The sequence below is a fragment of the Salvia miltiorrhiza genome, chromosome 2 (genome assembly GCF_028751815.1).
Source record: "Salvia miltiorrhiza cultivar Shanhuang (shh) chromosome 2, IMPLAD_Smil_shh, whole genome shotgun sequence".
NCBI classification, from domain to species: domain Eukaryota; kingdom Viridiplantae; phylum Streptophyta; class Magnoliopsida; order Lamiales; family Lamiaceae; genus Salvia; species Salvia miltiorrhiza.
In genome coordinates this window covers 742,469-814,557 of record NC_080388.1, presented here as the reverse complement: position 1 = coordinate 814,557, position 72,089 = coordinate 742,469, and the positions used below count along the sequence as shown (strand labels likewise).

The 72,089-nt window shown below is 36.4% G+C and overlaps 5 protein-coding genes, 1 long non-coding RNA gene and 1 other non-coding gene across 8 annotated transcripts; 3 read left to right on the top strand and 4 right to left on the bottom strand.

Annotated features, from left to right (window-relative positions):
• Positions 1-12,714: 12,714 nt before the first annotated feature.
• On the bottom strand, positions 12,715-16,416 carry LOC131012498 (expansin-B3-like). The gene is made up of 3 exons (XM_057940495.1): positions 15,834-16,416; positions 15,028-15,157; positions 12,715-13,448 (listed from the first exon to the last, which is right to left on the bottom strand). The coding sequence occupies exons 1-3, from the start codon at positions 16,265-16,267 to the stop codon at positions 13,251-13,253; spliced, it is 762 nt and encodes a 253-aa protein (XP_057796478.1). The 5' UTR covers positions 16,268-16,416; the 3' UTR covers positions 12,715-13,250.
• An 18,466-nt stretch (positions 16,417-34,882) lies between these two features.
• LOC131012499 (tetraspanin-19-like) lies at positions 34,883-38,089 on the bottom strand. Of its 2 annotated transcripts, XM_057940497.1 has the most exons (6): positions 37,660-38,089; positions 37,397-37,496; positions 36,497-36,577; positions 36,303-36,407; positions 35,848-36,039; positions 34,883-35,281 (listed from the first exon to the last, which is right to left on the bottom strand). In XM_057940497.1, the coding sequence occupies exons 1-6, from the start codon at positions 37,809-37,811 to the stop codon at positions 35,270-35,272; spliced, it is 642 nt and encodes a 213-aa protein (XP_057796480.1). In that variant the 5' UTR covers positions 37,812-38,089; the 3' UTR covers positions 34,883-35,269. The 2 variants fall into 2 exon arrangements, with proteins under 2 accessions (XP_057796480.1, XP_057796479.1); XM_057940496.1 differs by having other exon boundaries at positions 34,883-36,039; positions 37,660-38,037.
• A 54-nt stretch (positions 38,090-38,143) lies between these two features.
• TRNAV-UAC (transfer RNA valine (anticodon UAC)) lies at positions 38,144-38,216 on the top strand. The gene has a single exon. It is a non-coding gene; the product is annotated as a tRNA-Val (tRNA).
• Positions 38,217-40,913: 2,697 nt separating this feature from the next.
• Positions 40,914-42,389, top strand: LOC131013653 (uncharacterized). Its single transcript, XM_057941781.1, has one exon. It carries the CDS (start codon positions 40,914-40,916, stop codon positions 42,387-42,389), a length of 1,476 nt encoding a protein of 491 aa, XP_057797764.1.
• A 15,896-nt stretch (positions 42,390-58,285) lies between these two features.
• Positions 58,286-58,784, top strand: LOC131012507 (60S ribosomal protein L14-2-like). Its single transcript, XM_057940505.1, has one exon. The coding sequence runs from the start codon at positions 58,286-58,288 to the stop codon at positions 58,694-58,696; it is 411 nt and encodes a 136-aa protein (XP_057796488.1). The 3' UTR covers positions 58,697-58,784.
• A 3,024-nt stretch (positions 58,785-61,808) lies between these two features.
• On the bottom strand, positions 61,809-64,016 carry LOC131012505 (uncharacterized). The gene is made up of 2 exons (XM_057940503.1): positions 63,722-64,016; positions 61,809-62,405 (listed from the first exon to the last, which is right to left on the bottom strand). Exons 1-2 carry the CDS (start codon positions 63,963-63,965, stop codon positions 62,176-62,178), a joined length of 474 nt encoding a protein of 157 aa, XP_057796486.1. The 5' UTR covers positions 63,966-64,016; the 3' UTR covers positions 61,809-62,175.
• A 4,162-nt stretch (positions 64,017-68,178) lies between these two features.
• On the bottom strand, positions 68,179-69,101 carry LOC131012533 (uncharacterized). The gene is made up of 2 exons (XR_009097365.1): positions 69,002-69,101; positions 68,179-68,374 (listed from the first exon to the last, which is right to left on the bottom strand). It is a non-coding gene; the product is annotated as an uncharacterized LOC131012533 (long non-coding RNA).
• Positions 69,102-72,089: the final 2,988 nt, after the last annotated feature.

Here is a 72,089-nt window from a genome sequence, read left to right as displayed (position 1 = left end):
TTCTAGAAGTTCTGTGGAAGAAGATCGCGAACAAGCAACAAATTCATTTATCAGTCTGGAGGACACGGAGACTCACTCTTTTCATTCTGAAGAGTCTGAAAGTGAGCGTGAAGAAGAAATGGCAGACAATCCCCAAGTCCTTGGAGATTTCGCCCGGCCTGTTATTGGGGCTACGCAATCGGCTATAGTTCTTCCTACTGCAGTGAGGAACTATAGTTTGAAGCCCCATGATGCAAATCTGCTTCCTATTTTCTACGGGTTGCCAAATGAAGATGCATTACAATTCATTCGGGATTTCTGTACTCAAATACAAACTTTCCCACTGCTGGAAATAACTGAAGATCAGCTGAAGCTCAAGTGCTTCCCCTATGCCCTTAAGGATAGGGCAAGGACATGGCTGTTGTCCTTGCCTCCAAATTCCATCAAAACTTGGGGGGAAGCATGTGAGAAGTTTATGATAAAATTCTACCCCAACCATAAGACGCAGGAAATCCGTACACAGATCATGACTTTCATCCAGGGAGCTGACGAGCCTTTTCATGAGGCATGGGAAAGATTCCAAGAATTACTCCGGCAGTGTCCGCAGCATCAGCTGGCTCCTGCAATGTTGAGCCAATTTTTCTATGATGGGTTGATCCACACCTCCCAATTTATGGTGGACAGCACTGCAGGAGGGAACATCGCCAGAAAAACCGCAGCTGAACTTAATCAGATTTTTCAGACACTGGCGGAGAGTTCACAGCAGAAGACCACTCGGGGACGACGGGTGGAGGCAAATGCAGTTGGACCAAATTGCGAGCTGCAAAAGCAGATGGCCACTATGATGAGAGAGTTACAACAGCTCAAGATGAGCAAGGTGGAAAATCCACCCGTCCGAGTGCAGAATGCAGAAGGCTGTGGAATCTGTGGTGATTTTGGCCATGGAGCCAATAATTGTCACAGAATGGGAGAATTTCCACCAGAAGGACAAGCTGAGACTTATGCAGTCCAAGGACACTACAATTCTGGTTGGCGGAATCAAGCTCCTAGCGGGTCAGGGTCAAGCCAAGGAAATCAGTTTCGCAGACCACCGCAGCAGATGGGATATCAGAATCAGCCGCAGTATTTTCCACCTCAACAAAATTTTTCTATGCCATTGCAGCAGCCGCCTCAACCCATGGGACCTTCATTGGAGGACACGATGCAGTCATTTATGCAAGCTAGCAAGCAAGCAATGGAGGCTCAGAATGCTACCATAAAGCGCCTTGAGATTACAGTCGGGCAACTCACAGGAGCTTTGAATCAGTTGCAGCAGTCGCAGCAAACTGAAAACCCACAGCTGCATCAAGCTCATGCTATTGAGCTTGTCGAGGAAGATGCCCGAAGAACCGCGGGGAAGTGGAGGAGTAAAACGGTGGAAGCTATGAAGATCAACCAACAGCTCAGTCCACCTCTGCCGCAGGTTCAGTCCACCCAACCTTTACCGAAGCAAGGAGATCCCGGTAGTTTCATTTTTGACATAGGCTTGGGACGAGCTGGGGAGGTCTCAGGCATGCTTGATTTGGGTGCGGCAGTCAACTTGATGCCGTTTGATTTTTTCGAGAAGCTGGGAAGAAGAGAAAGTGAGCTGAAGTGCACCAACATGAAGATTCAGCTGGCCGATGGCTCGATTAGCAGTCCTCGTGGACTCTTGGAGGATGTAGTAGTCACGGTGAGAGGACTTAAAGTTCTCACAGATTTTGTGGTGCTGGATGCAGGAAAAGGAATAAAAGGAGAAAATGGTCGTCTTGTTCTGCTTGGCCGACCTTTTATGGCTACTACGCAAACTCGCATTAATGTGGGTTCTGGAACTTTGAGTATGGCCGGGGCAGGTGGATCAGTAACATTTTCTGTCTATGATAAAAAGACTGCTATTTCTTCTCCTTATTTGCATAACTGTTCCTTCGTTGAGATTTGTGATTCTGCAGAAAAAACAGATTCTGTGCAGGAAAGTTTTGATAATCTGCAGGAGCAAGAATGTTTAATGCAGAAGGATGAGGAAAAGCTGCAGGAGCCTCCCAATATCTTGCAAGTTGAGGAGGCCCGTGAAGAAGAGGAATTGGATAGACAGCACTGCAACGATGGAGTTGTGCAAGGATTGCAGTGCTTATTGCCTTCGGAAAAGAAAGAAGTGGGGAGCACGCGATTTGGCTCCCCAAAAAGAATCTTGATGAGGAGAAATGTGATGAGTTCGGTAAACTCATTAGGAGAACCCGCAGCTGCAATCAAGGAAGGATTGTGTTCTCAAGGATTAAGGCAGCTGGCTCGTAAATGTGATTTTGGTTAACGGGTTTTTCCAAGTCGGGCTGGCGACTTTAAAACTAGCGCTGCATGGGAGGCAACCCATGTTTTATTGCTTTCTGTTTGCTTTTGTTTTTCTTTCTGTTTAATGTTTTGTTTTGGGTTCTGTGGTCTGATGCAGGAATTGTTCTTTTGAGAGTGATTTTGTGCGGATGAGAAGAAGTGGATCTCCTGCAGAAGTCAGAAGTTTCTCCTCCCCTATTCTTCGAGGGAAGTGTTTCTACACTTATGCGCTTTATTTTTAAGTGTGGGGGGAAGAGTTTCTGGTAACTGCGGGAAGTTTTATTATGAGCTTAATTTTGGGGCAAATGGTCCCCTTGCATAAAGTTAATTGTTTGAAATTGAGCTGGTCAGTTTAAGAATTGTGAAGTGATGGTTTCTAATGTGATTTTCGGGTTTGTGACTGATTGGTGGAATTTTGGTTTTTCCGGTTGACATGTTCTGTGTGATGCAAATGATTTATGAGTTTTCTGTTGTAACACTTTTGCAAACTTTTGAGGCGTGATTTGTCCGGTAGATGATAGAAGGAGTGTTGTCATTGTGGTTGCCTACGATCGTATCTATTTGTGTGAAGTTTGTTTTAATTCTGAAAATATTTGACAGCTCTGAGTCTCTGCTCCTCTAGAAAATCTATGAGCATGGGAAACCACGTGAAACAACTTTGGAAGTGCACCCAAAGGGTTTATTTCACGAATACTGGCTTAACTGTTGAATTTAAAGGAATAACTTCGGTTGAAGACACAAAAGTTGTAAAAAGTGAAATGAGCTTAATTGAGATATGGATTATAAAGGCGATCACATTAGGGAATTCACTTCTATCGGAGAACTGGGTCTGATCGAATCTTTTGTTTACATTTGTGTTGCTTCTTTTACTCTGAGCTTTTGCATCATCTAGAATCGTGTGTTGTTGTGAAAAACCTTGATTTGTCTGTGAAAGTCTAGTTGGAATTGAGCATCGTGATACCATCTTTTCATTAGTTTTATACTGATTTTGCTTGAGGACAAGCAAAAGGCTAAGTGTGGGGGGGTTGATTTGTACCTTATTGTTCATATTTTGAGGGTTTATTTGATGATAACGTGACCTCTTAGTTATTGATGTTGGTGATTTTGATGAAGAATGTTTTACTTTTTGCAGAAGATTTAAGAATGGAGGAAATTTTGAATACTTAGCAAAATACGAGCAATAAAGAGAAAATATTGTGTGTTGAATGCACGTGCACAAGGCCATCGCCGAGCTTCCATCCCATCGCCGGGCGCCTGCTCTCCCTCGGCAAGGCCTCGCCGAGGCCCTTCCCCCTGCTCGCCGAGGAGCAGCCCCCCATCGCCGAGGAGCTCGCCCAACTGCTCGCCGAGGAGCAGCCCCCCTCGCCGCACGCTCTCGCTCCTCGCTCGCGTAACTCCATTCCCTGCTCGCCGAGGAGCAGCCTCCCATCGCCGAGGAGCTCGCCAAGCTGCAGCCTCTCCTCGCCCAACTGGATCGCCGAGCTGCAGCCTTCCCTCGCCGAGGAGCAGCCCAGCCAGCGCCGAGCTGCAGTCCTCGCCCGCTCCTCGCCCGCGTACTGCAGCCTCCTTCGCCGAGCTGCAGCATTCCCTTCGCCGAGCTGCAGCCGCTCCTCGCCCAACTGCTCGCCGAGCTCAGCACTCCCATCGCCGAGCTTCAGCAGCACCCCCTCGCCGATCCAGCACTTCCAGCACCGAGCTGCAGTTCTCCTCGCCTCCTCCCTCGGCCGAGCAAGCTTCCCCTTCGCCGAGGCCTTTCTCCCATCGCCCGCGCACTTCAATCCTTCGGCCGAGCCATCCTCGCCCGAGCCTCAAATCCCAACGGCCGAGGCCCTCTCTCCAAACGCTCGAGTTCTTTTGCTCCAATCAGAATATGCCACGTGTCCCAATTCAGTAGTGGAGAGAAAAAGCGTATTTCACATTCCGGAGTATAAAAGGCAGACTTCTCAATTCTAGGGTAATCCTCAATCATTCTTCCGCTCTCCAAAAAGCGGCAGTTCCATTTCTAGACGCAGTTGATAGTTAGGGTTTCCTGTTTTCTTAGTTAGGGTTATTTTGCGTTGAGAATTTATCCTTACGCCTAGATAATTCGTAGCTAGAGATTTATTTTCAGGATCGGCTTTACTGTAAGTGATTTTATTCTTGCCTAGACAATTTCTCGCTTATTGATTTCACAGTATTCATTATTTTCATTCACGCTCTAGATAAATTTATTGTGCTTAATCATTTAATTCATTGCCTAGATAATTAATGTTTACTGAAATGGTTTATGTTTGAATTAATGCTCTTAGTTTAAAACCTTAGATAATCTTACGCCGTTTAATCTGTGCCTAGATAATTTACATGCCTTCTGTAAATTCTGCATTAGATAAATTTACATGCTTTATTTATTTCATGCCTAGGTAAATTTACAGAGCTTATTTAATTTCTGTTTTAGTTTAAGAGTGTGCCTGCGTGAATCTGATTAGAGTGTTTAGGATTTATTGCTTTTTGTGTGTGTGACACGATTAGGTGCCCTGTTGAATCTTCCTTGAGAGACGACTTGGGTTAGCTTGCCCACTGCAATTGACCTCGTACGATTGCGAGTCAATTCACTAGTGTTTGAGTTGAGTCAGTAGTCATTATATAAATTATTTTTTAATTAATTTTATTTGATTAAAATTAAATTGATGGTATAGTTCAAACTATAATAATTTCAATATTTTTTGTCAATTATATGTTAATTTTTTGTTGATTAGTGGGAAATCATTTGGGGATTCTCAAATTGAAGTATGATTAGTGATAACTGAATTGAGGATTCTCAAATTGAAGTAAGATCAGTGGAAAATCATTTGGGGATTATCAAATTGAAGTATGATTAAAGGGAAATCATTTGAGAATTTTCAAATTAAAGTATGATTAGTGATAAAGGGATTGATGATTCTCAAATTAAAGTAAGATTAGTGGGAAATCATTTGGGGATTCTCAAATTGAAGTATGATTACATGGATATTATTTGGTGATTCTCAAATTTAAGTATGATTAGTGATAAATGGATTGAATATTCTCAAATTGAAGTATGATTAGAGGAAAATCATTTAAGGATTCTCAAATTAAGGTATGATTGGTTGAAAATCATTTGGGGATTCTCAATTTAAAGTATGATTAGAGGGAAATCATTTGGGGATTCTCAAATGAAAGTATGATTAGTGATAAATGGATTGAGGATTCTCAAATTGAAGTATGATTAGAGGAAAATCATTTGGGGATTCTCAATTTGAAGTATGATTAGTGATAAATGAATTGAGGATTCTCAAATTAAAGTAAGATTAGTGGAAAATTATTTGAGGATTCTCAAATTGAAGTATGATTAGAGGGAAATCATTTGGGGGTTCTCAAATTGAAGTATGATTAGTGATAAATGGATTGGGGATTCTCAAATTGAAGTAAGATTAGTGTGAACATTTGGGGATTCTCAATTTGCTCAATTATTATTCTTATTATGTTGTTCGAGCTATGTTTTATGGAAATTAGAGTATTATATCATTTAATTGGAGATTAATAATACACGTAAATTCTTAGCATATTGTAGCATACTTTATAATTTAAAGCTATGTAATAAGGAATATATGTGAGTTATAACATTTTCTAGCATGTTTTAAAGAATCCTCAATTGATTTTTCACTAATCATGCTTGAATTTCATAATTGCCAATCGATTTTTCACTAATCATATTTGAATTTTAGAATTTCAAATGATTTTTTCACTAATCATACTTGAATTTGACAATTTCAATTGATTTTTTCACTAATCATACTTGAATTTGAGAATCCCCAATCGATTTTCCACTAATCATACTTGAATTTGAGAATCCTCAATCGATTTTTCACTAATCGTACTTGAATTTGAGAATCTTCAATCGATTTCCACTAATCATACTTGAGTTTGAGAATTCCAAATGATGATTTTACTAACCATATTTGAAATTAAGAACTCCAATGGAATTTCCACTAATCATACTTGAAATTAAGAATCTCCAATCGATTTTCCACTAATCATACTTGAATTTGAGAATTCCAAATGAAATTTTCACTAATCAAACTTGAATTTGAGAATCCCTAAAAGATTTTTCATTAATCATACTCCCTCCGTCCACCAATTCAAGGCCTACTTGCCTTTTTGGTCCGTCCACAAAAACAAGGCCTACCTATTTTTGGTAGTTTTTATTCATTATTTAATCAAAAAATTCAAAGATTCTTTACAAAAAAGTGGGACATTTTCTCCACTCAACTAATAAAAATACATTTTTTCTTAAAAAGTGGGACCCTTTCTCCACTCAACTAATAAAAATACACTTTTTTCTTAAAACCCGTGTTTTTTCATACAGGCCTTTAATTGGTGGACGGAGGGAGTACTAGAATTTAAGAATCCCCAATTGATTTTCCACTAATCACTTGAATTTTAGAATCCTCCATCGATTTTCCACCAATCATACTTGAATTTGAGAATTCTCAATCGATTTCTCACTAATCATACTTGAATTTGAGATTCTCTATTGGATTCTCCACTAATCAAGTTCAAATTTGTGATTCTCTATTGGATTCTCCACTAGTCAAGGTCAAATTTGTGATTCTCTATTGGATTCTCCACTAATCAAGGTCAAATTTGAGACTCTCTATTGGATTCTCCACTAATCAAGTTCAAATTTGAAATTCTCAACTAGATTCTCCACTAATCAAGTTCAAAATTGAGATTCTCTATTGGATTCTCCACTAATCAAGTTCAAATTTGAAATTTTCTATTGGATTCTCCACTAATCAAGTTCAAATTTGAGATTCTATATTGGATTCTCCATTAATCAAGTTCAAATTTGAGATTCTCTATTGGATTCTCCATTAATCAAGTTCAAATTTGAGATTCTCTATTGGATTCTCCACTAATCAAGCTGAAATTTGAGATTCTCTATTGGATTCTCCACTAATCAAGTTCAAATTTGTGATTCTCTATTGGATTCAAAATTGAGATTCTCAACTAGATTCTCCACTAATCAAGTTCAAATTTGTGAATCTTTATTGGATTCTCCACTAATCAAGTTCAAATTGAGAATCCTCAATTGAAGTTCAACTAATCATTCTACTTAGTTACACAATTGACTACACGGTTAGGTGACAACTACACAGTTAGTTACACGGTTATGTCATTCTACTGTGTAGTAAACTGTGTAAGATATTGTGTCCCCTACCGTGTATGTCCCGTATAGCTGTTTGATTCGTTTGAGCAATTGACATGGATGGATACTTATACATTGTCAAATTTAGATTATCAATAGTTAAAATACCAATTAATTTTATTAATTAACAATGAATATAATAAATTCATCACAAGATGTAATAAAATTTAAAATTTATTTAATTTGATATATAATATACAAAAAAGAAAAATTAAATAAGCAAGATGTAATAATTTAAAATTTTAACATATTAAAAGTTTATATTTTAATAAGTGATAATTTTTCCTTAAATTGTTACCTATAAAACTGCCGACAATCAATTTTTGCATTGATCCATTGACGGTCGGTCCCCATCTTTTGAGTTGAGAACACGCAATTAGAGAGAAAATAATAAAACGATAAAATAGGACAGAGAAAGTAATAAGGGGTGCAATTAGTTTTGTAAATTAGTGCTTTAAATTGCCTAATTAGTTTTGTAAATATATTTAATTAAAATTAATTTTTATTATATTTATGAGTATGATAATTGAATTAGTATTAATTTTTATATAAATATATAAAATAAAAAATATTTTTCCGTGCATTGCACGGGATGCAAATACTAGTGTAGTAATAAACACGTATTATACTTTAATTTGAGAATCTCCTGTTAGTTAATAGTGTTTACCACTTAAATAAGACTAGTCTGACCGCACAAAATATTGGAGCATGATTTTTCCGCCCATCTATAAAATCTTTCGGTCGGACACATTTTAGAGAAAATTCTCACGGTCGGATTTGTACTTATCAATTAAATCGAAAATTACAAAATGAAAACATGCAAGGACACCTGTCCGACCGTCAGAAAATGGAGCATTATATGACCGCCCATATATAAATTCTCTCTGTCGGACACATTTTACAGAATGGTAGTGCTAAATGGCCATAATTAATTGGGTCAAATTAGTCATTTTGTATTTATTATGATTATATATTTAGTTAGTTTTAATAATTAATTTAGTATTTTAAAATATTATCACATTTGGCTTACATTTTAAAAAGATTACTTAAGAAAATATAATTATTTATTGTTGATTATGAGACCAACTAGCATTTGCATCCCGTGTTTATTTTTATATTTATATAAAATTAATACTAATACAATAAAAATTTAATATTAATGAGTTAGATTAATTGATAACAAATAAATATATGTTAATATTAGTATATGATTTAATATAGTTTAATAATAATATTATCATACTTGAATTTGAGAATTCCCAATGGAATTTGAGAATCCCCAATTAAATTTTCACTAATCATACTTGATTTTGAGAATCCCCAATTGAATTTTCACTAATCATACTTGAATTTGAGAATCCTTAATTGAATTTCAACTAATCATACTTGAATTTGAGAATCCCCAATTGAATTTCCACTAATCATACTTGAATTTGAGAATCCCCAATTGAAATTCTTCTAATCATACTTGAATTTGAGAATCCCCTATTGAATTTCAACTAATCATACTTGAATTTGAGAATCCCGGCCCCAATTGAATTTCCACTAATCATACTCGAATTTGAGAATCTCAATTTAATTTACCCTAATCATACTTGAAATAACAAGTGAAGCACTTACTTACATCTCAAATATAAGTTTAAAACTTATATTTATAATTTGATATTCTTGAAATAACTAGTGAATCGTTTACTTACATCTCAAATACAAGTTTAAAATTTATAATTATATTTTGATATTTTTGAAATAACAAGTGAATCATTTACTTACATTTCAAATATAAGTTTAAAACTTATACTTATAATTTGATATTCACGAAATAATAAGTGAATTAAAATTAAAATCAAAATTTTTATTACAATAAAATTAAAATTCAATTTTCTAATTTTGAATTAGTTTCGAATGATTTCGAATGAACAATTATAAAATCGAATAATGGCTATTTTCATATTCTCCAGTATGAGTAATTAATGTCCCATGTTATGTATCTCAAGTTCATTTTTTTAACATACAAACTGAATACAAACATATACATATATATATACACTCAAAATACCTTTACACATGACAACATCTGAATGGGCCTCATGTATTGCATTACAAGCAGGATGGACACTCCCAGAAAGTGATAGTAAAGTGGTGCGGTCCACACCAATTATGTACAACTTTTTTACCCAAAAAAGAAAATGAGCCTATTGGAGTGAGACGGAGGGAGTATTTTTTTTTCTAAGTTTTGTTCAGTTGTCTTCAACTCTAGAGCAAGGTAATTTTTTTAAAAAATTTCAATCGTATTTTATATTTTTTAAATCGCACCAAACTAGACGCTTTTATGCTTTTATTATTATTATTATTATTATTATTATTATTATTATTATTATTATTATTATTATTATTATTATTATTATAATATATCTGGTTAGGATTTTCCACTAATCATACTTGAATTTGAGAATTCCAAATAATTTTTTCACTAATCATACTTGAATTTTAGAATCCCCAATGGAATTTCCACTAATCATACTTGAATTTGAGAATCCCCGATCGATTACCCACTAATTATACTTGAGTTTGAGAATCTTCAATCAATTTTCCACTAATCATACTTGAATTTGAGAATCGTCAATCGATTTCCACTAATCATAATTGAATTTGAGAATCTCCAATCGATTTTCCACTAATCATACTTGAGTTTGAGAATTCCCGATCGAATTTTCACTAATCATACTTTAATTTGATAATTCTCAATCGATTTTTCACTAATCAATTGGGGATTCTCACTAATTCAAATAGGATTTGTAGGAAATCGATCGAGGATTCTCAAATTCAAGTACGATTAGTGAGGAATCGATTGAGGATACTCAAATTCAAGTATGATTAGTGAAAAATCCATTGGGGATTCTCAAATTCAAGTATGATTAGTGAAAAATTCATTAATTATCTTCGTCACAGAACTATAAGCAAATTATCTTATTATACTAATTTAATAAGCAAAGTAATGAAGTTGAAATTAAATAACGAGAATTTTTTATATAATCAATCGAACACATTATTTTATTATATAAAAATAATGTAAAATAATTTAAATTTCATAATCCCAATCGATTTATTTCACTAATCTTATTTCAATTTGAGAATCCTCAAATAATGTTTCACTAATCTTACTTCAATTTGAGAATACCCGTATGATTTCCCACTAATCATACTTCAATTTCATAATCCCCAATCGATTCCCCACTAACCATACTTCAGTTTCTTAATCCCCAAACGACTTTCCACTAATCATATTTCAATTTCATAATCTCCAAATGATTTCCCACCTATCATACTTCAATTTGGGAATCTCTAATTGATTTTCCACTAATCATACTTGAATTTGAGAATCCCCAAATAATTTTCCACTAACCATACATCATTTTTCATAATCCCCAAATGATTACCCGCTAATCATACTTCAATTTCACAAAAAACAAAATGATTTTTCACTAATCATACTTCAATTTGAGAATCCTCAAATGATTTTTCACTAATTGTATTTCAGTTTCATAATCCCCAAATGATTTTTTGCATATCATACATGAATTTGAGAATCCCACAATCGATTTCCTACTAATCATACTTCGATTTGAGAATCATCAATTGAATTTCTACTATTTTTACTTCAATTTCATAATCCCCAATGCGATTTCTTCTAATCAAGCTTCGGTTTCATAATCTCCAATTCGATTTCCGCTAAGTTTACTTTGATTTAATAACACTTAATTAGATTTCATGTAATCTTACTTCAATTTCATTATCCTCAATTCGATTTCATGTTATCTTACTTCAATTTTTTTTTTGAAGTTACAAGAGGTATTTCAATACAATCAATTATAATAATTGATTTGATATCAATTATATTTATAAATATGATAATTAAGTTGATATCATTATATATAAATATAGAAATATAAAAACGTTTCTCGTGCATAACATGATATGCAAATGATATTTGAGACTTACTAGTGAAATCCCCAATTTGAATTTGTGAAACAATTTCATCAAATTGAGATTCATTTATTTGTAAGTTGTTTAATGCAAATTCCTTTCATGCTATTAATCATTTAATTAATAATTTATACTTATAGTACATAATTACTTCATTCGTCCCAGTATAAGTGAGATTATTTTTTTGGACACGAAAATTAAAAAACGTGTATTTTGTGTGTAAGTGGAAAAGTGAAAATGTGTTTAAAAAATAAAAATTTTATATAAAAATGAAAGAATCTCACTTATGGTGGGACAACCAAAATAGAAAGAGACCTATTTATAGTGGGGTGGATCGAGTATTATTATTATTGTTATTATTATTATTATTATTACTCCGTAACTTTAGTTGTAATTTACATTTAAGTCAAGTAAGTAATACTTTTATGTTAACTATCTCACCAATTTAAACCTGATTAAATCATAATTAAGTCATCACTTAAATAATACATGATTCGTATCACCATCTAGCATAATCAAATTGTTATGCAATTCAGCATAACTGAATTCATATAAATGTCGGCTTTAATTTATTAAGAAACTTTTTACTCATCTTTTTCACTCGACCTTTCTCTGCAAAATTCAGCAAAAGAAGAGAGACACACAAAACCTTCTTCCACCCCCTCTATATATCTCACTCCTGCCGCCGGTAATATCACTAGAAATTCGGCTGGTCGTCGTCGCCATCGCCTCGACTCTCTCTTAAATCGAGCAAAGTCCAAAATCACCAATTTGTTGCCGTCTCTTTCACCGGCGATGAACAGCGCGGCAGACCACTGCCACGGCAATGGCCGTTGTCGCCAATTTATATTTCAGTAACTTAAAAGAACATTTAGTAAAGTGGTAAAAACACAAAACAGGAATTGAAGGAACCGGCTGTATTCGAAAAAACGGCCCGGTTTGGTTCATTTTTTAAGGAATCGGTTGATTTTGTAAAGGGATACACGTGTAGTAATCTTAACGAGAAGCGTAAAAAACTGGGTGTAGTGTAGACTCTCCCGTAAATATACGGCTTATATTGTTTCTTTCATCAACACCTTTTTCTTTGAGAAATTATTTTATGCGCACTATTAATAATTGTGCAGTGATATATTATGAGCAGACAAAACATACAAAAAGAAAGAGACATCACCCACAACTTATCACCCACAACTTCCTTCAAATAAAAACAAATATCACTATTTATATATATTATATTGCAATGAAACAACATACAACCATAACTTGTGCCCTCACTCAATGCAAAAAAGCAACACCACTCACAAACTAGATTTTATACCTAAAACCCCACTTCCCACCGCACTCTCTCCTTTGGAGAGGGCTACATACACTAGTAACACTTACAATGCTTCACACACTACACATAGTAGGGGCAAAAAAACGAAGACAAAAAAAAAAAAAAAAAAAAAGCTCTAATCCTCTCCATGCCTCCATTTCGTGTTTTATTTTATCGATTCATGCTACCGTACAATAAATTCAGTACGTGCAGATCGAATAAATCACGAAACTAGAACATAAATTGCTCGTCTAAAGATGGGCAAAAAAGAAAAAGTTAGCCATAGCTAGGGATTGCAATTTTTCTTGGCTACTTTTACTTTTGAAGTGGATTAGAATCACACTATTTAACTTTAGACGCTATATGAAATACTAAATATATAGGATTTTTACTTTAAACTTGGTATAAAGCGTTACTAGAAGGTCAATTGTTGAAATTGAGGCGGGAGGTGTAGGTAGCCTTCGGAGCCCAATTCCGAGGGATTACTTCCCTCGCGGACAAGGTTTTTCCGGTGGATAAGGTGGTTAGCCGAACGGAGAATGGCCCTTGTAGAGGGCCGGCGATGATGCACCAACTCGCACCCCATATATGAGTCATCTCTAGCCATTGGTTCGAGTTCGCCTACATATACACATAAAAATAAATTAAATTAGGTCAATTTTAAGGCCTTTTTTTGTACTCATAAATGAAGTATGTGTGTGTGTGTGATGCACTTAAGATTGTGTGTGTGTGTGTGTGTGATGCACTTAAGATTGTGACTTGGCATTAGAGAAGAGAAAGTGGAGGCCTTTTCAGCCAATGGCATGGGATAGAAAGAGAATTGGCCTAACATTTAAAGACATATGTCAAAAGGAATAAATTTCCCAATTAAAATTATTATCAACTAAAGTTAGCGAAGTGAATCTCTTTTTAAAGGCATCCAACACATTGAGTGTCAGAGGCACGTGATTTTAGAGATCTAAAGTTCAACAAATGGAACATATCTATATATATATATATATATATTAATATATAAGTGTATATATTAATATATGAGATAAAACACAATATATAATTTAGAACTATTCAGATTTTGGAATTATGCAATACAGTTTTGTTTTTCTTTCTTGAATTTCATGAGATGGTTCTTCTAAAAGGAGAGCTTCTCTGATATAGAGAGGTGTGAAAGTGGGAAACTTTATAAAGAAAAATCCATCTAGAAAAAGGGGAAAGTCTCTTTGACTATGGTAAATAATCATAAAAGAAATTCATATTTTTTATGGGTCCCTAACTGTAAAAGCAACCACATTAGGAAAGTTTATAATAATAATCAGGCCCGTACCTGAGGGCATGTTCAACATGCTGCCGCATAGGGCCCCAAATTTTTGGGGGCCCAAATTACATATAAAAATTATTTTTGTTTAACAAATAGTATTCCAAAAATAAATGCAGTAACTGAAAAGACATTCTAAAAAAAATGAATCAAAAAACTTATCTACGATCAACTATGTCACAAGACATGTTGAATGGGTTGACTATGTTATAATTGAAAGAAAATTGGTTGATTAGTTAGATTACACAAACTTGATAAATACATCTGTCTCTAAAACCGCAAGACGTGTTACATTTAGATAAAGTAAGAAACTTATCCCTATTTTGAACTAATTTTTGTTGTATGTTCTATCAATATTTCATATTATTTATTTTTTCTCAAATCCTAATATTTTTGTCCTTTTTATCCTTGCTAGATATACAAGAAATTAAATTGTGTTTTGGTTAGATATTGTGGGGACAGATTGCATTCAATACTGCTGCTATGGTGAACCATATTATAAGGTATTTATTTACATAGCTTCGTCTTATGAAAGTTCTTTTCTTCATTTAGATCATACTATTAATGTTGAATTCTTTAGTAACTTATATTTTTCTCTTTTGATTGAAAACTCTTTTGAATGATTGGTTGAAAAAGTTTATGTTAATATATTATTGTTGTTTCGTCAATATAAATTTTTTTTATAAGGACCCATTTTTTAATTTTTGTTGCTTAAGGCCCTGTGAGATACAGGACCGGCCCTGATAATAATTAATAATCAAAAAAAATATTGGTAATTTAGCTTTTCTTTTGTCGCAGTGGTAATCTTAACTAAAAATAAATTATGAAAAAATGTTAGGTTGAACAAAATATGAAGTATACAAAATAGAGAATTGCGAGTACTCATACCTCTCTTATGTGCATGGATCCTACATCGCCATCGCCACCCTCGAATTCGACCAATAATGAGAGCCAATAATTAGTCGATCCTTCGTTAACGTGAAACGCGATGTTTTTCCCAGGATACTTACACGGAGTTCTGTATGAGATATTTTATTTCATCAATATACATAAATAATAATAAGTGAACAATTTAATTTTTGGACTAGCTTGTAACTAATTAATCAGATCCCAATATTTTGTTTGCTAATATATTGGCGACAGAATATTTTTTTCCAGAATTTTTTAAATTATCTTAACCTCATATGTTCAAAGGAGAGATGCAGTAACATTTTGACCAAAAAAAGTACAAACATGTGTGCATGTTTTCTCATGAGTGTCTCCGGCATGACATTTAATAAATAAAATAGGGATTTTTTTTTTATATAAATTTAATTTTATTCTACAAAGGAAAAGGAAAAAAGAAAATAAGGTTAGTTAACAGTTAATTAGTTAAACAAGTCCTTAATTATTACTTAAAAGCTAATCATAAAGTGACAAAACAGAACAAGACCGTTAAAAGTAGACTGGATCAAGTAATGCACATTCCACACACACTATCACAGCAGATGCTACGTGGAATAAAATAGACAAATATATAAAGTAAATATTTAGTAAATTTTAGTAAGTGTATTTCATCTACAGTCTAGTAAAATAATATAGTAATTATATCGAGTAAACATTTACAAGCTCAAAATAAATAAACAAATTTTCACCTGATATAAATATATAAATAAATAAATAATTTTAATGAGTGTAGTAGCATCACACATTACCTCCGGAAGATGACGGGGATCTCACCGCGGTTGCGGAGCTGGCCGCCGTTGCCGGAGACGGCCATCCTGCCGAAGGCGGCGCCGCTGAGGTCGAAGTGCGTGCGGCCGCCGGAGCAGTAGCCGCCGGGGCACTCGTCGGTGATGATGACGGTGACCGCGCGGCGCGAGCAGATCGAGCGGTCGAGGCACCGCACCTTGTAGCAGGCGCCGCAGCCCTCGCCGCCCTTGAAGAGCACCGGGCTCACCGCGCCGACGCGCGCGCGGAACGGCTTCACGTCCACCAGCGATCCGTAGCCGCACGCGCCTCCGTCGCTGCCGTCGCCCTCGGGGCTGCCGTACCACGTCGCCGTCGCCGGGGACCAATGCAGGTCCCCCGCCGCGGCGGCGGAGCCGAGCAGAATGCAGAAAACGAGAAGGCAACAGAGGCTCTCCATAATGTGGGGCAAAGCGCAGCAACTGATTTCACGGCGGCGCGTGAAAATCGAGGCGGGAAAGTGCCGACAGTTTGGAGCAGTGTGGAAGGAAGGAACTGAGCTTAAGCGACTGAGGAATTTCTGTTGCTTTTATTTTTATTTTTTTGTTTGGTAATTTGGGAATGAATATATAAAGAGAGGAATTTGGTATTGACGATATGGCCCATGGGGTTTATTTTAATCACGGTGGTGCCAACTGCCATGGGCTTTTGGGGTGGGACCCGGCGACAGTTAAGGCGTTAAATCCGCAGGGCAGCATCCACGTGTAGGGAGGGTAGTTTGGTCATTGAGGAGAGATGAGCTATCAACATTCTACCGTTACGTTTTTTCTTTTTTCGTTTTATTTTTATTTAATATGTTCAATGTTTGGAGGCATGTGGGGAAAGGTTTTTGTTTTTGAGGGGACCGAAAAAACCGTGGAGGGTAAAATCTCATTTTGTTTTTATTTACTCCCTCCGTCCCATGAAGCATGACACACTTCTTTTCGGCACGAGAATTAAGAAATTGGTATTTTGTGTGTTAAGTGTGGTAGGTGAAAAAGTGAAAATGTGAATAAAGGGTAAATTTTTTGTCATTTTAAAAAACGTGTTATGCTTTGTGGGACATACCAAAAAGGAAGCTGTGTCATGCTTCGTGGGACGGAGGGAGTATATGATTTCGTAATTAATTAACTTTGTTAATTAGATAGTTACGTTATTAAGGAAATATGAATTTAAGATATTAATTAAGTTAACACAAAATTTTTATGTAATATCGTGGCACTATAGTATGTGTCAAGAAAACTCATGTTTCAATAGTATATTTGTAAATTTAATGGTATTTTGTATTATAAATATATTAATTTTTATATCTATAATATTTGTGATAAAATCCCATAGTCAAGAAGTAAAGGCTATTTGATTTGCCAGTCCACAACAAACATGGCAAATAGTTAGTGTTAGAGTATCGTCAATTTTCATGTAAATTTTATCAAATTCAAGAATTTTTTTTGTCCCTTCATTTAAAATTGGACAGTTTTAACATATTTTTATAAAAGTTGATATTTTTACATATGCATTATCAAATGTAGATAGTTTTACATGTTAAAAAATAGTTCAAAATTTTGATGATTTTTCAGCCCAAATTTATAAATATTATAAATATTACATGTACTTATTTTTGTTGTTCAATATATAATCTGAGTCAATATTCCCAATCGAGGCTGATGAATCTTATCAAAAGTCATTACATTTAATGATGTGGGGGTGAATTTCCTATGTAATTTATTTTTATTAATAAATCATTTTCCAGCAAAATACGTCAACCTTAATTAGCCAGAATATATTTTGGCTCAAACTATAAATTGAACAACGGATAAATTTAGACTTGAAATATAAACTGAACAACGGATTTAAGTCTGAACTATATTTATAATATGTATAAATTCGGACTTAAAAAATCAATAGAGGAGGCGTAATAGAGGAGGTGGCGGCGCGGAGCAGGCGGAAGGTGAGGGATGCGGCGACATGGGTGGGGATGGGGGTAGATGGAGGAGGCGAACGGGGTTTGGGGAATGAGGTAGGCTTGGGGGGTGTTTGCAGGCCGGGAGTTTGGGAGGTGGTGGTCGGTGTGGCGCCGGGGGTTTAGGGAGGTGGTGGTCGGGGGGTTGGGGATGGGGTAGGGAAGGTGATTTTTTTAAAAAAAATTAATTATAAATAAATGAAATTATTAAAAAATTAAAACAATGACATGTCATAGCTGATTTGGCATGAAATTGACATGTCATAGATATTTGTCATGTCATCTCGCCGGATTTTTTAATTTTGGGAAAATTAAGAACGGATTCTCAATTCATGTATTCATACGCCGATTTTGAAGTTGGTGAGAATATCGCGAATTCTCAAAAAGCTTTTGAATTTAGTGGCAATTAACCCTTTTATCTATTAACACTATAATTAAAGCATATAATAAGCGAATTGTACTAGACAATTTTGGATAGGCAGGACCCAAAAACCGTTGCAAAAATTGGGTTCATGACTGCAATCACAAGCTCACCCCATACTTGTAAAATTGTTCTCAACTCAACATGAATTTGTTGGTGTATTGGACCCATATCCAATTAAATTTATTTTTAAAATTAACAAAACGTCAACTTCAAATTAAAAACAAACAATTCAGTAGGGTAGCAATGTTGTTGAAGAAATCCGCATTTGAAGCATGAATAATTTCGTCTCATGCAAGAGTGTGGTGATTAGTATTAATTTGCGGTCGTGGATGATTAATTGATTATAATTATGGGTATGGCTTAATAATACGAAATATTTTTATAATAAGATATATTTAGTGCAGATAAAAAGAATCAGTTTGTCGGTATGATTTCCTTTGCTTAATAATTCAAAAATCTGCTTCGACTTTTACATTAAATTATTTTTAGCCTCGTGCACTTCTCATGATTAATGCTATCGTCATGCATGAAATATATGTAAATATGAACATAATTTTCCTGCACGATGAATTTGTGCCTTCAAATGGGAATTTAAGATCTACGATGCATGAATTCAACACCTGCATTCGAATATTGAAGAGAGCGATTTTTTTAATGCAATAAATTTAACAATAAATACATTAATTTTAACAATAAATACATTATTTTTAATGGTTATTATGTATATATGATTAGGTTATAACGAAAATGACTATTTTCTTTTTTTGAAACGAAAATGACTATTTTCTTGAGGAATGAAAATAGCTAATAATTAGTATAAATCTACAAATAAGCTATTTGTAATGCATGGATAATGTATTCAGTTAATATGGTGAAATTTTTGCTCCATCCAGGATTCGAATCCAAATTTGAACGACTATTCATATATTATAAGCGGCGCGGCTTATTCGTTGATTTATATTACTAGTTTATTCATTATTTTCTTTTTACACGATAAATTTGAATATCTGACATTCTAGATTCATTCTCGTTGCTCATCACATATTCACATTTGGTCTCTCTCCATCCATTAATCAAAAATATATTACTGCACATGCGCAGTGCGCGCACACGTATATATGAATTATAAAAAAACATGATTATATATATATAATAGTGCATTGTTGTATACACAAAAAATGTATGAGATCTACGGTATTACAATAAGATTGAGATTTACTTGACCCTAAGCATATATTTATATAATGAGTAGTTTAAATGTATCCAGATGTTTTTGTACATAAAATATAAACGAATTTCAGTTTTTAGATCATAAATATCTATAATGAGTTCATCATTTTAATATATAAATTTGTGGTGCAGCGTTTGACAATTGTAACTAGTATTTTTTTTTTAAATTCTAATCTTTTATGACGAATTCATAATATTTTATAGAATTTATTATATTATATATTGAAAATAATCGTTACAAAGAGTATCGGCACATGACAATTCCATCTCAAGAAGAAAGATTGTAAATGTTGTCAAGGTTTCAATTCTGTCTCATTTAATACTCATTCATTTATTTAGGACACCACCACCCCTTCTAGTTTTACCATTTATTTACATCAGTAAAAGTACATGATCCACGTGCTAAACCACAATATAAAAACAGTAAATTTATACATTCACATCACATTATGGCCCATTATAAAATAGGTTAACCAGAAAAAAAATTTAATTTATTAAAAATAATTTAAAATAAACAGAATTAAATTAGTTCAACATTGCAGTTATTTTTTTCTTTTTAATATTTTTTTTAAACAAAAATAAAAAACCAAAAGCTACAATATAGATAAAACAGTAAAATTAGCTAAAAAATTATTTGTTTCTAAAAACCAAAAATGTTAAATATTTTTTTATTTAATTAACTAATTTATTATATGATTATCATGTGACCAAATAGCACCCTGTACAAAAATTAATATTAGAAAATAGAGAAGGCCGTAAAACCCTTTTTTGACTATTTGATCCACATTTTCCCTAATAGTCAATTCATCGATTTTGGTGAATGAAATATCTTAAATACTTACTAATATAGTATATAGTGTGAAGGATGCCACAAACGTTGAAAATGACACTACATAGAGCAGCCCTCTGCCTAAGTCGTGTTCACCCCTCATTTTTTTTTTTTTTGAGAACAAGAGGTAAACTTTCATTACTCAGAAGAAGAAGAATTCAGTACAAAGGGAAGAGACCCTTGGGAAATAAAAGGCGAGAAACTAGAAAGTGCAAAACTAGCAAGCCTATCAGCTATAGAGTTACCCTCCCTTGGAGTCCAGCTAAGTGCAACCTCATGCAGCGAGTCCATCATTCTAAAGATCTCATCAAGAGTGTCCCCAAGATAGGAAAGATCTGCCTCCCTCTTCATCAAACACCAGTACAGAATCTGACTATCAGTCTCCACAATCACATCCCCCACCTCCTTCTCAATGCACAGCCGCAGCCCCTCCAGGACAGCCAATGCTTCCCCTTCCAGGCAAGAGAAGACTCCTCGCCGAGCTCCATAACGACACCCAACGATCTCACCGTCACCCTTCTGCAAAACACCCCCAACACCAATCCCAACATCGTTCACCACAGCAGCGTCACACGAGATCTTAAGCTGACCCAACCTCGAGCAGAGAATCTTACGGGGTTTCATTTGATTAGTGGGCGGGCACATCTTCTTCGGCCAGCAAGCACGTTGGGCAATTTGAATACACTCAACATGGCTTATCACTTTACCTTGGAAAATCAACATATTTCTAGCATACCAGGAGGACCAAGCAAGGGAAGCAAAAATCGCATGACTCTCCTTCTGGGGTGATCGCCGGATCCGCTCAAACCACTCGGGGATAGAACAAATATCATCAATTGGAATCGGTTGGAGTCTAAGGGGTGAGACCGCCCAGAGAGCTTTAGTCCATACACAATCCCGCAATGCGTGAACCATATCTTCGTTGCACTCTCCACATCTCCTACAAATCGGATCAATGTCAATAGATTTTCCTCTTAACGCAGAACTTGTTGGGAGAGCATCTGCTAAGCATTTCCACATGAAGAGCTTGATCTTTGGAATCACATCCAGCCCCCAGATCCACCTCCAAAACTCCCGATAGGAATTTGACGGCGAGGGTTCAGACCGTCTTTTCAAATCAGAGGCCAGCCAATAACCCGATTTCACCGAATAGGAATTGAATTTGCCAAAAGGCCAGAAAGGTTTATCTTCTTCATTCGGATTCCCATGCAACTGTGATAAGATTTTCCCGCCATCACTCTGGTTAAAAGTGGTCAACACCATATCCACATCCCATCTAGAAGAACCATACAAGAACAACTCTTGAGCTTTAACATCTGACAACGTCTCCGCCACACACGCCTTTCCAAATCTCCCTTCGCCCATCGGTATCCAGGAGTCTATGCCAATTCTAATTCTTGCACCATTTCCCACCTTCCACGCAACTCCTTCCGCTAACAAATCACGTCCTACAAGCAAGCTTTTCCATGCAAAAGAAGGGTTATGAGCTTTGCCTGCCAGGAGAATATCAGTCCGCGGGAAGTATCGCGCTTTGAGTGAACGAGCCAGCAGTGATGAATCATCCCTTAAAATTCTCCACACCTGTTTGGCTAAAAGTGCTTGGTTGAAGAGTGAAAGATCTCTAAAACCCAGCCCACCATCGCCTTTAGCCAAACACAGTCTTTTCCAGCTACGCCAATGGATTCGACGTTCATCCTCCTTTTGGCCCCAAAAGAAACTAGCAGCCACACTGTTTAGCCTTTGACATATCTGATCCGGGAGTGCAAAGCAGCTCATAAGATAGCTAGGAATAGATTGCAACACTGCTTTGATGAGCACCATCTTGCCAGCACCCGATAAAAATCTCCTTTTCCAGTCCTTTGATTTTTTCCTAGTTCTATCCACCAACATCTGAAAAATTTCAGACTTCGATCTGCCCACAATGTTCGGAATTCCAAGGTAATTAGAACGATTTGTATTTAGAGTAACCCCCATCTGTCTCGCGAGATCCATCTGCTTTTGCTCCAAAACCCCTCTACTAAAAGAAATTGTGGATTTTTCCAAATTCACTTTTTGACCTGAAACCGCCTCATAGGCTTGAAGAATCTTCTTTACTTCCTCCACCTCCCTCAAATTAGCACGCCCAAAAATGATGCAGTCATCGGCGAAGAGCAGGTGACTCACACATGGAGCCGTTCTGCAAAGTCGAGCTCCATGCACTAACTGTCTTGTTTCCGCCTGTCGAAGTAACCCGGATAAAGCTTCGGCGCAAAAGAGGAAGAGAAAAGGAGATAAAGGATCTCCTTGGCGAAGACCTCGGCTAGGTTGGAAAGCACCCCCTGGAAAACCGTTCACTAAAACACGGAAAGAAACAGAGGAGGCACATCTCATAATCAAATCAACAAAAGAAGTATGGAATCCCAAATGTGTCAGAATCGACTCCAAGAAAGACCACTCCACTCTATCATACGCCTTAGCCATATCCAACTTATAAGCAAAAACACCCTTATCTTTGGCTTTATTCATTTTCATCATATGAAAAATTTCGAAAGCAAGCAAAGCATTATCCGTGATATGACGACCCGGAACGAAGGCAGACTGACTCTCATTAATAATTAAGGGAAGACACACTTTAAGCCTATTCGTAATGACCTTAGACACAATTTTATAAACCACATTGCACAGACTAATAGGTCTAAACTCTGCGGGGATAGAACATTTCTTCTTTTTTGGGATGAGACAGAGAAAAGTATTGTTCAAGGGGGCGGGAGACGCACCATTATTTAGAATATCAAGCAACATGGGGACAACCTCAAAACGACACGACGACCAACAAGAATTATAGAAAAGAGCAGGCATACCGTCAGGCCCGGGGGCCTTAAGAGGATGCATTTGCTTCAAAGCTTGCTCGATTTCTGCCTGAGTATAAGGGGAGATCAGCTCCCTGTTCATTCCCTCCGTCACAACAGGCTCTATGGATTGCAGGACCTCTGAAGAGTTATTGGGGGAGCCCGTGGTGAAGAGCTCCTGAAAATATCTCCTGAAAACTTCATCCATCTCGTCATTCTTCCTTATGGTTGTACCATCGGGTGTCATAATCTCCTTTATATGATTTCTTCGCTTTCTCCCCTCCGCAGCTTTATGAAAGAAACCCGTATTACGGTCACCCTCCGCCATCCAATCAGCCCGAGATCTCTGTTTCCACATCACTTCTTCTTTGTTAAGGAGCTCATCAAGTTCTTGTTCAAGGGCACGTTGTTCATCCTTGGTATGGGCTTCATTCTGCTCTTTTTGCATCTCGGTCAGTTCCTCCCGAATTTGGTTGCATCTTTTTTTAACATGCCCAAAAACACGTTTTTCCCATAACTTGAATTCACGCCCCATATTTTCAATCTTCACACTAAAATCTGCCACCGATGAGATCACTCCTCCAGATTCCCATAACTCCTTACAGAATTCCCCGCATCTTTCATCACGAAGCCACATTGCTTCAAATCTAAAAGGTCTTGGTCGATTTTCAGTATCAGCCGGAGCTCTATCTAGCACCAACAAAATGGGGCAGTGATCACTTGATTTACGTAGAAGGTGTGTAACCTCAAAACCCCCAAACGCTTCAGTCCATTTTTCACTCCCACACACCCTGTCTAATCTTTCCATGATGTTATCCACACCACGTTGATTATTAGTCCAGGTAAACGGTTCGCCACAGAACCCAAGATCAGTAAGTCCACAATCTTCAATAACTTTCCGAAAATCACAAAGTCGAGAATCAGCCTTTGGAGCACCACCACGCTTCTCAAAATGAAACATAATTTCATTAAAGTCCCCACCACATATCCATCGCCCCGACACTTGAGATCGAATGTCTCTCAAAAGGTTCCAAGTTTGAGGGTGATCTTCAACTCGACTCCATCCATATATGCCACAGAAGTCCCACTCCACATGATGTGAGTCATTAATCGTCACCAAGATGTGATTGGGTGATGACGATTTCAGAGTCACAAAGATATCATCTGACCACATTAGGCAAACACCGCCTCGTCTGCCTCCTCCAGAAATATCACAGTCCTTTGCAATAAAATTATTAAAACCGCACTGGGCAAGAATAGGCGCCCAATCCGTACCAAGTAATTTAGTCTCCGAAAGGAAGACCAAATCGGGCTTCTTTTGTTTGGATAACCAAACGAGCTGTCGAATTGTCGTAGGGTTCCCAAGCCCCCGACAATTCCAGAATATGCAATTCATTGTGCCCGGCGGGATTGCGTCGAGGCAATCTCCGCCGATAATGCATTATATGGGGAAGAATCATCAAGAATTGCACCTTTAAGTCGTTTCTGTACCAGTTCAATGTTGGCATCCTTAATGGGAAAAACGTCACCTTCTTCCTCCCTTGAGTGACGCTTGCAAAACAGAGTATTTGGGGAAGTTGCAGTGGTTGAGTGTGTCGGTATTGGGTGGGGAGGTTTTGGGGTTATACCATGGGGAGTTTCAGTTTTTGGTTTACGAGCAAGACGTGTCCATTTTTTGTTTTTTGGTTTTGGTGTGGGTATGGGGCCAGGATTAAAGGTCAGAGAAGGTTTTGTTTGAGGGTTACCAGCAGTGGGATCGGTATTGATATTGGAATTAGGTTTGATATGGAGAGACTTTAGGAGTTCAACTGTTGGAGTGAAGGGAGTTGCATTGGGGAGTCGGTTAATTTGGTTAAAAGTTTGTTCCTTTGACAGGGTAGATGTAGGTTTAGAATGGGCTAGAGAAGTAGTGGATCTGGAGCCCGGTTCCTGGTTTTTCAGAGTAGATGGGGCGGTAGTTTGGGTCTGGGTATATATGGGTTTCGTTGTGGGGGGTAGCGACTCATTTGGCAGATTTAACGAGCTGGTACTAACATTCTTGCCAGATTGTCGATCCGGAGGAGCCAAGTAGCGGTCAAGTGGAGTGGTTGTGGCTGTTGAGCGTGAGTTAGAGAGGGAAGTACGGGTATGGGGTGGGTAGGTATTATCCGGAACAGGTGGTATTATTTGGCTACTGACATCACTGGTGGGTGGAGGGTGTATTGGAAAGAGGGGTTGGCGTGGGATATTAATCTTCTGAGCTGAGTAGGGTAAGGTGGTAGTGTTTGAGGGGTTTATGCTGGACGGCACTTTAATGACAGGATGATTATGCGGCTGCTCCGCCTGTCTGGATGATCGTAGGCGCTTGAGTGGTGAAGCTTTGAGCATAGGTCCATATAGAAGATCCTCAAACTGTTTGCCGTTATCATCTTCCTCAGATTCCTTGTCACACGTTCTAGTGAAATGCCCAATAATTCCACATCGATAGCAGAATGTGGGCAAGTTTTCATACTTAATAGGTGCCCATATCCTCTGCCCTCCAATAGCAATGGTGAGACCTCTCATGAGGGGCTCTGTTATATCAAAATTCACCTTGAACCTTGCAAAACATCCTTCATAGTTGGCCTCCAAATCGATTTCCTCCACCTTGCCAATCTGAGCAGCTATATGGTTGAGAATATCTTTGTTCATACATTTCATTGGAAGATCATAAACACGGACCCAAAAGCTGCCCCGATCAAGGCGAATACTCGACGGCTGCATCGAACCATCCAGCCCTGCTATTGCAAATAAATTCCCATCAAAGTGCCAAGGTTGTCGGCGTAAAACCCACTTCCGATCTTCCTCAGTCCCAAATGTAAACAAGAACAAATTTTTCCTCCATTCCCGCGCCTCAAATTCAAACTTTGTCTTCCACGATTTTCTCATAATCTCGAGCAGATGGAAGGCATTTGGGGATCTCAACGCAATTAATTTTCCAACCAAGCAATAGGAAGGATTGCTTCTCTGAATGGTCGCCCCTTCATCCACCGCTGAAATATCAACCACTGCTGCTTCGCGATCAGTTTGCCCTTCAATCCCGAGATCCCCTTCATAACCCCTCGATGATCCACCTCGTTCCATAGAACCTGCACACACAGAGAGAAATACACAGAAAGAGAAGAGGAGAAAAACCAGTCAGCCCCAGAAACACCAGAAACAGAACAACCTCACAAAACTTAAAGCAAACACAAAAGAGAGATCAAAGAAAAGGAGACACACAGAGGCGACTGAGTCGCCGGCGTGAAAGCGACTCAATCGCTGACCGAAAATAGGAAAACCTAGACGCCAAACTCACAAGGAGGACAGAGAAACCCTAGCAAAACTAGAGAACGAAAGCCCTAGCCAACTAGGGGACGCAAATGTATGGGGTTGTTTATTGATTCAGTGTTCACCCCTCATTTTTATCATACCATATCATGTCATTGCATGTTTCAATTATTATTTTTCTAATGATAAAAATAATAGTAGTATATATATAATTACTATATGATCGCGTTACCTTACATTCATAAAATGGTCCAATTGTTGTATGGAACAAATTTTAATATTTATCACTAAAAATTGAAATTTAAAAAATTATGTATCATAACTTTGAATTAATTAGTCCAAATAATTTATTATTAATCTAAACAAATATAAAAAAATAATTATAATCCCTAAATGGATGAGTGGACACTTGTTAACTTTTTATTATATTAAAAATAATGCATTTAAATAAAAAATACTATAAATTAATAAATTCAGAATGAGACACAGTGCGATACACTAAATTGTGGGATATATGACCTCATCCGATTATTTTGGCACCTCAAAATAGTAGAATAATTCAGGTAAGACTCGTGCTTGGTCTTTGTATGTTTTTTGTTTCCTTTTTTTTTCTAATAAAATTTTTATTTCAGCAGCACCAGATATACTAAGGAAATTTTATTGGACCTAGCAATTTAATTTAGAGGCACGTCCGTGTACATTTTAATGCATGGTGCATCCATACTATTTAAATATTAATTGAAGAATTTAATATATTTTAATTAGAGATTAATAATTTTTGTTTGACTTTAATAAGTTCTAACCCCTAATTAATTAGTACATAACTGCATATGTTCGATGATCGCACCATTTTTTTTGAGCTTTTGATATTTAAAGAAAACTTTGTGCGAGATTGTAGTAATCTCTTATTATTAATTAGAGATTAATATTTTTTAATTTAAAATCAATAAAATTCAGTTTGCCCTATTAGTAGCTGCATCTGTCCTCGCGATGCCAGGACAGATGCCGACGATACATTAGTTTTTTTTACGTTTGATATATTTTTTTTGTGCTTAAGATCATGGGCGGATTTAGGATTAAACATTAGGGGCTGAATTTATTGAATTACGGCGTCTGAAAATAGTTGCAGGGAAGCAAAAAAATATTAGCATTGAGTACACTTTATTTTCATGCATCTTTTTAACAATCACTTAATATAATCAATAGCTCTTCGCAATTCAATTAATTTAACATCAAGTAGATTGAAAGCATATAAAGACATACTTTTATGCATTTTTTTAAAAAAATGTTCCATCTTCTAATCAAATAAACTAATTTTCATCATTAATAAATCGTGCTTTTACTTTTAACTTGAGGGTTAACTCAAATTCAATAATAAAAATTAATTAAAAAAGAAAAATAGGATAAAATAACATAAATTTAACAAATCAATGTACAATGTTAGGCAATTAATAATGAATAGATGGATACTAAGCTATAGTTATTAAGACAATGTATTCTATTTTTTCTTGTATTTCTTATATATATATATATATATAAATAGTAAAAAAAACTCGAAAATTATGAGGAGGCTTCCCCCCTGATATATGTCTAATTTCATAAAGTGATTCAATATCCAACCAAATGTAAACACGAAAAAGTTTTGTGACAAAGTGGGATTTGTTTTTACCCTCAAAAAAATAAAATGGCGAGATGAAGTCTTAAAAGTATAAATGATATTGAAGCTCTATTATTGAATAGAATATGATTAAAGCACTGAGTTCCACTATTCATGTGTTAGCCAACTCTTAAAGCACTGAGTTCCACTATTCTACCACTATTGCTAGATTGTGCAGTTAACTTTATAAGCTGGATTTTCAAACACTAATACATTAGTCTTAACAATAATACGTCTATTATATATATACATTCCTCTCCATTATCTATAAATCATGATTATTTTTCAAATTTTCTTGACCAATATTGCATTGTGTCTCTTGCACGATCACTAAATAATGGATTGGTTGTGTAATCACATTAACTGTATAACCAGTGCATTATGTTAAGGTGTATTCAGTTGTAAGTTCGTTTACTAATCATTTTAGAGAGAGAGAGAGAGTTAAGAAGGAAGCAAAAGAGTTGGTTTACAATCAAATATAGACAGGTCATACCTGAACACATGCTCAACATGCTGCCGCTTAAGATCTCAAATTTTTGGGGCCCTATTTTTCTTTTTATATAGTATAGTATATATATAATTTTTTTCTTAATAATAAAATAGAATTCCAAAACATCTGCTGATATGCAATGTGAACGAAAAGGCTATTAATTGGGGCCCACTTTTGGAAGCCCGCTACTTTAATTGACTAAAAATAATTATGTTAATATATTATTGTTGTATAGCCAATATAAAAGAAAATAATAAGGGTCCATTTTCTAATTTTTGCTTAGGGCCTTGTGAGATACATGACCTGCCCTGAATATGGAAAGAAGGAGAGAAAATGGATCATCTATGTTAGAAGAAAAAAAAATGACCTAATACGGATAATTTATGATGAGCTAATCTCGAGCGAATGTAATCCAGTGTACCATAATTTTTTTAGTGTCATCGTGTCTCACTATATTTTTATAATATCTTTGATAAAAATAAAATATATTATACTAATATAATATTATAAATTATACTATTTAACTATAATTTAAAAAAATTGAAATTAGTCCTCAAGGAGCATCCAAACTATGCAAACTCATATCTGTAAATAACAAGATGGGTCAAATTTAACCTCTCCTCCTTCTCCAAGTAAAAATCCAAGTAAAAATAAAAAATAAAAAATTGTATACCCTAGCTTTAGATTTATCAACCCTAATAATAAATTATTAAGTAATAAAAATAAAAATAAAATTAATTATGCATCCTAATTGAATGGAATATACCCTATCTAAAGGAAAAAATGAAAATAAAACACCAATTGTGATACATCAAATCTCAAGTAAATTTCAAGTTCTTCTTAAACATTAAATAAAGTAATCGTTTTTTTTTTTTTTTCCATCAAGAAAATAGATGATGTATATGGCCCATATAGGTATGGACATATCGCATCAAGCGAAAAGTGGACCATTATAGGAATAACTAATTTATTAGTTATTGGATTTTGGGTTTTAGTGATACTTCATGTGACTTTATGTCACCAACGGCCGAAGAGAGAGAGAGAGAATCCTAAACTGTCGGTGGTAAAATTAATCTTCGCTTTATATCTATTCACGTTTACACACTTGCAGTTATGAATGGCTACTGCATTTGATATTTACTATGTTTCATATGTCTCAACACATTAATAGAATTTAATCTTCTGCAATCATCTATATTGAGTCAATTATGTGTGAGTTCATTTAATGAGAAAAAAACTAATAAGTAAGTAATTTTAAGGGTTAAATATCAAATATGTCCCCTAATATAGAGGCTTTTATCACGTCTAGTACCCTATGGTCGAGATCGGTTCAACTAAACCCCTGAAGTCCTTAATTTCGTGCAATTAGCCCATCCGATTTAACGGTCGTTTAATACACCGTTAGGGCAGAGGGTTTAATTGCACCAAATTAAGAATTTCAGGGGTTTAGTTGAACCCAAGTCGAGTATATGGTGCTACACGTGATATGAGTATTTTCTCGTCGACCGCGGAGGCGACGAACTTCTTCCTCGAAAAAGTCATCCCGGCCTTGGGCACAGTGTCCCTGTCCACGTGTCGCATCACAGCATCACCATCTGATCGATGATGTACATTTTCCGGCCAATTGAGACCAGTCAAAAATGCAAGAAGAAAGAGAAAACAAGGACGTTGTGGTAGAGGGTGTGGTGGCGGAGGTGGAGGAGTTGAAAGGCAGGGGAGTTGAGAAGGTGGGCCCATCGGCAACAGATGGAAGGGAGAGAAGAGAGGGTGGAGTGAGGGACACTAAAGAGACATTCTAGGACAAGGTCATCGGGGAGGCTCAAAATGGTGGTGTCGGCGCCGCCGATAATGGTGGTGGAAAGGGCGGAGGGGTGGTGGGGCTGCTGGGGGTTGGGAAAGCAGGATTTCATCAGCTATGAGAAGTGTCGAGAGGTGCACGAGTCAGAGCTCATTGTTGCTTACATCGATGCTACGGCGCCGCCGACGGTGGCAGTGGAGACGTGTTTCCGGCGAGCTTGGCAAAGAAGAAGGCGTGGGTCTCACTACCAATGAAATTAAAAAAAATTAAAACAGTTAACGATGTTAAACGACTGTTAAGTCGGATAGGCTAATTGCACGAAATTAAGGACTTCAAGGGTTTAGTTGAACCGACCTTAATCATAGGGTGCTAGACGTGATAAGGGCCTCTATGTTAGGGGCGTATTTGATACTTAATCCTAATATAAATTTTAAAGTTAGCGTGTAAAATGAGAATTTATTAAAATTTTAATAATTTATATACAATTGATTTATTATTGAATGAAATTAGTAACTTTTCAATAAGAACTTCAAATGAGAAAAATATTTACGTTATCAAAAATTCTATGAAAATCTTCCATGTATATATCCATGCTTTTAATTTTTTTTAAGGGTAAGCAAATGAGATTATGTTTTTTTGTGAAAACTAATGTAGGGAAAAGACTTACTTTTTTTTTTTCTTATCATTTTGAAAGACAAAATTTTAAGAATATTCACCTTTTACAAAATATATAAATTATACTTATTTAAAACTTTTTTCCCTTTATATCGAGCTTTAATATATTTTGCACTTATGCTCGACTACTAATACTCGACTATCCCACTTGCAATAGTCGAGTATGTCGAGCATTAATACATTTTCTAAGAATGCTCGACCACTAATGCTTGCTTGCTCGCCTCGTAATACTCAAACATGATGAGTATTGGTTTATTTACTACTAAGAGCATCCGCATTGGGGGTTCCTTGATAGCCTACTTGATAGTGTTTGTGTTATTGAGTAGGTAGTGCTGCATTGGGGTTCCTTGATAGCCTACTTGATAATATTAGTTTTGATTTTATGTTTTTCATTTAAATTTTATTGCATAATTTAAATAGCATATTTTTGTAATAGTTAAATACTGGATTAAACATAAAATTTAAAATTACTCAAAACATAAAAAAAAATACATAAAAATTTAAAAACACCTAAAAAAAATACATAAAAATTTAAAAATCCAATTTTTTTTTTTTAATTGGGCGCGTGCAATGCACGCGCCATCCATTCTCCCCTATCGAGCATACCTGATAACTCGGGTACTCCTCGAGGAGCTCCCCCCCGCATCGCCCTCCTCGACCGGCTCCCTCTCCTCGAGGAGCCACTCGAGTACCCGCGTTGCGGGTGCTCTAATGCTTGACCCGCTGAGGTTGACCATGCCGAGCATTAATATACTTACAATAAATACACTAATGTTCGATATAATCGACTCACAATGGTCGAATATTAATGCATTTACAACACATGCTCAATTTGCATTGGTCGAGTAAAATTCACAAATTAAATAAAGACAACTTTGTCATTTCAATATCAAAATAAATAATTTTTATAATTTTTTTTATGGGCATCTTTTATTTATTTTTCTTTAAAATTGGTAAAATCAACCATTAAACCTTTTTTTTGTAAAGAGAATGAATAATAAGGTGCAAGACAAAAGGATTACTGTACACATAGGACCATCATTTGGTGAATGCTGTATTTTTCGATTCGACAAATTAATATATATATATATATATATATATATATATATATATATATATTATATTTTTTTTGAGGGAGACATATAATATTGAAAATTATTAATACGACAACGTGCAATCTATAAAAGAGATTGTGCATCCAATCAAATCTATCTATCTATATATATATATATATATATATAAAAGTAAAATAAGCTAGAATCACTCTATTCTAATTTTCCTCAATTCTCATTCATTCTAATTTTTTCTAAATTTTTAATCAACAAATTTCTATATATCTAATTTCGAACCTATCATCAACAAATTTATATATCTAATTTCTTATGCATTAATTATATCCCAATCATATATATCTAATTTCGGCCTCATGCAGCCACGTTTGAGCTTTTATTTTATTTACTTCAACCTATCATCTTTATCTCTTTCTCTTGATTTTAATTATTATCACTCCATTCTAATTTTCTTCAATTCTCATCCATTCTTATTTATTTATATATTTATAATCATCAATTTTTACATTATAGCAAAATAAATCATATCCTACGTAACATCGTATAATCACTTCATTCTAATTTTCAAGCTCCATACAAGATGATGCTCAAAATTCAGATCTGGTATTTCAAACTCCAAAGAATATGGTTTTTAAAATTTTGACGTTCAAATGTCGTATGTGGTCTTTAGAGCTTCATATTATTATCTGGTCTTATTAGGTCCATATGAGATGATACTCAGATGACATATGTTTAATTAAATTATTTCTTATCCATCAAATTTAAAGAATTTGAACAAACTTAATACACCCTTCGTCCCCCAAACATCTTCCTAAGAGAGGATGACACGGGTTTTAATAAAAGTTAGTTATGCATTTGATAAGTGAAGAATGAGTCCCACAAAAAGTGAAATTGGTAAGAGTGATAGTTAGTGAAAGTGGAGAACGAGTTCCACAAAAAGTGAAATTGTAAGAATAATAATTAGTGAAATTATTTTAAAAAATAGGTTTGGAAGATGTTTTGGGGACGAACCAAAATAGAAAAAAAAAAAGGAAAATGTTTGAGGGACGGAGAGAGTAAATATTATCGTTATACGATTAACAGTAAATGCGACACATCAATCGTACATCATATCATACTTCAAATTTACATATTTTTTTCCTCTAAAATATTCAATCCCACATCAACTTTTTATAAACTTCATCAAATGAATATTTATATAAAGATGCATTTCTATTATCACAACCTACATTTAATTGGCGAAAGTGATTAAGATTAATATTATTTCAAATATTGTATTACTAATTTAATTTGATCATATCAAATTAATTAAAGAAATAATTTATATATAAACTATTTCATATGTTATAGTAATAAAAATAATTATAAATGATGACATAAAATAATATCACCATGAAACCGACTTTACAGGATACCATCTTTTTAAATTTTGATCTATTAATATCATACACATAGTAATCAATGATGTCTAACTCAAGTGGCAAAATTGAGACACTCAAATACTCTCCTTTGTAAGAAGTCTTGGGTTCAATCCGGTAGAAGGTAAACTTGTGTTTGAATAAATCTCATACCAACTAAACCAGTTAAGAAGTATTGTAATAAAGTTTGTGGAAGTGCAATCAAAAGATTTGGTATTATTATGCCCCACGAGATACTGTTTTATGGTAGTTAATTAAATATAAATACTTACGGTTAAAGAAAAGTTTTATTGTTGTCTCCCATCTGCTAAGCACAAAAAACAAACAAATAAATAAAGTCGCAACTTTTCTTTTTCGAACAAATAAAGTCCCAACTTTGTTAGTTTATCATACATAAAGTATTCGCATGATAAAATTAACGTTTTCATTTACTTTACAAAAAGTTACAAATGGCGTGGGACTTATCAAAAGTATATTGACAGTTGAATCCGTTAATCATGGGAGAAAATAAATACGAAAATGAATTTGGAAACGAAATAGCTATTTTTTTCCCTTTCAAATTAGAGAGATTAGGTAAAAATATTTGAAGTGAATGTTGAAAATGAAATTATTTCACCTTCAATTGTAACCAAATTGACGTTTATTTATAGTTGATATAGGGAACATTTATTTTGTCATTCCATCGTATTTTATTTTTCATAAAAATAAGACTTAAAAATAATTACAAAAAAATACTCATCTTTACCCAAAAATCTTATTTGTGTTCCGCGCCTAAAATTTAAAGCGTATGGTTTGAAGCAATCTTATTTGTGTTCCGCGGCTAAAATTTAAAGCGTAGGGCATGCCAATAAAGAGTTTAAATTCTTATTTGGGTGGGTTTGCAAATATAGATCAATTTTTTTTACTTGTAAAACTAGATTAATTATTTTAAATTTTAATATTTAGCCTCAATTTAGCATCTATAAGTCACATTTGGAGCCATATTTGAACCCAAATGTAGCCTGACCCACATACACCAAAATTTAAAATAATTGACTTATTGTTCAGAAAAAAAAAATCTATTTTTATAAATCGCTTTAAAATAGCAGCCTAAAAAAATTTAAACTCTTGCCAATAAATATCAATTTTTGTCATATCAACCCTACTTGATGTTTCATTCTTTTATTTACATTAAATCGATTTTTTATCCTCTCAATAAAAAATCCAAATAGTTGTCACGATAAAAATCTGGATTAAAATACATGACACAATCAGAATTACTAACGTGCCATTAAAATATGAGTTTTAATCCAAATTTTGAGCCTTCCGACAATCATACACAAGTTCATCCTTTCGTAAATTTTCGCAAAGTAAAATCAAGAGATGCATGGAGAAGAAACAACTAGCATTACATATATAATGCATTTCACAAAGTGAACAATTAAGCAACTAGGTTCTTAAATGACGAATTACACTGCTTAAAGAGGGGCTATACCTAAACAACAGGAGAATGGCAATCAACAATACTAGGGTTTTGCTCATCATCGGGTCGATACGTCTACCGATATCTACAGAGGTAGCACATGATATAACCTGGCATAAATTCGAGTATAAAGTATATGAAGGATTTACAGTATATGCACAAGTTGGTGGAAATCACGTCGACTAAATGAAGCTCAAGAACACTCTATCAACTGCCAGAAACTAGTAAACCTGATGTTTTGAGACGCAATAGCCTACTCCCACTGTTCGTCTGCGAGCACTTCATTTGATTTCTTTATCTGAGGGTCTGGATAGGAGAAGAATAAGTCAGCCAAAACTATTCAAGGGGCGTAACGCGTAGGAGAATTTAAACAGAACACGTCATTTAGGTGTTGCAGGGAGTGCAGTTGAATATGACGGTGAAGTTTCAATTTCAACTAAAACAAATATGTGCAGAACTGATCCGTGTATCAAATGAGGTCATTACTATTGCCTCTAATTAACTAGATAAATTAACAACGTTATCTTTTTCAACATCAAAAACTTTTCTTTTTCAATTTGAGTTGAGTAGTAGATTTATCACTTCTCTTTCACATTCACAAGTTTATCAAAACGGTCCAATGATTGTTATGCCATTTCCAAATTTCTATTATGGAACATGTATATATGTAGCATGTCCATGGTTCTACATCCTCCTACTAAAATTCTTCAATCCAAACGCAACAACCTTATTACTTTGAAAAATTAGACATTGGTTTAAACTATATGAAAAAGAGGAAGCCGAGACAATAAGAATGGGAGTTGTACCATTCACAAATTTACATTCCGGTCATGCAAGTGTGATGACACCTTTAAAATTATAAATGCACGTACCTTACTGTTGGTCCTAACACTCCAAGAATCACTTTTCACCCCATATGTCGGTTCACTACCATAGGATTGTGGAGGGACATAATTCTTCAGCAGGGGCACCCTATCTGGTAGATACTCATCATCACTTTCATAGTATTTCTCAGAATGTGGACCTAAAGCTTTGAGTACCGTTGCCAACAACATGCTTAATCCCTGCATGCAAAAATCATTACTGAATAAGAAAGGCTAACAAAGATCAAGTGGAACAGGATGTTGCCCATATAGTAATAATTGAAAATTATACAAAAGACCTGACTTGGAAGGCATATCACTATAACCTCTGTTTATCTTTAGATTTATATTTTGAAGATTTCATTTTTATCTTCAAAGTAAATACACACACACATTTAGAGAGAGAGAGAGAGAGAGAGAGAGAAGAAGGATGGGAGACTGTGCAGGTGAAGAAAGAAGTAGACCTGTACAACCACCACTGATAAGCCAACCCATTTGCAGATGTCAAAATTGTCCTTGACAAAGTCCTTCAGCCGATCAAGATTTCCAGTTGCATCTGATGGGAAGTCCTGATAAACATTCAAGTCAAAATTAAAATATTTCTAATATTCATGCAGTATCTTTCTGTATTAAAAGAAGCATTATTAGTGCAAACTACCTCTTGCCAGTCGTGATTTAAGAATACATCTGCAGTAACTGCAGCTTCCAGCACAAAAATCATGAAGACAAAAGCCATGTACTATGCTGGTTAAGGTCAACATAGAAATTTGATACATGCACTTTGCTAAGTGATTTGCTAAAGTATGTGAGCAGCAGAGAGGTACACAGAGTACTAAACCTTCGTAACACCAACTATAACCACTTCATAACACATCAACGCAAAGTTGACTATTAACAAAGCATGAGTTCCTAGACCTAAACGAAGATATAATGCTTCATGGGAGAAGGCGGACATATATAACTGAAGTAACTAGTGTGAAAATCAGCATAAACAAGAATCACAAATGAGAGATCTTATTCCGTGTTTATAATTGAAAGTACAAGACCCTTTACTCAATTCTTCAACCGAACCATCAATTTATGAAAAATAGTTCATCAGATTTAGCATCAGGATCACAGATACTGCATTATCCAAAGGGTTAATTTTCCCAAGGAGTAGAGAACAAAACAATTTCAATGAACCAAAAGCAACTTTCTCGCATCTGATCAACGTAAGCATAGGAAATCTAATTGTGTGCATGTTCTAACGACCCTCAACTTAATTATCCTAATACAACTCATCCTTGAGAAGAAAAGGCAAAATTGCTTTGCATATAAACAAGAACTCAAATGCACCAAAGAGATGTCATGTAAGCACCATACAACATAATTCCAATCCGACAAAGACATCCAAAGCCCTCGAACTTTCTTCTTCAAGAAAGATTGGAAGGAACTGATTATATTCCACGCATGATCATAATTAATTGCCGAAAATGTCAATGAAGTAAGATATATCAAACAGCCCGAATTTAACATTTTAGTCGAACAAAGAAACAGACAAAGCCACATGAAAGGATACAATGTACAAGCAACAACCATTGGCAGTCTCCGCAGCAATGTGACCAGAGCACGTGATCACGCACAAACTAGCACCAAGGCCCAGAATAGTGTATATAAACCTGCATTTCAGCTCCCAATTAAACAAAAACTCAACAAACAGCCAATTACTTCAAACATCCGCAGCAAAAACACATAGATCCAACAATTGAATCTGAATTTCAGCGGCTGCAATTACCATAATCCATCTGCACGGTATCGAGATCCACGAAATTATATACTTACCACGGAACGGGAACGTTAATGGATTCGTCGGTGCGGAGCCAGACTCTAAACATCCAGAGCGAGTAGATGATCATGGCGATTCCAACCATTCCGAGGAGCGAATTGACCAGCTTGAGCAGAGATTGAACGCAGCTGCGCGCCATTCGACCCATTTTTTGTTTTTGTTTTTTAAAATCGTCAAATAAATTGTTGGAATCACCTCAGCTCCCGAAGAATTGATCCGCGAATGGAAAAATTGGGGATCGGGAGCCGCGGCGGAAGTGGGAAACCCTAACTTGGAGAAAATCGAAGTCAGGGTTAGCTAGCGTAGAATAGATGGATAGGAAGGAAGAAACAGAGGTCTAAATATCCAATACCAAATGCTCCAATTTCCAAGAATAGTGTTGCGATTTTGTTGGTCTTGGCGAATTTCACGGTCTTCCACTTCTATTTCACGGAAATACTACATGATAAGAATTTTTATAAGCGAAACGTTGTCACAGATGTTGCTGTGGTGTAGTGGTTATCACGTTTGTCTTACACACAAAAGGTCCCCAGTTCGAGCCTGGGCAGCAACAATTATTTTTCTTTTAACTTTTTTATTGAAGAAAAGTAATAAAAGGGAGGGGGCCATATTTTAAGAAAATAATTTTTCTTTTAAGTGTTGCTAATTTTTTTTTTAAGTTTTTATTTGAAGAAAAGCACTTATAAAAGTAGTATTCCCTCCGTCCACTCCTAGAGGGAGAGAGTACATTGTTTATTTGTTGAGTAGAGAAAGGGTCACGACTTTTAAGAAAAAATAATTTATTTGTTAAGAAAATAATTACTAAAAATGGGTAGGATACAAATTGGTAGACGGATCAAAATCTATATAATATATAAAAGAGGAGTTTTTCTCTCCATTTCTTCCCTCTTTTTTTCTCTCTTCTCCCACCAATTTTTCACTATTTTTTTTATATATTTTAATTCTTTTCTAAACATTATCACATGATTTGACTTTAAAAAAAATATATGCAATATGCATTTTAATTCTAATATAGTATAAAAATCATGAAAAATAAATTTAAAACAAATAAGTTATGAAAAAAAATTAAAAGTTAAAATATTTTGTTTTCTCTTTTTATTAAAATTTTATAATTTTTTATTTATTTATTATGACATGTAATACTCGATAATAAAAATGCATAATGCTAGTTTTAATGATCGAAATTTTTTTACATTTATTTAATAACTTTAATTATCATTACACTTTATACAAATAAGCGTGCTTGGGCGAGAGTAGTACTAGGATGGGTGACCCCCTGGGAAGTCCTCGTGTTGCACCCCTAAAAAAGTGGTATTTAAAATCAAACCTATGGTTTCAATCGAATTTCTGGGTGTCGAAAAGGAGCAATGAACCCTTTCTGCAAAGCCAAACCCTAGCTTTGCCGTCTTCTTCATGCAGCCGCCGTCGTTGGATTCCGGTGGCCGCGCCACAAAGAATATGTCGAGCGTGGGAGGTGCTATGATTGTCTCCAATAATTTTTCTGTTGGTTCTAAATCTACTGAGCGAAACCCTAGCGAACATACTTCCGCCACACAAAGGAAAGTTTCGGATTCTTCGATGCCACAACCGATTCCCAGCCATGGAGAAAAGTCGTTGGGCTCTTCAGCGTCGGCCGAGAAAGTTGCTGTTACTCCGACGGTGCAGTCTTACGCTGATATCACTACAAATAGGGTTCCTCGTAGGCCTGATATGGCCGCGCATCACTTTCACGCTCTAAGGCCTACTAAAGAGGGAGACCATGTTTGCTTCAAGATGCCTAAGGAACTTCTAGCCAAGCAACTGTCGCTGTTTGAACATGCCTTGACGGGGAGATTAATTCTACGTAAGGGAGATAAGCCTAAGCCAGCGATGATCATCAAGAAAGAGCTTTCGAAGCTTTGGAACATCAAGGAGACCTGGCAAATTATACCTTTGGGAAAAGGCTATTATACCATGGTTTTTCAAAATGCCGAGGATAAATTACGTGTCAAAGCGAAGCAGATTTGGGAAATTTTTGATGGCCATATTAGAATGCGGGAGTGGGTGAAAAACTTTGATCCTTTTAAGGAACATTCTTCTTTGGCCAACGTTTGGGTTCGTATTAATTATCTTCCCATAGAATATTGGCATGCAGAGGTGATTTCTGGAATAGCAAGGCACATAGGGCATCCGCTCAAGATCGATGGGGCTTCCATCACACGGGACTTTGGACAGTTCGCGAGAATTCTTGTGGAGTTAGATATGTCAAAGCCTCTTCCTAATACTTTACTCTTTGATGCGGATGACTTTTCTTTTTATGTGGAGTTTACATATGAATATTTGTCTTTCTATTGCTCTAGGTGTAAAATCACGGGACATTCTCCGGATAAATGCCGTAAAGCAAATTCTAATGCAGGGGGAGGAGCTAAAAACGTTGATCCAAAACAACCCCCAAAGGTTTTGGGGAAACATTGGCAGGAAATTTCGGATTCAAGTGGAGAGTTGGGGCAGGAAAAGCAAGCTGGGAATAAGGATGGTGATCGGGGCAAAAAGGTTGGAAGCCTTGCTTCTCAAGATAATATTATGGCTAGTCAGAAGAGTCCAAAAGATGCTACCAGTGAGAAAGAGCAGCAGGACGTTTTCCCTGGAGTTGGTGTGGATGAATGGAAACATGTGGGCAACACGCACCAGACTAAGGAACAACAGCATGTAGTCCATTCACCAGAACGCACACAAGAGCTTCCCATGAAAAATACCTTTGAAGTTCTAGAAGCTGAGGAAGTTACTCACGTGGAGGAGGCATATGGGCCAGATCTTATTCAGGCCTGTTCAGAGCCGGCGCAACTTTCTGTTTACGATAAGGTCGTTCTTCAGGAGATTGTGGAAAGTGAGGATTCGGATCAAGATTCTCTTTCTGAGGAGAAGATGGAGGCAGAGGAGGTGTCGCAACAGCTTATTGCACTGGAGAAGAAAGCGCAGCGACTGGAACAAATCCTTGCTATTGCTAAAGAGCCGATGGAACATCCTCAGGAAACTACTGCTAAGAGAGGCAGAGGGAGGCCGCCTAAACATGAACAAATATCTAGGGTTACTAAAGCTGACAGCATTAAGGGACGGCTCAGAAAGCAAGTTGACACCGGACAGAAACTACGGGATTATGTCATTGATTCGAGTCAAAATCCTAGTATTAGTGCTATGGAAAACATAGCTAAAAAGAGTTGGGCTAATGAAGTTGAGCGGGAAGACGCTCAACGACCTCGCATTATTTGATATGAATATTATCGTCTGGAACGTCCGGGGGCTTACGGATGAATCTAGACGTGTCTTAAAGGAGCACTCCCACTCCTTTAATCCCATTATCATTGGTATTGTGGAACCCAAAGTGGATTTCAGTAAAGTTCCTGCTAATTTTTGGCATTCCATCAATATGGTTGCTCGGCATCAAAATTTTCGCCATCAGATGTGTTCGAATATTTGGCTCTTGGCTCATCCCTCGGTCGTCACGACTGTGATTTGGTCTTCGGATCAGACTGTCATTGCTGATTGTGTTTGGAATTCTCTTCATTTTCGTATTGCGATTGTTCATGGCTCTAATTGTCCTACGGAACGTAGAAAGCTGTGGCTTGATCTTCTTCACCACACGAATGGCTCCACAGTGTTTATGGGTGATTTTAACGCGGTAAAAGGTGCGCATGAACGTATCAGTACTGTTAGTCCTAATCGCCAATCGTGTAAGGATTTCTGCGAGTTCATTGACGCCACTCAGTTTATCGAATCACCCACTTTGGGACTTAAGTTCACCTGGTCTGGGCGCCGATTCCTACCTCGACATGTTGAGTCTTTGTTGGACCGCGTGCTGGTTTCGGACTCTTTTGCTCAGAGTTGGAGGGCGATTAATACTCATATCTTGCCGAGGATCACGTCGGATCATTCGCCGCTGGTCTTTCAATGCTCTGGCTCGGATATCAGACGAAGGAATTCTTTTCGTTTCCTGACTATGTGGACCTCTCATGCTAATTTCTTGGAAGTGGTGGAACATTCTTGGACTCAACTGGTAGAGACGAATTGTCCAATTTTTCGAGTAATGGCTAAGCTCCGGAGGTTACGTGGGGTGCTTAAGTCTTGGAATAAGGAGGTTTTTGGCAATGTTGATGTTTCTATACGTGAGTTGGGCGAGAAGTTAGCTGATGTCCAGGAGCGGATCTCAGCTTCGGGTTACATGGATGATTTATTTAATGAGGAGATCGCGGTTCAGGCAAGTTTGAACGTAACTCTTTCTCGCAAAAATGATCTCTTGAGACAAAAAAGCAAAGTCACGTGGCTGCATGACGGAGATCGTAACTCGTCTTTCTTTCATAACATGATCAAGTTCAGAAAGCAACATCTTAATATTGGGCACCTGAAGATTGATGGAGTTGTTACTACTGATGCTCGGCAAATTGAGCGGCATATTATTGATTATTTCTCTATTTTGTTCAAAGAGACGGATAATCGTAGGGTTGAAACGGTGGAGCTGGAGGCGGTTATTGATCACTCAATTTCGGATACTCAGAATGAGATGCTTATTCGACTCCCTGATGAGGTGGAGATTTCGGCTGCGGTGCATAGTATGGAGTCTTCTAGTGCTCCTGGACCGGATGGATTCTCGGGAGCCTTCTTTCAATCTAGCTGGAAGATTGTGAAGGGTGACGTTGTTCATGCTGTTCGCACTTTTTTTCCGGAAGTCCTATTTGCCGAATGGATGTAACGCGAGTACTCTGATTCTTATCCCGAAGAAGGAAGAGGTGGTAACGGTGGCTGATCTTCGGCCGATCATTTTGTCTAATTTCTTTTTCAAGATTATTTCTAAAATCCTTGCGTCTCGGCTAGGTGCTATTGCTGCTCTCTGCGTTTCTCCGAATCAATTTGGTTTTATTGCGGGTCGTTCGATTCATGATTGTATTATGTTGGGATCAGAGGGATTCAACTGTATGAAACGGGTTAATCGAGGATCCAACATGGCTTGTAAAATCGATATTCGGAAAGCTTTTGATACTATGAGCTGGAGCTTTATTCTTCAAACTCTTAGAGTTTTCGGTTTTCATGAGAGGTTCGTGAACTGGATTTCTATTATTTTCCATTCTGCCAGGATCTCGATTCTTTATAATGGGCAGTTAAGTGGCTACTTCAGTTGCTCCAGAGGCGTTAGACAAGGCGATCCTCTTTCCCCGATCTTGTTTGGGATTGCGGAGGATGTCTTAAGCCATCTCATAACGAATTATGTGAATTCTGGTCATTTGGTGCCGATGGGATTTAGTCGGGGGGCTAATTTCTCTACTCATCTGTTATATGCAGATGACATTATTATTTTTTGCAAGGCCTCGGTTCGCAATGCAAGAAAAATCAAGGAAATTCTGCATCATTATGGCTTGTTGTCTGGACAAATTTGCAGCCACGAGAAGTCTAGCTTATTTTTGGGTGAGGGAGTTCCTAGACACATGGGCGCTCAAATTCAGCAAGAGTTACAATTTACGCGCGGTTCGCTTCCTGTTACTTACCTCGGAGCTCCTTTATTTGTTGGCAGAGTTAAGGCGTCTTATTTCATGAACATAAAGGATAGGATTATCCATAAGTTCGATAGTTGGCAAGGCCGGCAGCTTTCAATGGCTGGGCGGTTGTGTCTTGTGAAATCTGTTATCCAGAGCTCGATAATACACTCTATGATGGTGTTTCGGTGGCCTAAATCTCTTCTCCTAGATTTGGATAAAAAATGCAGAAACTTCATATGGACTGGTTGTGTTGACAAGAGCGGATCTTGTCCTGTTAAGTGGAGTCGTTGTTGCGCTTTGAAAGAAGAAGGTGGCTTGGGTGTTCGTTCTTTCACGATTATGAATAAATCGTTTCTCATGAAGGCTGCTTGGAGAGTTATTAAAGGGCAGGATTGGGCACAACGGATTCTGCGCAGTCGTTATTTAGATGGATTTGGTAATGCTAAAGCCAACGTTGCAGCTTCTTCTGTTTGGATTGGGTTGAAGCAGGAGGTTCCTGACCTTGTTCGAGACTCTTACTCCTATATTGGCGATGGGGAGTCCACTTACTTTTGGACCGATAACTGGCTTGGTTATAAATTGGTTGATAGGCTTGAAGTTCCTCATTACATGCATGATTTTCTCAAGTTCTCGGTGGCGGACTACTTCTATGACGGGATTTGGCATTTTGCTCCAAGCTTTGTTGAACGTTACCCAGAGGTTGTTCATGACATTCTTATTCTTCCTATTGGTTCGACTGGTGATGTTCGTTTCTGGAGGCACTCGCTCAAAGGGGAGGTATCAGCGGCACTTGCTTTTCGTGAGCATTGCCACAATTTTCCGCAAGTGTCCTGGGGAAGTTGGTTATGGGAAAGATATATCCCGGTAAGGAGGTCTATCCTTTGCTGGAGACTCATTCATCGACGCTTGCCGACTCTTGATATTCTTATCCGTCAAGGTCTAGTCATGCCAAACATCTGTTATATTTGCCAGAGAGACGCGGAATCTATAGACCATATCTTCTGGTCATGTAGTCGTGTAAAGGAAGTTTGGAGCTCGTTTCTTGCTTGGTTTGGAGTGGACTATCTCATTCATTGTGCAGATCTTCATTCCTTTTTGGTGGAGGCGCGGAATAGAAATTTCAGTTCTTTGATTTCTAGTTTTTGGAAGGCTGGAATTATGAGTCTTGTGTGGAAAATTTGGTATGATCGGAACAAGATTGTGTTCGATAATGCTAACTTTCATGGACCTAATATCTTGAAGTTTATCAAAGTCCACTTCCAGGAGATGGAAGCCAATTTCACGAAGCTCGGATCTGTCTCGGGTGCCTGGAGTGATTATGTTATTACTCGCGCCATTGGAGTTCGGTCGCGCGCTGCCCCGCCTCCTGAAATGGTTAATGTTTCTTGGTGGCCGCCGGTTATGGATTGGATAAAGGTAAATACGGATGGGTCGGCTCTAGGGACCCCGGGTATTATTGCTGCGGGAGGTGTTTATAGGGATAGTTGGAGTCATGTTCGGGGCTGTTTTCATGTGAAAGGCGGACATGGGTTTGCGTTTGAAGCCGAGCTTCTTGCCGTGATCACGGCGATTTCTATAGCACATGAGCGCGGATGGCTAAAACTCTGGATTGAAGCTGACTCCTCTAACGTGGTGAATCTTCTTAATTCTAAATCGGAGGACGTTCCTTGGCGTTTTGTGGCTCTTTGGAAGCGTACGCTTCTGTTGCTTGCTTCTTTCCAACTACAAGTTACTCATATTTTTCGCGAAGGTAACGCCGTGGCGGATATCATGGCAAATAATAATCGTGAAGAAGGATGGTGGCCTTATGGTATTGATGAAATCAAAGATGCAGTTGCTAGAGATATGTCTACTCATAGTTACGTTCGTATTAGATAGCGTTCTTTCAGAGTTTGGGCTGTTTGTGCTCAAGGAGGCGCAAAAGTGCGGCGTTAGCAGCGCAAGGGTGGCTAGGTGCAGTTGCGCGGAGCAGCACTGGGATGGGTTAGGGGATAGGTTGTGGTTTTGTTGGTGGAGTTGCGAGGCCGTGTCTTCTCTGTTTGGGCGTAGGCTGCTCGCGGGGGTTCCGGGGGGTGGCTGCTGGGTTCGTGAGGTGAGAGGTTTGGCTGGTTTTTTTACTGCAAGTTTGGCTTGGGTGTGTGAGAAACCGGGATACTTGGAGACAATGGTTAGGCCGGCGTCTCTGAAGTGTCCTTCCCGATCTCCGACCCCTTTGTTTTATTTCTTTTCGTTGTTTTAACGGGCACTCTTTTTCCTTATCAAAGGTTTTTCCCTTTGGGTTTACTTTGATAAGGTTTTAATGAGGCCCGGCCCTTAGTTTGCTCCTTGTGCTCTCAAGGGTTTGCGTCTTTTTTTTTCTTTCCTTTTTATATAAATCGCAATTTCATCATTACACTTTATACAAAGTTGAAAATTTATATTTTCAAAATTAGGATTTTTATTAAGTAATTGATGTGGATTATTTTAGTTTATTTTATTTTTAAAATATATTTTGTATTTATATATTTTAATTTTATTAAATATTTACATTTATTTATTTAAATATGTCGTTTAATTTCGATGTTCATCGTGCATCGCACGAATGATCGTACTAGTAGAAATTAAAACACGAATTGGTGGATGGAGGGAGTACTACATAGGGATGGTTTAAAGAAAAGTTAATTTTTTTAGTGCTATAAGTTTAACATTTAAGTAACAAATATTTCAAGAAAAAAAAAGTAATAGATACACCACTTATTTGCTCCAACTTGCACTTAGACGGAGAACTTATGAATGTATGTTATTGTGTAATATAGTCGAGACCTATTATGCTCGATTCTTCAATTTTAATTTTTCTTCCAAGTTTTTTTTTTTAAGAAAAGTATTAAAATATGTAAGGTTAAGTAACAAATTTTTTAAGAACAAAAAAAGAAGTAACAAATACACCACTTATTTGCTCCATTTTACACTTAGATGGAGAACTTATGAACGTGCGTTATCGTGTAATATAGTCGTGGCATATTATGCTCAATTCTTCAGATTTTTTTATTTAGTTAGAGAGTCTAGTATTTTCAGATAGTGTTTGGTAGGGCATATTAGGTGAGTTTGTATAGGTAAGTGGCCTTATTTCTCTATGTAGTAGCCCTTTTTTATAACAAGGCAGACCCTCTCTTGAGGCAAGGCCAGTCCTAAATCTATTGTTCCACTGCTATAATACTTTAGTTTTTTTTATTCCCTGTTTGTCCCTCATCCAAATTGAAAAAATATTGAAACTTTGGAGGCTCGCCTATTTCACTACTTTCTAAATTTGTCTTCCTCAATTTGAAAACTTCGGACATCCGATCTAGGCAAACCCACTAGTGTTCGTTAGTTTTTTTTTCTCTAAATAATAAGTATTATGTCAACTTCTGCTAGATTGATTAGCATTTCATTGTTGATTTTTTCATATTTTCTCTACTATGAAGTTCCTAGGATTTTTTTTTGTTCCCTTTTAATTTTTACAAAATATACGTCGATTAAGAGATAATCCAGTGTGTAGATGCTCTCTTACCTATCTTATGAATCATGTTTCTGATTTTAACAACTTGTTTTTTTTTCCATTGAGATCTACAGCCCTATTGCTCCATCGAACCAGGTTTCTGGCATATCACCGTAGGATCTCTATGCGCATTTCACTGCAAGGAAACATAGGATATTTGTGCAAACGAGGTAGCAAATCTTATTATGTCGTCTAATTTTGCGATCTCATTGTGTGATGAATTATGTTATTCAAGATGCGATGATTTTGCGATCTTGTTATGTCCCATTTTCATCAATTAACTTCACTTTGCACACTGATCTCGTGATGGTAAACATCAATTGATATTGTGTGCACTGTGATAACGAGGTGTTGTTGTGTAATTTTCATTGTTATTCAAGATGTGATGCGTCTTGCAGGCAATAATGCGTGTGCATTGTGTGCACTGTGATCATGTATTATGATTTGTGATACTATGAATTGTCTTTATTGTTTTTGGTGACTATTGTATTTATACGAATGATTGTGTGTGTGCCTTGTTGTTCTGGTCTTGAAAGGTTATATCCTCTTCATATGTAGCCACGGAACACTACTTAATAAAGAAAATGAATATATGCTGCTTCATCAAAGCCGTATATACGCCTACGTGTATTTGATATTAGAGGAGTTCTGAACCAACTTATTTTTCAGCTTGTTGTCGTAGTTAACAACATAGCTAAGATTAAAAATTGGAAAAGGAAACGAGGTCTAGATGTTGAGCCATATGGGATGCTATATCGGATCCCTGATTAGGTTAAACACTTGAGTAGGATGATAAAGTTTAGTGACGTAGATTGCGTCGTAAACCTACGCATGGATCGCAATACCTTTGGTTGTCTCTGTCAGTTATTAAGACACTTGGAGGGTCTAAGTGATGGTAGATATGTCAGTGTAGAGGAACAAGTTGCTATGTTTTTGTCAATCCTAACAAAAAAAAAAGACAAAACAAAACAGTGTAGTAAGATTTAATTTCTGAAGGTCGGGGCAGACCATATCACATTACGTTCACATTGTTTCAAGAGCCATTTTAAACCTACACGTGATTCTACTAAATAAACCCCAGCCTGTAACCGATGAATGCACTGACTCGAGGTGGAGATGGTTCAAGGTATACATCATAATTTCATTTATTTGTGGGATGATACCAACTTAGACACTTGTGGCTGATTGGTATCATCCGATGACCAAAAGATGTAGTCATTATCCAATGAATTTGCTGAACCCATTCGGGTTTTGTCCTAAAACTATCTTGAACCCATATTTGAGTTTTGTCCTAAAACTATCTTGTTCCAAACTTCTTGAACCCATTCGGATTATGACTTAAAGCAATTTTGTTCCGAGCCTCTTGAACCCATTCGGGTTATGGCTTAAAGTAATCTGTTCCTTGTAGTGCTAGCTGCTAAACAGGTGTGTGTATCCTTATTCTTGTTGAGCATGCTTGATTTTCATTCGTGGTCTTTGAGAAGTTGTCGCTCTGCAAAATTTATACTTGGCACAGAGTTTAAATTTGTTATTTCCATAAAATAGGATGTACGGGTTCGACCCACTCTAATAATATGTGAGTTATTCATGCGAACATATTATAGAATTAGGAGAGCAAATAAAAATATCGTAACGTTGTCTGGTCATGCAGGACTGTCATAATATGATCATTTAGGATTTTAGCGCAATACTTTCATAAAATAGTAAATCATTTTATAATCACTTGGAAATTTATGGGGACCTTTTGGATACCTCGAATTGCACATGTAAAAAGTTTTGGAATTTTAATGACATCCGAACTTAATCTATAGCCTCAAACCGTAGGTCTAGAGCATGGGCATTTTTTATAGCTTTGCGCAGTGAATTTGTAAAATTTACTAAATATAGCAAAATGCCTTTAATCGATTTAAGATTTTACGGAAGCGTTTCAGACACGGTATATATGAACATAGTAAAATTTAGTGGTCACCAAACCCCCGACACCGAGTGAAGAGATCACATGGAATTATTGTATGGAAAATTTCCAGATTTTGCACAATTTTGTAGTTCGATACTGATTAACAAAATTTATTCCAATTGCACATGCAATTTATAAAATATTTTGTAGACAAATATCGCAGAAATTATATGCCAAGATGTTAATGGTTCTTGGACATGAGCCATATAGATTTAACGAGAAATAAATATTGAGGCTAAAAAAATACTCTATTATTTTCGCTTTCATGTTCGTCTGACTTTCTCCACAAACATGCATCTTTCCTGATGCTTGATTTTGTATTTCTTGTTTATATGTGTTATAGAAATTCTTAAGCAGAGATTACTAAAATATGAATGCGCCAATTACATAAAACAAAACTGACATCAACTTTTGATTCTTTAAATATGTTATCTCAAGAAACAATTTAAGATTAACAAGACAGACAAGCATACAGAATCGGGGCAGCAAAACTCTTATTATTGATTCGTATCAGCCAAATGTTTAATGATAAAGCATAGTACGAACTGAGAGTGATATACATTTGTTCAATGTGATATTATGTATATTGCTTGAGGACTCTGAATAGTAACATCCTTACCAATGTTTTCAATCTATATGTAAACATATAAGTAGATTTCAAAGTTACAAAAGCATTTCACAACTGTGACTACTATTGGCAATAAGTTAGAACTTTTAACATTTTATTTAAAATTATTGCCGATAAGGTTAATTATAATTTTGGAGATAAACATGATAGACGAGCGAAAGAATTGAGAGCAGAGAGCCAGAAGAAAAAGGTATTTTGTGAAATTGGGAAACATGTGAACAAACATGTTCTTCGTTTCGCGGAAATTACCCATACTAGGCCAACAATATTTTGCTTAAAATATTAGTATGTTTTGTATATACAGAAGAAATCTATCAAAAGAAAATTGCTATATAAGTACGCATATCTATTACTCCATCCGTTCACGATATCGTTTCTACTTTTGCCATTTTGATCCGTCCACAATATCATTTTCACTTTCATTTATGGCAGTAGGGTCCATATAACACTTTATTTCCCTCCTCACATTTATAGTGGGAACCAAACTCCACTCACACCATTACCCACTATTATCAAATACTATTCACCATTTTCTTAAAATTCGTGTCGTCCACAATGTGAAATCGATATCGTGGATGAATAGAGTATATAAACATGATGAGAATATGATTAACACGTCTTAGGGTAAAAACCAAGTAATTAATTATTATCCATCACTACGATTTTTCCAAACATGGAATATTCTTAGTTCAATCTACGTCAACAGTATTCCAAAACAATGATTCACCGGTTCCCTTTTTTTCATACCCGGCGGCTTTTCATGAACTTACGGAGAGTTTCAACTTTAAAATAATCAAGCATGCCTACATTGTCACTAACTAAACGGATAGCCTCTCAAAATTAGTGAATAATTAGTCTAGCATTCAAAGAAATAAGCTCGACAGTAGCAAACTGAAATTATCGCAAATAACAAATAGATACAGATTTTACCATTGTTATAGTAAGATCGGCCATCCGCTAAAACTCCGAACAATAAAATCAAAACGTCTAGCTCGAGTTCAGAATTTCCACAGACCGCGCCAGTTGTTGTGCCTAAAAATAACGCAAGAATTTACGTGGTTCGATCGTAAAGATCTACATCCATGGAGGATCGGCCGATAGAATTCACTATTTGTGGTTGGGGTTTACAATTATAGAGTTGTCTGTGTGAATAATGAATATATGTCATATTTATAGGCTAAAATACTAAGAATTCTAATAGGAATAGGACTCATTTTATACTTATAATAAAGCTATAATTCTTCATATCTGCAGAGCTGCCAACAACATTATTTTTCTTAGATTTTTCTTAATCTTCTGGTCTTTAAGGGATGCATATTTTTGTTCTCATCACCCATTAATTTTAGCGCTATGGTATTTCAGCATGTGAAAGCTCATGCTGAGTCCGATAGAAAAGGCATGACTCTCGAATATCCAGGTTTGATTTTTGGTATCATTCTGCATCAAATTAATGTCACTATTCCTTCTGATCAATATGGGTCTGCTGCTGAAAAATTGGTGATAAGCCCCAAACTTTTCAATGAGTCTTTGTATATCTGGGATGTTGCTGCAAATACTATAAGAGATTGCATGATCGGCGCTAAGAGAAATGTTACTGAGAATGTTGGTATCAAGGAAGCCATGGGAAAAGTTTGGGCCTTAAGGATACTTCGTATACTAGAGAATCGACGTGAGATGAATACGGCCATTATGACACACTGTCAAACGACGGGCAGTCTTGGATTCTCTCATTTAAGACTTACAGCATTCTGCTACAACCGGGTCTGGTGCAACTGTTGGTACAAATTATGGGCATAACAATGATGCAAGTGTTGATGATGATGATCCTGATGGTGATGAGGATGTGATGTCTGAATCCCCCTCCACTTGAGACTTTGCCATTTATTGAGACAAAAAGAGGAAGTTGGAGTTGGAGTTGGAGTTGGAGTTATCGTCTTTGCTGTTGATTGATCTTTTTGGTGGTTAATGTTTTTATGAGCTTATATGTCTTAGTTCTTTGATGGTGATGTATCTGACTAAACGGATGTACCTATGCTGTTGTTACATTTGTTGTTACTTTCCGCTACTTACTTTGGTATTTGGCTATCATCAATGGAGAGTTTATCATATTGAAGGGGAGTCGTCTTGCTGTTTTTGACTCATTTATTTTGAGTATTATATTGCTGGTTATTAATGTGTTAAGCAATATTGGGTTTTGTTTACATAAATGACAAATGGGGAGATTGTTAGATTATTAATACTCTATATTATTTATTTGTCATTCTATAGACTTGTAACAACGACAACTGGTGCATGAGGAGTTCCACACTTTGTCAGATTTTATCTACTTATGGATAAGTGACGAGCCCAAGTTTTGTGCTCCTTTTTTTTGTTGTGTCTAGGTCTAGATTGAGTCCTTTGTGTGTGTGTTTTGCGTGTTTTTGTGTCTGGGATGACACTTGTTTGGACAAGGCCTCGTGGAGCCATAATGGGCAAGATAGAGCAAATCTGATAACATCTGGAAAGACACCTCAACGATCAAGTCTAACGAAGCCTGCAGGTTGGATGCAATTCAAAGATCGAGTCACATATGCTGATCTGTTGGGCGCGATGTTGACCAAGTAGGTAGTACCGCTAAGAGAATGAGTTCTATCAAGTCTTGGGCATTTGGAGCAGATTTCGGGAGAGAGTGTGATCACTATTTTTATAGCAACAAAAACTGCAACTAACGCAGTGTAATTGTAGCAAATAAACAGTAACCGAGTATCGTATCCACATGGACTGAAACAACGAAATAACTTTATTTATTTCCTAAACAAACTATCACAATAGACATGCAAACAGAAAAATGAGAGTATTAAATTAAAACTAAAATTCCAAACAAAAGCAAAGACAATGCAGATAAGTAATCAGATGATAAAAACAACTAATCATAGGGTAGTAATTTTATTAACTAAATCCACATAATAAATATATTAATCCTATTAACCAATTTAATCCAGTTATGATGAGAGATCACTTAATTAATCAATTACTCTCGCTAGAGCAGCAACGATCGTAGATTAGTAAATTCTCTATCTCTGCTAGGTTTCAAGAAAATCTACTAACTCCCAAAAGCTCTTAGGAATAGCTCCCTATGATCCACCTATCTCCGCTAGGTCTCAAGGTTAAGATCATATCATACATTCATGAATCCGCTAAACAGTTATCTCCACTAGGTCTCAACCGGATAGCTACACATGCAATCTATTGATCAGATAATTCACACGAATTTAAGCACCAGGAATTATGAATCATAAACTGGAAGGTAAATAGGTACTAACAAATTGTTAGATCCGGAGGGTCTAGAATAGGTGTATGGGGGGGGAATACACCTATGGGCTATTTTTGATTCCTCAAATCTGAGGGATCTCCAGATAGAGATCAAAACGAAACTTTACACGCAAACTATGACACCTGTTAACTGAAAGGAGTTTTGACCAAACAAGGTTGACGACTGCTACTGAAAACTCTTCAGTAAGGAGATATCAGTTAAGTTACTGGAACTTAACTGATGCACGTAAGGGCTTCAGTCGAGTTTGCTAAAACAGAGATGATAACACTCTTCCTGACTATCAGAGGATAGATCAGTCAAACTGATATCATACACAGCGGAAATAAACTTAGTTTCGTAATAGCCTCGGTTGAGCACGTTGTTAGTCTTAGGTTTCTCTTTGCAGTTATTCAGTATTCAGTTTATCAATTGAAACAACACAAGTAAGAATGTAAAACTGAAAGCTGTAAATAACACAAAGACTTTTACGTGGTTCGGAAAACCCTTTCCTACATCCACGGTCGGTTGATCAGACCAACAATTCACTCCGCAAGTGCTTAATAGGTGCACTGCAAACCGAACTGCGTTCTTGCCGGGTGCACACAACCGTACCACTGAAGAAACCACTTCTTCAGTACCCACACTTCACTCGTGTCGGATTTCTCACGCTTAGCACAACCCGCGCTAAGACTTGTCAGAGTCAGAGTACCTTCCTGAACTCCAAATCACTCAAACACTCTACTCTTTCTTCTTGAAAGGAGGTTTGAACGGTTGCCAACTGTACTTCAAAGAACAAGTTCTTTGGAGCAAGTTTGACCTAGGCTTCTGGGTAAACAGAGGTTTGCCTAAGGTCTAAGAGAATGTATGTAATCAGCAGTGACTGATTTTGGCTTTGGAATTCTCTTCTTCGATTCAAGCTTTGGGGAGGTTAAGCTTTTGGCTGAGTAGCAATTTTGGCAGAGCTTCAGCTTATGTCGTTGCATCGGTGAAGATTGAAGTGATCCTCGAACGCTATTTATAGGAGAGGTCTTGAATAGATCCGTTGGCGGAGAACATCTTCAAGATTTCTTCCGTTGGAGAGCATTTCGAATTTGGGCTGAGGCTTCAATCTTCGAGGTTCCTTGTTTGGTGGAAACGGCTCTCTTGAAGGACAGGAGATGTGACGTCTCTGATAAAGTAGCCACCAAATAGGAATGACCTCTGCAGAGATAAGGAGATCCTGAGATCTCTGCATTTAATGCGGCTGTACTTTTGTGAGTACGTGGCTTCCTTTGAACGTTGGAAGTTCAGTCCGAGGAAGAATGTTTAACTGATACTTGACTTTAGTATCAGTCCGCTGAGTCCACGCGGCATGCATTAAGTAATCAGTTCCGAACTGATACTTCAGTTGGTATCTTCAGTCTTCAGTCCTTCGTCCTTCAGTCTTCAGTCTTCAGAACCGCAAGCTAAACTAGAAACGAACTCTAACACTTGAGTTCAAAACTGTTCTAGTCTATTATAATTAAGACCTATAGATTTTGGTATCATCAAAACAAGGATTAGGATATTCCACAAGGTTCCCAACACAAATAAATCACATGAATTTAATTAACTATTTACAAACCCTAGAATTAGATAAAGAACTTAGCTAGACATAGTAAAAGAAAACATAAACATAATTAAAAAAAATGCAATTGTAAAAACTGAATTGTATAAAACTCTGAATAAAACTGATGAACAATCTTGAATCTTCAATCCTTGCAGAAATCTGATCCAAGCTCTAAAAACTGGAAAGCAATAAAAATCTAAAACTATGAAATTGAAAAACTAAAGTTAGAAACCCTAGATAGGTCAAAGAAGACATATATAAAGTATCAGGGTAAAAAAAACAGAGTTTGAAGTCCAGAAGAACTTTAAAAATTGGAAAACCAGCAAAACCTCTCAACTCGGCGGTCAAACTCGGCAGTCGCCGAGTTGACTGTCGTTTTTGTGCTGAAAACCCACCGAATTCGGTGCCCGCCGATTCTGAAACTCGTAGTGCAAAATTGAAACAGAGAATTCGATGACCAACTAGGCGGTCGCCGTTTAGGTCGCCGAATTTGTTCTTCAAAACCACCAAATTCGGCTACCAACTCCAGTGTGTCGTCGAATTTGGACTACTGCACGCGACGTTTTTGTTTCGGCTATATCTTCCTCATCCAAATTCGTATTTGCAATCCGTTTGCACTCACGAACTCCACTCGAGACGAAATATAACTTCTATTTCATACCATATTTCCAAATTCGATCTCAAGATTCCTATAAATTCCTTCAAAGTTCGAGCAAGAATCATATTTCACAAGATAAAGCAATAGAAGCACAAAACAACTATCAAACACTCAATTTTCTATAAAATTAACATCATATGAACATTAAAAACCATGGAAACATGAGTGTTATCAGAGTGTTGCAGCTAAGGATATCTGTCGCTGACCAAGAGGATGGCCTGACTTACGCTCGAAAACCAGCATCCACCACGAGAGGTATCGAGGGCACGAGAAGGGGGCATAATGAAGGCAGGAAAGGTGAACAGGGAATGATCGATCATGACCAGGCGTCCAGGGCACGGTGCTGACGTGAAAGATCCAGTACACGAAGTTAAGGCGCAGGAATATTCATTTTCTCATGTGCGGAGTGGATAGGGATGAGCTTCACGATATGCACGGATCAAGGGTGGAGATATCTGACGAAGAATCCTCAACCTTGAAGACTCTGTCTAGGTCAGTCTGGACACTCCAACTAGAGTTGGACTCTTTCGAAACCCTAGCTGCGTGTTGGTCTTCGGCCCACGCCTAGATTCTTATAAATACATGTTCCCATTTCATTTTAGGTGTGGTTAGACGGACGTGTGCAAACTAGAGGAGTAAGGGGAGTACCAAAAATAATCTTTATTTTTCTGCATTTTAGTAGTTAAAGTCCCGTTTGGGCAAGACATGTAGTTTATGCTTTATGTTGGCAGCGTAGCATCCTGCCTTATTGTCCAGTAATAGTAAGTTTACTTTATTTTATTTTCATGTCTTATTTATCTTTTGTTTTCGCAATTTACTTTATGTCTAGTAGGGGTGTCAAAATGGGCCGAGAATGGCCCGGCCCGATAGGCCCGCCCGGCCCGCCCGTAGCTTTGGCCGGGCTGGGCTAGGATTTTCAAGGCCCAAAAAAATCCGGGCCTCCCTGGCCCGGCCCATGCGGCCCGTCGGGCCACGCGGCCCGCGGGCCAAAAAGCCCGCCGGGCTTTCGGGCCCAAATCGGCCCGTCAGTATATTAGGTGAAAATTTTAAAAATTTATATCTCCTCCCTAATCCCAATGGACCCAACCCAATCTAAGTCCATTTCTTCAATTGACGACAATGACGAGTCAAAGTCTAACTTAAGATTTAAATTACCAATCAATATTAAATTATTTTTACTTGAAAGATTTATTTATTTTTTATTATTTTTTGTGGTTGTTATTTGATTCCAATTAATTTGATTGCTGTATTAATTCATTTGTGAATAAATCGTTTTCAGTTTTTGTTGTTTTTGCAATTAATTTTTGTTTTTTACTTGTATTCATATTGTTTACATTTAGTTTTAGTCATATTTGTTTACATTTAATTTTAGTCAATTACGTAATTTAGATGTAGATTGTTTAAGACCTTTTTATTTCATCGAATTTGTCTTCAATTTTTTTCTTTAAATTTGATTTAATTTATTAATTTTTGGAACTATATATATATATATATTAATTTATTAATTTTGGCCCGTTTTGGCCCGGCCCGCCCGGCGGCCCGTATAGGGCCGGGCTGGGCTTCGTTGTTCGAGGCCCGCTGAAATTTTGGGCCAGCCCGACCCGGCCCAAAAAATTGCCTAGGCCCGCTGGGTTGGGCCGGGCCAGCCCGGCCCGCAATGTTTGACAGCTCTAATGTCTAGCTAAGCTTATAGATCTGAGCAAAGCATAGATGATGTGGATATGAACTTATAAACTCGTGAGGTCTAATTGTGTGCTTAAGTAATTGCATGTTGCGTTCCTGAAGTGTTGGGCATTATAACCAAGTGTCTAAATCGACTTAATTAGTTAACAGGCCATTAATTAATTGAGTAGACTTAGATCACCAATAAATCAAGATTATAGAGTGTGTACGATCGTTGTGCGTCTTGAGAGTATTTGCGAGCACGAGAGGTTGAAGTAGACCACGGTCTACCTAAGTTCAATATCGGGTCTATCTAGGGCTAAATGTTTCTCGGTTTAAGTGCATGCTCTGATGTGTCCTATTGCATGGTTAGGTTGAGATGGTTTAATGGTATAGGGTGTCCACCTTGAACACACTTAATGATAGATTTTCTTAGACAATGAAAGCGCACGTGACAAGTGAGAATGGAGGCACAATATTTTAATGAACAACTTGAACAAGGAGCGAGTGTAAGAGATTATCCATAGATTTGACGTCTTGACCAGATTGCCTTTTATTACTGATTTTTCTGTTTAGTGTTTTCAATTTATTTTCGTTATTTCAAGTTGAGTTGAGTTTAGTCCCGAGAGGTGTCTCGTGACCAGGATGATAGTCCACGCCACCATTTTCTTATTGTTGTACGTGACAAAAGACAAGTTGCACCAACTCCCTAAGGGATCGACCCTTGTTTCCACTAGGCACTACGTCTGTCTTTGGCAATGTTATAAATTTATCTGTATGTTGGTTGAAATGACAACTTCGCTTAAAATCCGAAGTACAACCGTCATCAATAAGCATAGAGGAATTGTTATAAAAGTATAATTCTCGTGGGGATATACTTCTAAAGCTTTTGATGACCCACAAATTCAACCTTATCCTTTTATTAAAGGATAAACATCAAGTTTGATTATCAAGATTATCATGGACGAGTTTTTCTTGAAGTATGAGTCTAAGATGTTTCATCCATAAAATGCGAAGACATGTTTGAATAGGGGTTCAACAATTTTTTTTTTTCTATTACTACTGCATTGGTTTCATGAGTTTTAAGATCATACACTGCTTGTGCGTGTGATCTGCATCTTTGCTTTTCCGTGTTGGCTTGCATTAGTTGGTTATGTTATTTTCTTATTGTTTTGAAGTATCGAGTTGTAAATGATTAAGTGGTGTTCATCGATGTTCACACCTAAAAGGTTAGTTGTCGTCTAACTTTCAATATTTCACCATTGTTGAGGTAATTTTGGGAAGTTATAGAGGTTTAAAAAGATCGAATCTTTTTGTGAGTCCTACTGTAACTTAACTTCACATAGTGGAATGTTTTCCCTGGGCTAGGCCCCTCAGACGTAGGTGTTCTATCACCGTACTGGGTTATCATTATTGGTGTTTTGTTTGTTACAGTACTTGTTACATTCTATGTTACAATATCTCGCTAAGTACTGATGTTGTCTGTTGCAAGAATATATATGTGTATTTGGACGAGTAGCGATTTTACATAGGCATAAAGAGATCTCTTTAGTTATTCTTTCTTGACTTTCTCGTTGATATTCTGAATGTAAATGGTCTGGTTAGGAGGTATATCAGTTGTATGCATTTTCGCCGCTGTTGGTTGCCATAGCCATTGTGTGTGAGTGACATATCGAAAGAAAAACGGTAAAAAAATAACTCTTTTCTTAAAATCAAGTAAATAACACTTTTCATTCAATATATTAATGTGTTTGGCTACCTCCGCCTTTGCTCTAATATCACAGCACACACATTCACTTCCCTGCAGCCGAAAATGTCGTTCAAGAGGTACGTCGAGATTGGGAGGGTGGCCCTCGTCAACTACGAAAAAGACTATGGCAAGCTTGTCGTCATCGTTGATGTTATCGACCAGAGCAGGGCTCTTGTTGACTCACCTGACATGGTAAGAAGACAGATGAATTTCAAGAGGCTTTCTCTTACAGACATCAAAATTGACATCAAGAGGGTGCCGAAGAATAAGACTCGTGTTGCTGCTATGGAGGCTGTTGATGTTAAGGGAAAATGGGAAAGCAACTCTTGGGGCAGAAAGTTGATTGTTCAGAAGAGAAGGGCTGCCCTCAATGATTTTGACCGGTTTAAGCTTATGTTGGCGAAGATCAAGAAAGCGGGAGTTGTCCGACAAGAGCTTGCGAAGCTTAAGAAAGAGACTATACTGTATGAGTAGTATAGATTTTGGTTTTTGGTGTAGGATTTTGAGACTTGTATTTGTTTCTTTTGCAACCCTTATATTTCATATTTTCTTGGTTTGAGTAATCATTATTTTCACATAAAAAAGAAAAACACTTTTCATTCGTAAATGAGAGTTTACTTAAATATAAATAAGACTTTTCTTTAGAGCGAATAACTCTTTTTGACAAGATAACACAAGATTTTGTCATAGCAAATAAATTATTGATTGCCATCTTCATAGACAAATACAAATAAATTGCTTAATCAAAGAACAAGAATCAATAATAAATCAATTTCAAATTCTGAATCATTTTTATTCTCTTATTCTCTAATTAGATCAGAGCAACTACTTATTTTTCTACATGTAATGTCCTAGTTTATTTTTGTCCTTTCTTCAATTATAGACTAGAGAGAAAACGGAACCTATATATATATATATATATATATATATATATACACACATACACAATGTCTCACATCTATATCTATACTACACAAGTATTATTTAAAATGATCAAAATCTATTTTAGTTTATCACCAGTGATTATTTATGTAGATACTAATTATTTATTTTGGATTAGTCATTGCAATGTCGTTTGTCCATTCCTGTTAATACGATATTCTGCTTATTATTTGTATTACAATTACACTTTTATAGTTTCAATTTCTATTACTAATAATTTAGTGATCTGCGAGGCGGGCCTGATTGGAGATCAGCTAGATGATAGGATGATAATTTTGGCATGTCCATTGTGGACCTTGTGGTGGAGACAACACTCGGTGGTGAAGGGAAATGAAATAAATGTTGGTTAGGAAAAGAGAGAGAAGAAGGAGGGTAGTCAATAAGAATCATACTCCCTCCTATTCAAATTATAGATCGTTTAAGTGTTTTTCGTTAGTTTTAAATTGTAGGTCGTTTTGGCATACTATACCCAAATTAACCTCATTTATTTAAGGTTCATTTATTGAATATTAGAGTATACAAGCTGATTCGTTTTGAATTATATTCCTTGTTTTCTTTATTCATTGGTAGTATTTGACATTAATTAATTATCATTAATTAGGGTTAAATTAGGTAATTTTTTACTTATTAATATGTGTGTCAAAGCTTAGGATGACTTATATTTTGAATAGGAGGGAGAATTCATTTTTTCTTTTTTCTAATTGATGGAGTTGGCTTGAACGGGTCGAGTTGATCATGTTGCCGCACCTAAGTGCATTTATTTTATAATTGGAGACATGTAAAATCAATAATGAAAGCTTTAATTTATAAGTGGAAACATGTCAAATCAATGATGAATACCTTACCAACATATTTTTAATCTAATGACCCTTATTAGTTATTAGCTATTAAAATTTTGACCAAATTATTTTGATTTTTTAAAAAAAATAGGTTTCTATTAATCTATAGAAAATATATGAAACTTCTATTTATTAGATCATATTCCACAATTTGAACTTTCTTCGAAATACATTTAATCATCCTATTTTTTGAATATTTTTTATTTTCGCTACTCACTATTTCCAACTCAAAAAAAAATTATTTTTCATCCAAAAATAATAGAGTTAATGTCTGAAAATATCCATTTTACTATAGTAAAAATAAAAAATATCCAATAAAAAAAAACTTAAAAATTAGCTACTTTTTGTATAAAAATACATATATACCTCTGCCATCAAAATTGAATTCATCAGCTTGAAGTTCTTCTTCATCAATTCCCGTTAGATCTTTTGAAATTTGATATTTCTCTTCTCTATCTTTCTACTCTATTCTTTCTTTTATCTCTTCTCTCTCATCCTCGATCCTGGTGCGTAACTCTCATCATCTATTTCTTCTTCCCCTCTTTCTCTCTCTCTCTCTCTAGTAACTCCACTTTTTCTCTCTCTTCTCTCCGTCTCTCTTAATCAATCACAATCACTCTCTTCTCTTTCTTTCTCTTATCTCCCTCTCTTTTCATCAATCACCATAACTTTATTCTCTCTCTTCCTCTCTTCTCCCCCTCTTTTCTCAACCATCTCTATTCCTCAATCACCATCACTCTCTTCTCTCCCTCTCTATTCATCATTCTATCATTCTGTTATCTCTCTTCTCTCAAGTTCTCAATCTTTATTCAGTATGAAATATTATTCTACACATATCTTGCGATTTAGTTCACGGAAAAATCAAAAACATCGAATAAATAAAATATTATTAGTGGTGGGTAATGTCCCAAAATAGATAGGATGTTATTTGAAGGACGTCCCAAAAAGAAAATATAGGAAGTTATTTGGGGGACAAAGTGAGTATAAAAGTTTTGATTTGATTTTAATAGAAAAAAATACGATTGATGGAGAAATTGATATGAATTCAATCATATGTGAGGTTGTGTGCCGTCAATTGTTGTGAAAGTGAGTTTGTGTTGTTAATTTTTTTTCAATTCACAACCAATTCTATGAATTTACAACTGAATCGCTAGTGTTTGTTGTGAAATTTAGTTTTAAAGCTCGAATTCACAACCAACACTATTTTTAGTTGTGAATTCAAGTTTTAAAACTCAAATTCATAACCAACACTAGTTATTCAGTTGTGAATTCGAATTTTAAAGTTATAATTCACAACTAAAAATAGTTTTGGTTGTGAATTCGAGTTCAGTGGATAATTTTTAATATTTTATGTGAAGAGTAAAATGGTAAGTGTGACCAATTTTTATTTGTACTATTGCAAAGTGACAATTTTCAAAGTTCACTCAAAATAATACTCCATTTGTTCCAATTCAATAGTCATGTTTCCTTATTTAGGTGTCTTATTTCAATAGGTTAATTTTAAAATGAAAATGACTAACATTTGCATCCCGTGCACTGCACGAAAAATATTTTTATATTTCTATATTAATATAAAATTGATACTAACTCATTTATCAAATGTATAAATATAATAAAAAAATAATAATTTTTAATTGAATATATTTAAGTTGAATAATGAAAAAATAAAAATTAAAGAAAATTCACAACAATAAAAATGAATATTATATAAGGCAAAAATAATAAGTTAAAAAAATAGATTTATTCAAAAAAAGATGAGAGAGGAGAGAGAATTTTAAAAATTTTAATCATTAAATAAATATAACTTTTACATTTTAAATTGAATATTTATATAAAATATATCAAATTAAAGTTCTTATCGTGATCTTTAATTTGGTATAAAATACATCATATGATTCATATTACAAGCATATCAGTTCAATTAAAATTAACATGTACTACATTCAATATGAGTAGAACATCAAATTCTTTCACATATTCTTCCACAGTACATTCTATTCTCTGCTGCTATCTCAGTGGCTCAAATTCCCTTCAAAAAACGCGCTAATTCTGAAAAAAATCTCCGGATTTGCCAGACGAACTTGTAAGTTCCAGTGAATTCTGCGGCCCCGAACCCATCTGAATTTCTTCATCAAAATGAAGATTGATCGCTCTTGAACAAAACCACTCCAGCTAATCCGTCTCAAGATCCAAATACATTCTGTAGGCATCCCTACCCGAAGAGTAGTAGCTTTCTACTAGACTATCCACCTCAAAACCGAGCTTCTTGTACAGATTCATGGCAGCAGTCCTCAAGGGATCTACATGAAGTGACACGCGGTGGATTTTTCTAGTTTTACATTTCTCTATAGCTGCTTTCAGCAATGCTTCCCCATGACCCTGCCCCCTGCAGTTCTCTTTTACTGTAATATATCCCATGTTCAGCAACAAAAAGCAAATGCGTCCCAAAAATATGATCTACTTCTCATAGTGCCACAAATGTAGGTTACAGTGATCAACATTCATGTGATATTTAGATTAGCAGAACTAGAGTCAGAGGATAAAATACAGTAAGAGGGCGTTTCAAGAAGCTTATAATCTCATCCTAATGTGACATCATAAGCTGCTTATTTCTTAAAACTCTTAAAGCAGGTTATCGAGATCAACATTCATGTGATATTTAGATTAGCAGAACTAGAGTCAGAGGATAAAATACAGTAAGAGGGTGTTTCAAGAAGCTTATAATCTCATCCTAATGTGACATCATAAGCTGCTTATTTCTTAAAACTCTTAAAGCAGGTTATCGAGATCAACATTCATCTGATATTTAGATTAGCAGAACTAGAATCAGAGGATCAAATACAGTAAGCGAGCGTTTTGAGAAGCTTATACTCTCGTCGTAATGTTACATATCATAAGCTCCTTATTTCTTAAAACTCTAAAAGCAGGTTTCAGTGATCAACATTCATGTGATATTTAGATTAGCAGAACTATAATCAGAGGATAAAATACAGTAAGAGGGCGTTTCGAGAAGCTTATATTCTCGTCCTAATGTTACATATCATAAGCTGCTTATTCCTCAAAACTCCTAAAATTATATGTGGTTATCTTATTACAATACAGCTAACTTAGTTTGAAAACTCATGCTAGTTACATATTGGCATATTCAATATCATATAAGCAAGTTTTATAATTCTTATCTAATCTTAAAACTTCATGAGATTCTCCAATTATAAGGCATGATTTAACTCAATTTCTTCTGGAAAAGAGTCGAACAAAACCTTTAAAAGCCATCTATAGCAAAAGCCACCTACTGATTTTCCAGCTTTGAGATAGTGAATATCGAAATGATGAAATGCTTAATATAAGAATCTATTGATCAAATGAACTTATCAAGAACCTTCTAATGAAGTTCTTCCAGCTTAGCAGCCATTGCATTGCATTTCTCAGAGGTAAAAAACTCAATAGGATTCCCCATTTTCTACCAACTCATTGAAAATGTAAGCACTGAATTTCCAATACAGCTCAATATAAACCTAATCTAAAAAAACAAAATCACTAATACATCAACTCAGTAAATAATGAATCCAAGATACACAGTACTCCCTAAATCATGTCTCATTCTCGGTCGCATAAGCCTAATTCAAACTCATGAATTTCACACACATACACACACAACTGTAAGCAAACATTTTTCAGATTGAAATCAATCGTGCGCTGAGATTAAGAGAACTCGAACCTGCAAGTTTTGTGATGGAAGCGTAGAGCGAAGATGGCCAGGAATACATGACGTATCCGGCAACTTCGCCGCCGATCAGGGAGTAGATCAATCCGCCGTTCCTCTTTTTCGCCTCTTCTTCGAACGATTTCGAAAGCGATTCGTGCTTCGGGAACACCTTTTTCTCTATCCTCACAATTTCTTCCACAATTTTCGTCCAATTGCTGGAATTTCTGTGAAGTTCCACCATTTCGCAGCCTGCCATTGTATAATTGAGAATTTCTCTCTCTCTCTCTCTCTCTCTCTCTCTCTCAGTTCTAACAACTCTCAAGTAAACAAGCTTTAAAAAGGGAGGCCCATCAGAAAATATATACAGGCTGAAATAGTAGAAGCCTACTAAAACCCATTCAATTTTTAAGCTTTCTTGGCCCATCAATTACATTTATAAAGACAGGCCCATCATCTCACGTTAATTAGAGGCTGTTTGGCTAAACTTATTTTAAAGAGCTTATAAGCTCTTGAAGCTTATAAGATGTTTCAAGAGTTTATAAGATATAGTTTTTTAAAATCTTATAAGTTGTCGAAGTGTTTGGATGATTAAGCTTATAAGCTAGAAAGAGAATTTTAGTTGGAGAGAGAAATTTTTTGTTAAAGAGAGAAAATCGAGAAAAGATGAAATTAGAATGATATATAATGAAAATAAAAAATCATATTTGAGTTATTTTTGTAAAATGAGTGTTGCTTATAAGAAAATGAGAAATAAGTTGGGGTTGAAGAACTTATTTTTTGGGGAGCTTATAAGCTCTTAGAGAATAATTTTACAAATTATAAGCTCTTTAGGAGCTTATTTTGCCAAACACTTTGAAGGAGCTTATAAGTTGTTTTAAAGAGCTTATAAGCTCAGCCAAACCCTCTTAATCTGGACTAGTTCGATATAGAGATAGAAAAATAATTCAATGAAAATTATTAAATATGATGAGAAATGAGGATGAATTTAGTGCGCAAGATATTCAATTTTCATGGCTAATGTTTATTCGAATTAATCGAGTGGATTGAAAATAATGAATAAATTAATATAAATCTACAAATAAATCAATGCAAAGTATGAATAGTCATTCTCAGATGGGTTCGAATTTTAGAGGGGGCAAAATTTCACCATATTAACTCAATGCGGCTATTCGTACATTACAAATAGCTTATTCATAGATTTATATTAACTTATTCGTTATTCTTATTTCCCATGAAAGATAACATGCATCTCCAGTTAAGAGCCCCCTTGGGGGCTCTATAGAGGTGTGGCGCCCACCTTAGAGCCACCCCCTCTATAGTGGGGGCTCAATAAATTTCATTTTCATTTAATCTAAAATAATGCATTTCAAGATTTTTTTAAAAATATCGAATTTTAAATTCAAAAATTTCATTAAAAAATATCGAATTTAGAATGCATTATTTATCTCTCTTTCTCTCTCTCTTACCCTCGTCCGTCGCCGCCGCCGACTACTCAACTTTTTGTACCTTTCCCTTTGTCGCACTTTGTTGTCTTTTGGCCTATAAGCCTAATCATGACACTCGGACTAGAGGACGTCATTGTGTACCCTTTGGGAGGAATTTTTCGTGCGCTTCCTTGAATGGACGTCGTCACCAATGGAGGCGAATTGTTGAGATTTGCGGAGAATACGCCATGTCACGAAGTATTTAAAAAGAGCTTTGGTGTTGGTTTGATATGTTTCTTTGGGTTGTCGGGTGATTTGGTTATTACTCATGTTGTTCCCCTCATTAGCTCGGCATTTGCCGTAAATGGCCTCCCAAACCTTCACGTCCTTTTGGACATGTTGGAAGTGTGAGTTTATTGTTTGTTGTCGCGCGTCGAGGTGCCGGAAGGACAACCTTTGTTAAAGCGACTCGTGATTTCTCTCCGATAATACCCACGGGTTCGGGTACCTGCCCCTAATGGGTCGAGTATGTGGATGAAATTTCGGGGGCGGGTATGAAACTCATACCTAGGTCGGGTTACGAGGTATAGGTACCCGCCCCAATTATATTCTATAGAGTTTTTGTTAGAAGATATATTTGAGTTTTAAATATGAAATATATGGTTTGTTTGTGATGTTGAATAATACTATTATTTATTTTGACTTTTTATATGTCTGATGAAATGGATAAATTGCTTGTTGTATAGAAAATCTTGCAAATAAATAAATAAATTGGTGGGTACCTGAAGGATACCCTTCCTCCACTGGGTAATCCCCGTATCGATTTAAATATGTATGGATGCAGGTATAGGGGTAATGTTTTGAGGCGGGTACGGAGGTGGAAAAGCAATCCCCGCCCCGAACCCGCCCCGTTGACATCCCTAGTTGTGGATTGACTTGGCCACAATTAGCAATTAGCTCGGTCTCTAACAAGGTGTAGCCGATACGTGACTTCGTCATCTTGGAAAAAGAAGGAATCTCGACGACTACTTCATCTTGAACGAATTGAGTTTCGTTCAAGTTGATAGCCTCGATATCTTGTGTGTTGAATATGTTAGAGCCTTGAAAAAATGACAAAAAATCGACATGAAAAGAAGTTGGGATTGGTGGCGAATTTGCTTGGTTGACGTACTAATTGTTGAAGTCACGATCCATGTTTTTGAAAAGAAAGAAAGAAAAAAGTTAAATTTTAGTTAGTTGGAATAAGTAGAAAAAAATGAAGAATAATAGATTGAAATGTGGTGTGAAAAGATGAAAGAAATAAGTAACGTTTATAGAATAAAATAAGAATTAATTTTTGTTTAAAAAAATGGAGAAGACCTTTATTAAAGAGTAAGTAAGCCCTAATTATTTCGAATAAAGGAAATATGTCAGTATTTATGGGACAATCCAAAGAGGAAAACAAACCATTATTTATAGAACGGAGTATAATGAAAGCTACAATAGTGGTGGATATTACAAATTATGGTATGTTAAATGCAATATGCCATATGAAAGCTGGTCCAATGGGTTAGTAGGTTGACGTGCTCAAATGTTAGTATAACTAGTGTTTTACCCGTGCGATGCACGGGATTACATATGTTGTTAAAATTTAGTTTTGCTTAACTAATTTTTTAAAAGAAATATGAATATATTTTTGTTGAAAGTTATTAAAATTAAAATAAAGATATAAAATAATAAAAAATATCATAACTTATTTTAAAATTCATCCATTTATGTAAAAGTTCATAGGATGTCTATACCTGATTAAGTAAGACATCGAACAATATAAGCATTTTATTGTAACATTCTGAAAGACACTTTTGTATAATCTCTAAAATAAATGATTTTAAAATATTTTATTATACAATTGTTATACCAACTATGTTACTGCTAAAATATATTTAAGACTAACATTTTAAATTACTTAAAAATAAAGGTGAAAATAATAATACATGAAAAGACAATTGCAAACTTGTCATCTTATTATTATAAATTTTGGAACACTTCTTTATAATTTATATACAACATTTGTAGAATTAATAATCTACTTTGTCTTCATTACATATCAAGATTTTCAGACTCCTTCGACTTGTAACTCTAGAAATAGCTACATAAAACTGACTGTGACTAAAAACAGACTTATTAAAAAATAAACCCACATGAGAGAGTGATTGACCTTGACTTTTGTTTATAGTCATTGCATAAGAAACAATAATAGAGAACTGCTGCCGTTGAAACTTGAGCGGTAGTCTTGGATCAACTGGTATCAGTGTCATCCATAGTATCAATACTTGATGTCCTGCATCATGGTCTGTGAGAACTTTCCCTTCCAAAATAAAATAGCCTCATATTTAATTCATTGCAGATCTGGCATTATTTGGTTGCAATTTTTTTACTAAAGACCACATGGTCGGCATGTTTGTGATTAGAGAAATGATGAATATCAAAAGAAGAAGTGAGTATAAGTAAAAATTTCACACCAAAAGTTAGTTTATATAGGCCACGGGGATACACATTTGATGGGAAATATATATATGAAACTTATATATTTAATATATTATATTGAATGAGATGCTTTGATAATGGAGTTGATTTTGGTTTGACGATAATAAAAAGTTGTTACATTTTTTGGAGATATATATGGAATGTTGCCAAATTACACATTTCACACTATCACATCTCTCTTAGATCTGACGTCATGCATGCCTGAGATAGGGCTTCTTCTTCGTCTCCTTTGTTTAGCTGTAAAGATGATACAAAAATCTCATTAATCATGCATACCAATCAATACCTTACTCTACTTAATATGTATTTCATAATTTCGTTGATAGTTGATTGGTATATTGGTATTTTGATTTGTTAGACAAAACATAGAAACATTGTCACACCCCAATTCTTGAATGAATAAATATAATCGAGGTATAAATAATTCATAGAAATAAACAAGGAACAACCTTGTAAAAACCCGAAATAGGATAGAAGGTCGGGCTATGCCCCTTTGGATCACAAGTTTTGTTTCATGCTTCTGACAACTGACATTCATTGGCATAAATTAAGTAGTGAAGAGTCTAAGCTCGGTCAGGTATATCATTTGAAATTTAACATGAAGATCTTAAGTTGGGAAAACAAAAGACTGATATGAGTAATTGCTACAGCGGAAGTCTAACATAGGAATTTATCTCTAGCCTCAGCTCCGTCCCGTCAGCACCGGCCAGCCAACCTGAAAACATTTGAAAGTATTTTTGGGCTAAGTACTAATGTACTTAGTGGGCATGCATTTTCATAAACATTTCATTATTTTCTTAAAGACAGTTTATCCAATCATACTTGACATGACTTAGAAGGTTTTAAATTGAAAGAAGTACTTCTAAGCATGTTAAAACATTTTCTTTCATTTGTGCGCACATGTCACACTCCCTTTCTGTTACTCGCTGTGATCCCAGACCTCTAGCCACCGACGGATCTCTGTCTCCCGCTTACTTGAACTGAGGGCGTAACCCAGACAAGTTTACTTTGACCTCGGGACGCTACCCAGGCAGGCCTGATATTTCTCATGCTCCGGAACACATCCAGCCGAGCACCCTTATAACGCCTCTGGTTAGAGCCCGATGGAGATCAACCCACCGAGTCAACTAACAAACAAGTGTACACAATTCTCAAACAACGTATTAGGTCATAAGAGAACCTCAATTGATTAACTGCGCGAGCCTTAAACAGAGCAGAGTGCACATAAACATTTTATTGGATAAACAGTTTTCATTACATTAAATAAACAATTTGCATTTCATTGAAACATTTAGAGCTTAATAACTCAATCATACTTTGTACATTTGGAAAGTAAGCCCACCTGGATAGGCAAAGCCTGAAGATCATACACATAAAAACCTGTCTTGGGAAAGCAGCGCTAATCCCCCTGGTCACAAAGCCTACAAGAAATTCTATTCTTAATAGGTCTCGTGAAACTAATCTTAAGTCTTGGTGTAGTGCTTAATATTCTATGATTCACTTAGCCGGGTTTTCAAAATTTAATAAATAAATAATTGAAAACTAAATTCTTGAGTTAAGGACACCAACAATATCCTTACTCGATTTTCTTCAAATAATTGGAATTATAAATAAAACCAATTAAATACTTTTATTGCAAAATAAATGCAATTTCATGTCATGCTTAGCATTTATTAAGTAATTTACTTAAAATATACACATAATAATAATATAATATTATTATGCAAATTATTCTTTAAAAATAATAATTAATTAAACTAATTAATAGTTCAATTAATTAATATAAGTGTAGTCCATTTAATTAATAGAAGGCAGCCCAAAATTTTAAATAAATGAAGGCCCGCTATTAATTAAAACTGAGTCCATGTTAAATAAATAAAATAGGGCCCAAACACTTAAAATAAACTTAGCTCAAACCATTTAAAAGATGAGGCCCAAACATTTTAATAAAAGAAATCGGCCCAAGTCAAGCCCACAACCCAAACCTAGCCTAGCCCAAAACTCAAAGCCCAACCCCCTTCCCTTCTTCTCCCCCCCCTTCAGCCGCAACACACACGCACACACACTCACAACCTTACGCAGATTTCACTCTCTCTCTCTCCCAAGGCTCCGCCTCTCTCTCTCCCTCGAATCTCCTCCGGCGGACGACGACAACTATCGCCGAACACACCGCCGCCCCTTGACTCTCCTCTCCCTCAACTCGTCTCTCTCTCTCGGCCCTCAACACACGACATTCACCGGACACAGCGCCGGCCACCCTCTGACTCCGGCGACGACACGACACCAGCCGTACCGCCGCCTCACACACAGACGCACGCACCCAGCGTCGCCAGTAACCCCGCTCAGCCCTCTCTCTCTCTTCTCTCTCAACTGTCGGCACAAGGCGCAGCAGGCGCAACCGCCGCGGAGCGCCGCCGCCTCCGGCGTCCTCGCAGCAGATCCGCCGTCACCTCCTTCTGAAAAATCCAGCGGACTACGGCAGCGGCTTCACGCCACCACCACCGGCGTCCTAGCCCCCAACTCTCTTCTCAGATCGGAACCCACCGCCGCGGCTACGTCTTCGGCGAAGGGCCACTGGCCTCATCTCCCTCTGTACCCCCCCTGTTCTTTCTCCGAACGGCGACTGCAGCGGCGATGAACAGCCGCCACCAACTCACCTCCGAAGAATCCGTCATTTCTTTGCTCTCCGGCAACAGTGGCTCCGCGCCACCGCTACCGTCCAGCGTGCCCCATGTTCTTCCCCTTCCTCTTGCTCCGACGGACAACGACCGCCAGGCCGCCGCCGTTCTCTCATTCCCCTCCACTGACTCGACATCGCAAAATCGAGGACAAAGAATAAAAACAGAGTTCCAAGACTCAACCTTTCTTCCTTCTTTTCTTTAAAAATAGGCATGCTTCATGTATGTATCTATATGCACATAAATTGTATGTCTGAACACTTGGTGATTTAAGAAATTGTTGTTCTTTATGAATGTGTATACATATGCACCGAAATGATGAGATGAAAATATGTGAAAGTTTGATGTGCTACAATTGCAGTGTCATAACTGAATGAGCAAGTATAAAAATAGATAGAGAGATTCAAAGATGAAACCTCTGGTTTGAGTTGCTGAAATCTGAGTTTTGTGGCAGTTTGATCCATTCGCAATATGGCTGAGCTCTGCACTTGGATTTCTTTGGGTTTAATATAATTGAGATATGGCAGAGATTGAGATATGGCAGACAGAGAGGAGTGGACGAATGATTTGCTGTGTAGGAGTAGGTGTAGTGGGTAGTGGTTGTAGTGGGAGGGAGTAAAATAAAATAAAATAAAAATCTTCCGGGTTGTACTATAAAAACTGTAATAATACTTCATGGTTCGCTAAATAAATAGCTCGTGAAAATACTTGAATGCTAAATGCAATAAATATGCAATGCATATAATTTAATTACTAAATTTACAAATGCTTTTGTAAATCATTTTTGTTGGAATTAAAATAAATTCTTTCTCTCAATCCGGCGTGAATCATCTTAAATCTAAGTTCGAAAATTTTCTAAACTTAGCTCGAGGAAACGGGGTATTACATCCCTCCCTCCTTAAAAAAAAATTTCGTCCCCGAAATTACATACCTTGATAATCTAGCTGAGGATACTAGTCTTTCATTTTATTCATCTCTTTTGTGGCCTTTTCCATCCTGTGATGGTTCCACTACATGACGAGAACAATATTATTGCCTCGTAAAACTTGAACCTTGCGATCAAGTATCTGGACTGGTTTTTCTTCATAACTTAAGTCCTGACTTGGACTACTTTATCTGGTTTAATCAAATGCTTTGAATTAAACACATACTTTCTTAAGTGAGAGACATGAAACACATTGTGCACGTCTCCAATACTGGGTGGCAATGCCAACCTATAGGCTACACGGCCTATCTTATCTAGGATCTCAAAAAGTCCTATATAACGGGGTTGTAACTTGCCCCTCTTTCTGAAACGTATAACTCCTTTTGAGGGAGAAACTTTGAGGAAAACTCGATCCCCAACATTGAATTCTAACTTCGATCGGCGTTTATCGGCGTAAGACTTTTGTCTATCTTGAGCTTCTTTGATTCTTCGCTTGATGTGGTCGACCTTCTCAACCATCTGTTGGACCAGTTCAGGACCTAACAGCTTTCTTTCACCCACTTCATCTTAGTAAAGTGGTGAACTACATTTTCGGCCATACAAGACCTCATCTGGATTATTCCAATTGTTGCTTGATAACTGTTGTTATAAGCAAATTCTTCGAGAGGTAACACATTCTCCTAACTTCTACCTTTGTCTGCGATAATTGTTCGCAACGAAAATTTTAGAATCTGAATCATTTTTTTTCTGACTGTCCATCAGTCTGAGGATGGTACGCTGTGCTGAAGTTCAGCTGAGTGCCCATGGCTTCTTGTAAACTTTTCCAG

Coding starts and splice junctions, on each gene's coding strand:
- LOC131012507 (XM_057940505.1), top strand. CDS start 58,286: ATGTCGTTCAAGAGGTACGTCGAGATTGGGAGGGTGGCCCTCGTCAAC.
- LOC131012499 (XM_057940496.1), bottom strand. CDS start 37,811: ATGGGTCGAATGGCGCGCAGCTGCGTTCAATCTCTGCTCAAGCTGGTC. Junction 36,578..37,396: donor ATGGTTGTTGCTTGTACATT/GTATCCTTTCAT, acceptor TAACCAGCATAG/TACATGGCTTTTGTCTTCAT. Junction 36,408..36,496: donor TAAATCACGACTGGCAAGAG/GTAGTTTGCACT, acceptor AATGTTTATCAG/GACTTCCCATCAGATGCAAC.
- LOC131012505 (XM_057940503.1), bottom strand. CDS start 63,965: ATGGCAGGCTGCGAAATGGTGGAACTTCACAGAAATTCCAGCAATTGG. Junction 62,406..63,721: donor TTCCATCACAAAACTTGCAG/GTTCGAGTTCTC, acceptor GATATATTACAG/TAAAAGAGAACTGCAGGGGG.
- LOC131012498 (XM_057940495.1), bottom strand. CDS start 16,267: ATGGAGAGCCTCTGTTGCCTTCTCGTTTTCTGCATTCTGCTCGGCTCC. Junction 15,158..15,833: donor ATCCCCGTCATCTTCCGGAG/GTAATGTGTGAT, acceptor TATCTCATACAG/AACTCCGTGTAAGTATCCTG. Junction 13,449..15,027: donor GATCCATGCACATAAGAGAG/GTATGAGTACTC, acceptor GTGTATATGTAG/GCGAACTCGAACCAATGGCT.
- LOC131013653 (XM_057941781.1), top strand. CDS start 40,914: ATGAATATTATCGTCTGGAACGTCCGGGGGCTTACGGATGAATCTAGA.